This window comes from Sus scrofa, chromosome 6 (assembly GCF_000003025.6).
Source record: "Sus scrofa isolate TJ Tabasco breed Duroc chromosome 6, Sscrofa11.1, whole genome shotgun sequence".
NCBI lineage: Eukaryota > Metazoa > Chordata > Mammalia > Artiodactyla > Suidae > Sus > Sus scrofa.
In genome coordinates, this window is record NC_010448.4 from 57,240,074 (window position 1) to 57,312,162 (window position 72,089).

Sequence of the window (72,089 nt, forward strand, 5' to 3'; positions counted from 1 at the left end):
TGATCTAGTTAAGATCTGTACAGGTGAGATAACACTGTACGAGCTGGTCAATCTGACATAATTCTGAGTGTCTCTGTAAGGAAAATGCAGGTGGGGTTTGATTCATGAAGAGATTCCTGTGAAGGAAGCAGGTGACAGAGGTAAAAAGATTTTAAGAGGCTACCTTGGGAGTTTCCATTGTGGCTCAGCAGTAATGAACCCGAGTAGTACCCATGAGGACACAGGTTTGAACCCTGGCCTGGCTCAGTGGGTTAAGGACTAGCGTTGCTGCGGCTGTGGTGTAGCCAGCAGCTGTAGCTCCGATTCAACCCCTAGTCTGGGAACTTCCATACACCGCGGTTGTGGGCCTAAAAAGCCAAAAAAAAAAAAACAAGGCTACTTTGCTGCCTTTAAAGGAGGAAGGAGACCATGAGACAAAGAATTAAGTGGCCTTTTTAATATACTGCAATAGACACTAGAAATTTACAAATGGAAATAAAAATTGAAAGAATAAAAACATGTTTGACAGCTCAGAAAAGAAAAATGTGTAAATCTAACAAAACATGGACTTTTTGGCTGAAAAAAAAAATCAAAATGGAAACAAATCAAAGATGCCAGTTAAGATAAGGGCCATACCTACACACACCCTCCATCCTGTCATATACACACTATGTGATAAGTTCTAATGTTCTGTAACTTGTAATGACTCTGCCGTATGTAATAACTCAATCTTGGAGAGCTCAGGACGTCTTAATTGCCAGTGCGGAGTGTCAGAGACGTGGACTGATGCAAGGTTTGCTCCAAACATTTACCTGACTCGTTCCCTTTGTAAGGCTCCTCCCCATCATGAGCTCACTGGTGAACCCTCAAGTCATACTGCTTCGTCATTTTCTTTCCATGTTCTGGAAATCTCCATAGGTTCTGACCTGTACAATTTCTCTCATTACACCAAAGGCGCAGATACTTGAAAATTTTTACGAGGTTCATGACGTTTGAAATGCTGCTCGCCAAAACAAATCCTTTGTGTCTCAGAGACTTGATCTGCAGGGACAAGGCTTAGCACGCCTCTTCCATCCTGTGGCTTCCCTCACAGATGGACCCGGAGACGTCCACGGCTCGGTGAGGCCTGGATCAAGTCTCGGCTCGTACATGTGTCTGGTTTCTCTTCAAAGGACTCTCTTCCGCTGTCACACAGCACTTGAACTCATGGTGAAGGTTTTGCCATTCACTGCATTTGAAAGCAATCACTCCAGTTAAGTTCGCCTCTGGTGCTCTTGGGTAAAATCCTTGCTACAACATTCCATCTGTGTAGTTTCTCTCCAGGATAAATATTCCGACATCTAGTGATGACTGAGCACTAACTCGAACGTTTGCTGCATTCAGTACATCTGTAATGTTCTGTCCAGAAGGATTATCATCCTTGCTTGGTGAGACGTGAGCAGGGAGTAAAGGTTTTTCCGCATTCAAGCCACGCCTGGGCGAGGTGCTCTCCGAAATCCATTCCTTGAAGAATGAATTCCTTGCCTAAAAGCCTGGTCACGTGAAGTTCACTTACAAGATTTCTCCCCAGGGTGACTTTCCAATGAAGCCTAACATGTGGACACCTGCTAAAACCCGTGCTTCAAGTCTCTCACCAACATGGATTAACCTGATGGGAAGACAGGCTCAAAGTATACTGACGGATGTGCCAATTCGTATTCGCAAGGTTTTTATACACATGAAAGGTTGGCGCCCCTTAAGGTACGAATTTTGCCCACACATGTTGAGACATGCATCCCATTTTCTACAATTTCTATCCTGTAGGGATGAGCTGACACCAAGGGAGGCTGCTCCACACTCGTCACCCCTGCGCGGTCTCACCCCGTCAAGCCCCTCCCGTGAAGTTAAAGGGTCGGTTTTGAACAGAGACCGTAATACACGCGTCGCATAAATAGGGTCTCCCCTTGGTATTTCCCCGGGTGTGCAGTGAGGGTTCAGATGCGAGTGGAGTTTTTTTCAACCTGCTGTCGACTCGTGGAAGGGGTCTATCTAGTGTGGACAAACTGATGATGAACCAGGGAGGCCTTCCGACTGAAGGTGCTGCCACACTCGCTGCACTTGAACGGCTTCTCTCCGGTGTGAATCCTCTCGTGGACCACGAGGTTTGACTTCCGGTTGAAGACCCTGCCACAATCATTGCACTTGTAAGGTTTCTCGCCGGTATGGATTCTCTGGTGAAATGAGAGGTGTGAAAGCTGATGGAAGAATTTCCCACAAACATCGCACTTAAAGGGTTTATCTCCCGAATGGATTATCTGATGCTGTATGAGGTGTGAGGCGTTATAAAAAGTTTTGCCGCACTCAAAACATTTGAAATGCTTCTCTCCGCTGTGAATCAACTGATGACCAATAAGGGTTGATCTGTGGCTAAAGGCCTTGCCACACTCGTTGCATTTGTAAGGTTTCTCCCCGGTATGGATTCTATAATGACTCGCCAGGTAACCTCTTTGAGTGAAGGCCTTGCCACACTCGTTACATTCAAAAGGTTTCTCCCCGGTATGAATCCTCCAATGTCTTGTAAGGTAAGACTTCCGACGAAAGGTCAGGCCGCATTCACTACACTCGTAAGGTTTCTCTCCAGGATGAACTCTCTGATGAACGGCAAGGTATGAATTTTGACTGAACACTTTGTCATAGACGTCACATTGATATAAGTTCTCTTCTGGGTGGATCATCTGGTGTCCGGGGATGTGGGAGCCGTGACTAAGGGTGGTGCCACACTCGGTATAGTCGTAAAGTTTCTCGCCAGTGTGACTACTATGATGAATGGAGAGATCTGGCTTTTGATCAAAGATTTCAGAACACGCGTCACAATTATTTTTCTCGTCTGGGTGGATCTTCTGATCGTGGGTGAGGCTGAAGCCTTGATGAAAGGTTTTGCCGCACTGATGACAGGTGTAAGGTCTCTCACTTTGGGTGCTCTGGTCCTGGGTCAGCAAGGGAGGAGGCATAAAATCATTCCCGTATGTATGAGACATGTTCGTTGGGACACTAGGAGAAATTCTTTGAAGGGGTAAAAATGAGGCACTACTGCTGATACTCTTAGCAGCTTGATTAAATTCATCGATTTTCTCTTCGCTTTTAAAAACACGCCGTTCATCGGGAAAGCTCAAGGCCAGGCTGTTAGCAACAGGCTTGAGTCCTGCACCCCTTCGCATTTGTGGCTCTCTTCCCTCCGAGAGACTTCCCTTGTGGTTTGCGGGCATGCCTTTGTCATTTCCTTCATCAGGCCTCTTCTCAGCACACTTGATTCCCGCGACACTTCTATCAGGGTCATCTCTCGTCTCGGTGAGATATTCGTTAACGGCCAGAGGCATTCCGTGGTAACTGCGTTCCTTCTCTCTCCACTGAAACCTAAAGTCATCATCTGCCTGGCTCTCTCTGAGGTAAAAATGTCTGACTTCACTCCATTCTTGTCTTCCCAGGATCAGTGTTTGGAACACGACTCCTCTATCAATGTTTGCTTTCAGTTGCAGTATCTTCATCACATATATATGAGAGATATCTACAAGATATAAAGAACCGTTAAGGATCCATTCGTCACAATTTCATACATAAATGTTTCACGCTACATGCATGGGAGTCCACTCAAACGAGTGCTTAGACAGAACAGAGAAAAGAAACTTGTGAACCACGATAATAAAATCTTTAGGAACACAAAAGCAATGATTCTTCTTGTTTTTTTGCTTCTGTTTTACGGGGCCGCATCTGAGGCATGTGGAAGTTCCCAGGCTAGGGGCCTAATCAGAGCTGCAGATGCTGGCCTATAGCTCAGCCACAGCCACATGGGATCCAAGCTGAGTCTGTGACCCACCCCTCAGCTCACATCAACACCAGATCCTTCACCCATGGAGCAAAGCCAGGGATCGAAGCTGTGTCCTCATGGATACTAGTGAGGTTCCTTACCACTGAGCCACAGAGGGAACCCCAATGATTCCTTTTTTTTTTTTTGCCTTTTGAGGGTCACACCCAAGGCATATGGAGGTTCCTAGGCTAGGGGTTGAATCGGAGCTGTAGCCGCTGGCCTACACCACAGCTCTCGACAACACCGGATTCTTAAACCCACTGAGGGAGGCCAGGGGTCGAACCTGCATCCTCACGGATCCTAGTCAGATTTGTTTCCGCTGAACCAGGATGAGAACTCCCAATGATCCTTTTTTTTTTTTTTTTTTTTTTTTGCCTTTTCTAGGGCTGCTCCCATGGCACATGGAGGTTCCCAGGCTAGCGGTCTAATTGGAGCTATAGCCGCCGGCCTACACCACAGCCACAGCAACACGGGATCTGAGCCATGTCTGCGACCTACACCACAGCTCACGACAATGCTGGATCCTTAACCCACTGAGCAAGGCCAGGGATCGAACCCACAACCTCATGGTTCCTAGTTGGATTCGTTAACCACTGAGCCACGATGAGAACTCCCCGGTGATTCTTAACTAAAGATAAAGTGATCCGAGGTAATCCTACTTAGACACTGTATTTTCAAACAACCTATAACCAAAACACCTGGGTAAAATTTCTGCTAGTTATCAAAGAAATTGTATTTTTTTTTTTATCTTTTTAGGGCTGCACCCGCGGCATATGGAGGTTCCCAGGCTAGGGGTCCAACTGGAGCTATTGCTGCCAGCCTACGCCAGAGCTGCAGCAACACCAGATCTGAGCCACATCTGTGACCTACACAACAGCTCACAGCATCACCATATTCTTAACCCACTAGCGAGGCCAGGGATTGAACTCACAACCTCACGGTTCCTAGGCGGTTTCCTTTCCAATGCGCCAAGACAGGAAGTCTGTATTTTTCTTTTCTTGGCCACATCCACAGCATGAGGAAGTTCCAGGGTTAAGGCTCAAACCCGCGCCACGGCAGTAATACAAGGCACTGCAGTGACAACGCTGTATTCTTAACCCATTGAACCACAAAGGAACTCCAGAAAGGGTATTTTTCAACCATGAGGTCGAAGCACTTACCAATAAACAGTAAACATATTGGTATCCCATAACTGAGAAAATATTATACTGTATGTATATACTGAATAGTTTTTACATGTAAAATACTAAAAAAAATAGCTATGTTGTAACAATAAATAACCCCCAAACTAGCTTATCCATGACTAAAATCAATGCGTAGCAGTTTAGAATTGGGAAATGAATACAGAATAGAGAAAGCTGAGAGTTTCATAAAACAGATTTTTTTTCTTTTCTTCTTTTTCAATTGCTGCACCCACAGTATATGGAAGTTCCCCAACCAGGGATGGAATCCGAGCAGCAGCCGTGACCTACAGCTTTGGCAATGCAGGATACTTAATCCACTGCACCACAGCAGGAGCTCCAAAAGATTAAAAAAAAAAAAAAAAAGTATTTTTCTAAATATCTCCTAAAAATCTATGTACCCAAAAAGAAGCATGGCTCAGAAGGTTAAAGGATCTGGCATTGCTACAGCTATGGCCTGGGTCACAACTGTGGCTCAGATCTGATCCCCGGCCAGGGAATTAATTCCATATGCCGAGGGGTGACCAAAAAGAGAAATGAATAAATAAACAGATACATAAATAAATAGTCAAACTAACAGAAAGAAAAAGTAGGGGCTGGAGTTGGTAGAATGGGGATACACTGGTCTAAAGAACACATTTCCAGTTATAAGTGGCAAGAGTTGTAGGAATCAAATACACAGCATGTCATTATATATATCAATACAGTGGTACCTGACTGCAAGTTCAGCCATTAGAACTTAAATGTTCTCATGTCACAAAAAGCACTGTAATTAAGTGAGTGGATAAACGTGTTAAGAAAACTACGGAAGGATTTCCCTGGTTAGGGACCCAGCATTGTCACTGCGGTGGCTAGGATCCCTGGCCTAGGAACTCCCACCGAAAAGAACACAAAATAAACAAACAAACAAAAAAACCCACCAAGGGAATCGTTTTCCAGTATAAATAAATGTATGTCAAATCATCACACTGTACACATTAAATTTATAACGTGTCTAAGTTATTTAAACTTCAATAAAGAAGAGAAGAAGAAAAGGCAAATGACTACACAAAAGAGGTCCTGTTTTGCCTCAAAAGAGGACCTGTGTTCAAAAAAAAATTTCAGGAGGGCATTCGAACGGTGGCACAATGGGTTAAGAATCCTACTGTAGTGTTGGTAGCTCAGGTTGCTGCAGAGGTTTGAGTCTGATCCCCAGCCCAGCGCAATGGATTAAAGGATCCTGTGTTGCTGCAGCTTCAGCATGGGGCACTACTGTGGCTCAGATTCAATCCTTGGCCCTGGAAGTTCCATATGCCACGGAAGCGGCCCTAAAAAAATAAATAAATAAAATGCCAGGAGTTTCCTGGTGGCCAAGGGGTTAAGGATCTGACACTGTCACTGCTGTGAACAACGCTGTCTGCCCCCGGGGAGAAAATCCTTTATCACCTACTGAAGCTCAGAGGGGATGGTCCTTAGCACATGTGAAAACAGTCATGGCGCCCTTGAAACAAGCATTTGTGACATTCCTCAAAACCACATAAAAAAACTTGGAGAAGACTTAGCCACGCTGTGGTGATACTTCCTATTTCACATCACAGGACACGCTGACCACGCTCGTCAACAAACAGCTTGAAGTGGTGACCGAGTGCACAGGAGGAAAACACTACGACACAGGAGGGAAACTGCTCTCCACCGGAATTTTCTGTTAGTCCATAACACCCACTCCTCCGAGTCTTCATCAGCAGTTGACCGGTGACTGAGGGTGGACTAGCACAGCAAAGAAACTGGAAACACACTTCCGACCCTAGGACTCTGTCTTCCAAAACCACATATCCGAGGCCAAGCTATGCGAACGTAGGAGCGTATGGAATCTGAGAGCATATCCCTCTACGACTACGCAGAGAAGTCCAGGAGTGGAAAAAACGGCACGAAATGGGAGTCAGATACTGTAAGGCCTTCAGACGGAACCATGCTTTCCACCCCACCTGCCAGATTCAGAGCCTGAAAGATGCACCTGCTAGGGACAGGTTTACTGTCACTTTTCCTAAGTGACACACCTATCTTCCTGGCTGCTACTCTGAAGCGTGTGGCAAAAGCAGAAAAGAAGAAACGTCTCAGGGGTGTCAACACACAGACAGGGCTCGAGGCAGCTGCATGCAGGCTCTGAGGGCCCGGACAGACTCAGAGAGCAGCCAGTGTTTGTCCATCTTCCGACGAGGTCTCCTGAGAACATCAGCTGAGGATGGAACCTGGTGAGGTTCAGGGATTGGGGTCTGGAGGCCTCAGCTCTTCTCTATGTGGACTGAGAGCTGAGCATCCAATGGAATCGAGTCTGAGAGAGGGTTGCAGGGCAGGAGGCCCCCTTTACAAGCCCCCCCCCATACTCCTCAAAGTTAAGCACAGGGTTCACAGGGGCCAGACGGCAGCGTGTTGTAGATCATGATAAAGACACTACCTCTGTATCTTTAGAAGCCGCAGCCCCGCCAGAGGATGAAATAACACCTTTTACACGATGAAGGACAGAGGGATAAGTTACACGAAGCACAACTGCCTCTGACAGCTCACGATGATAAATAAAACTTCCATATTCCCAGAGAGTTCTCTAATAAGGGGAGAGTTTTCAAAACACTATCAATAACAAGGCTTCCCCTAGAACCTTCTGAGATCTGACCTGGGTTCAATGTGATACACCCCCCCCAAGGCATTCACATCACTCTCCACAACCCAGCACCCCCCCCCACTATAAAGTCTGTGCTGCCATGGCTGTGGCATAGTCCTTTGTAGCTCTGATTCGACCCCTAGCCCGGGGACTTCCATGTGCCACAGGTGCAGTGGTAAAAATAAAATAAAATAAAATAAAATAAAATAATAAAATAAAATAAAATAAAATAATAAAATAAAATAAAATAAAATAAAATAAAATAAAATAAAATAAAATGAAAGAAAGAAACATGGAGTTCCCACTATGGTGCAACAGGATCTGCAATGTCTCTGGAGTCCTGGGATGGGGGTTCAACCCCTGGCCTCGTTCAGTAGGTTAAGGATCCTGCGTTTCCGCAGCAGAGGTTGCAAATGCAACTCTTATATGATCCCTGGCCTGGGAACGCCACATGCCTCGGGGTGGGCAAAAAAGCCAAAAAGAAAAAAAAAAAAAAAAAAAAAAAAAAGGCAAAAGAAAAAAAAATGTGATTTGCTGCAGCCTTTCCAGAATCTGAAGTCTTTCTTAAGCTAAGGATTGAGGACATTATAGATGCGAAGATTTCAAACATTCACTCATTGCTGCCCTGGCACACACAGGGAATAGTGTGATGTGAAGAAACCTCCTAGAACTCCTAAATCAAGAGCACATGGGGGAGTTCCCATCGTGGCGCAGTGGTTAACAAATCCGACTAGGAACCATGAGGTTGCAGGTTCGATCCCTGGCCTCGCTCAGTGGGTGAAGGATCCAGCGTTGCCGTGAGCTGTGGTGTAGGTTGCAGACACGGCTCGGATCTGGCGTTGCTGTGGATGTGGTGTTGGCTGGCAGCTACAGCTCCAATTAGACCCCTAGCCTGGGAACCTCCATATACCGCAGAGCAGCCCTAGAAAAGGCAAAAAGACAAAAAAAAAAAAAAAAAAAAAAAAGAGCACACGGGGAGAAAGGAAGTTCCCCAGTGGCATATCGGTTAAGGATCCTATGTTGCTGCAGCTGTAGTGCAGATCACAACTATGGCATGGGTTCCATCCCTGGCCCAGGACTTTCCACATGCCATGGGCACCGTTAAAAAAAAAAAAAAAAAAAAGCACATGGATAAAAAAAACAGGAAAGTGGGTATGTTAAAATGTTCAGAAGTACTTGCCACTCTGGGGCAAGAGGATCAGCAGCATCTCTGCAGCGCCAAGACGCAGGTTCAATCCCAGCCCAGCACAGCGGGCTAAGAGATCCAGCACTGCTGTGGCTGCGCCATGGGTTGTGACCACGCCTTGAATCTGATCCCCAGCCCAGGGACCTAATGTGCCATGGGACAGCGAAAAAATAAAAAGAAAATTTAAAAAATAAAAAATAAAATTTGGACCGAGTTGAATAGATACATAAGCTCTGAAACAACCCTGGGGGTATCATAAGATGAGCAGATCATCAGAGGAAAAGGTTCGTTTAAACTCCTGACACCCATCATGAAGCTTTCCATGTCTCCGTTAACAGGCATTTCAGATCAGCTGAGTAAAACAGGGGCTTGGAAGAGGCACACGAGGGAAAACGCAAAGATACCCAAGGGCAGATCCCGACTTCCGGAGGAAGCGATGCTCACCCAGGGAGAGCAGGTTTCTGAAGGTCTCCAGCATCACGTCCCAGTACAAGGCCCTCTGAGCAGGGTCCAGGCAGTCCCACTCCTCCTGGGAGAACTCGATGGTCAAATCCTCAAAAGTCAACCGTCCCTAAAAACGACAATATGTATCATCAAGTGGCCATGAGAGCAGTTGTTCTTTGCACACAAAACGAGGATCAGGTCAGTGGAAGTATGTTTTCTGACAGATATATGCAATGGTATTTGGAGCAAATTAGAAGTCTGTAATTTTTTTTTTTTTTTTTTTTTTTTTTGGTCTTTTTAGGGCTGCACTTTCGGAGGTTCCCAGGCTAGGGGTCAAATAGGAGCTGTGGCTGCTGGCCTACAACACAGCCACAGCAACACAGCATCCGAGCCTTGTCTGTGACCTGCACCACAGCTCATGGCAATGCTGGATGCTTAACCCACTGATCGAGGCCAGGGACCGAAGCCGCAACCTCATGGTTCCTAGTTGGATTTGTTTCCGCTGAGCCACGGCAGGAACTCCTAATTTTTTTTTTTTTTTTTGAGCTGTGCCCAAGGCATGCGGAAGTTCACTAGTTAGGGACTGAATCTGTGCCACAGCAGAGACCCAAGCCACTGCAGTGACAATACTGGATCCTTAACTCGCTTTGCTATAGATGAACTCCAGGGATCTCTAAGTTTTATTTTTTATGCTTTTCACATACATTAGGGCGTCCTCCAATCATGATCATTTTCCATTTTTTTTGTGGACAATACATGAAACCTATGCTAAGAATTCAACAATGGGTTGTCTACACTAAAGTGTTAGGTATTGCGTTCTATACACTGAGTCGTGCTCAAGATCTAAATGAACTACAGCATGAGTGGTGTCTTCAAGAGATGACAAATTCCACAGGGGCTTTTAAAAGTCAGAATCTTGGGGTCCCCATTGTGGCTCAGTGGTAACAAACCCAACAAGGATCCATGAGGACGTGGGTTCAACCCCTAGACTCACTCAGTGGGTTAAGAATCTGACATTGCTGTGAGCTGTTGCAGGTCACAGACACGGCTTGGATCTGGCATTGCTGTGCCTGTGGCATAGGCTGGCAGCTGCAGCTCTGATTTGACCCCTAGCCTGGGAACTTCCATATGCCTTGAGCGCAGTCCTAGAAAGACAAAAAAAAAAAGTCAGAATCTTAAATTCTGACGATAATAACAGCAATGACTAAAGGTGCTTGAATACTTGTATATTCTAAGCGTCACTCAAAGTGCTTTATGGTTATGAACTTTTTTTTTTTGGTTATGTCCATTGGTTGAGGAAGTTTCTAGGCCAGGTATCAAACACAAGCCCCAGCAGGAGTTCCTGTCATGGCGTAGCAGAAATGAATCCGACTAGTATCCATGAGGATGTGGGCTCGATTCCCGCCCTTGCTCAGAGGGTCGGGGATCCAGCACTGAACTTCCATATGCCATAGGTGAGGCACCCCCCCACAAAAGGAAAGACTAATGGGTAAAAGTGGGAACTCCCATACGCCCTAAGTGCAGCCCTAAAAAAACAAAAAAACAAACCAAATAAAAAAAACAAGCCCCAGCAGTGACCTGAGCCACAGCAGTGATACCACCAGATCCCTAACCTGCTGTGCCACTTGGGAACTCATGCTTCTGAACTTTTTATCCACATCATAGCTCACTGAAGAAACATCTGTTCCCATCTTAGGGAGGAGAAAACTGTCAGAGGCAGCCTGAGAAACTCAGCTCACGTCAGGAAGCTAAGAAAGGACACGGCAATGACATGAACGAAGGGGCCGGGCTCTTGAAACTGCAGCTAAGGAAGAAAAACGTTAAGGAGCAGAAAGAGCATTCAAAGTACATTCTCACATGCACACACACACAGGAGTGCCCTGGCGGCCTAGCAGGATCTCGCATTGTCACTGCCGAGGTTTGGGTTGCAGCTCTACCAAGGGTTCAATCTTTGGCCCTGGAACTTTCACATGCCGCGGATGTGGAGAACAAAAAAAAAAAAAGGTACATTCACACAGGCTCCCCTGAGCAAGTCAGAAAGAAGTTCAAGGTGAACAACATGGAGAGGTACAAAAGGTCATTAGAGATGAAGGCACACACATGAATGTACATAACTTTAGTAATCTGATTATTTGAACCATTAAAAGGATATTGGAGGAGCTCCCATTGTGGCTCAGCAGAAACGAATCCGACTAGTATCCATGAGGATGCAGGTTCGATCCCTAGCCTCACTCACTCCGATTAGAGCCCTAGCCTGGGAACCTCCATATACTGAGGGTGTGACGCTAAAAAGACAAAATAATAGGAGTTCTCATCGAGGCACAGTGGAAACAAATCCGACTAGGAACCATGAAGTTGCAGGTTTGATCCCTGGCCTTGCTCAGTGGGTTAAGGATCCGGCGTTGCCATGAGCTGTGGTGTAGGTCGCAGACGTGGCTCAGATCCAAAAAAGACACATACACACACACACAGACAAATCAGGAATGTTATTACTATCACACATTAATTTCAAATATTAAGAAAAAAATTTATCACAACAGAAAGGTTGAAACTACCTGGAAAACTAAAAATCATGACGAAAATGAATAAGGAAAAAAAGAAACTGTATTAAGCAAGAACATTTCACAAAATGTCCTCATCAGAAGGAAACACTGGATGCATTCCCTCTGAGGCTGCAGTGGAGGCATGGGGGCCAGGGCTCCTGCACGTCAGCAGAGTACAGTGTGCCTGAGCAGGGACCACGAGAGCGAGTAACCGGAGGGAAGAGAGAACAAGAGCAAGAGACAGGAAACCTGTAGGAAAGATGGAAACGTGCACATTTACAATTTTAAGGAAAAAGAAAGGCAAAAAGTGAAAGGACGGAGAAGATATTCCACCCTCAGAGCTCCCTTCGTGGTTCAGTGGTTAATGAACCCGACTAGGATCCATGAGGATGTGGGTTCGATCCCTGGCCTCACTCAGAGGGTTAAGGATCTGGCGTTGCCGAGAGCTGTGGTATATAGGTTGGATTTGCGTGGCTGTGGCCGGCAGCTGCAGCTCTGATTCAGCCCCTCGCCTGGGAACCTCCATATGCTGCGAGTGCAGCCCTAAAATAGCAAAAAAAAAAAAAAAAAAGGATATTACACCAGAAGTGAAGACACAAAATGATACAAGAGACAAAGGATATAATTATAAAAGTTACCTCACCAAGAAGAGACGAGAGCTATAACTACATATAACATTACAGCTTCCCCCCCAAATAAAGCAAACACTGACAGAAATAAAAATAGAAATAGACACCAGTACAACGTTCGTCTGAGAACTCGGTTCCTTGGTATTACCAATGGATGGAAATAAAAAGAACAAGGAAGCACAGAACAACTGTATCTCACAGACATGTGTGGGATACCCCACTCAACAACAGTGGAAAACACATCCTTTTCAAGCATATGTGAAATTTTCTCCATGACAGAACACATGTTAGGTCACAAAACAAAACTTAAGAAATGTAAGAATACTGAGATCACAATGAGGAGCTCTCCTGTAGGGTGGCAAGCATTGTCACCGCAGCAGCTTGGATCAGTGTTGTGGCATGAGTTTGATCCCTGGCCCAGGAACATTCACTGGCCACGGGTGTGGCCAAAAAGAAAAAGAAAAAGGAAAAAAAAATGAGAGCATAATGAAATAAAACTAAAAATAAAGAGCCAGGAGTTCCCATCATGGCTCAGTGGTAATGAACCCGCTAATATCCAGGAGGACTCGGGTTTGATCCCTGGCCTTGCTCAATGGGTTAAGACTCCAGAGTTGCAGTGAGCTGCAGTGTAGGTCAAAGATGCAGCTCAGATCTGACGTTGCTGTGGCTGTGCCATAGGCTGGCAGCTGCAGCTCTAATTTGACCCCTAGCCTGGGAACCTCCATATGCCATGGATGTGACTCAAAAAAAAAAAAAAAAAAAAAAAAAGCCAAATAAAAACAGAGATTACTCAAATGTGCAAATTAAACCGTTTTGTTTTTTTTTTGTCTTTTGTCTTTTTGTTGTTGTTGTTGTTATTGTTGCTATTTCTTGGGCCGCTCCCGCAGCATATGGAGGTTCCCAGGCTAAGGGTCCAATCGGAGCTGTAGCCACCGGCCTACGCCAGAGCCACAGCAACGCGGATCCGAGCCGTGTCTGCAACCTACACCACAGCTCACGGCAACGCCGGATCGTTAACCCACTGAGCAAGGGCAGGGATCGAACCCGCAACCTCATGGTTCCTAGTCGGATTCGTTAACCACTGCGCCACGACGGGAACTCCCTAAACCGTTTTTTGATTTTGTTTGTTTGTTTGTTGTCTTTTTAGGGCCACACCTGAGGCATTTGGAGGTTCCCAGGCTAAGGGTTCAATAAGAGCTGTAGCTGCTGGCCTACACCACAGCCACAGCAATTTCAGATCCTTAACCCACTGAGTGAGGCCAGGGATCAAACCTGAGTCCTCATAGATACTAGCCAGATTTGTTTCTGCTCCCTAAACAGCTCATTTTTAAAGAAGCAGTCAAGATAGAAATCACAATTACATTCTAAAAATATCTGAATGAAAATAAAAAACAACACACCAAAATTTATAACATACAGTCAGAGATATAATAAAGGGGAAATCTACACTGCCAAATGCTTACAACAAAGAAGGAGAAAAATGCACTCTGCACTAATGTTCAAAAAAGTAAAGAGGGTACTAGCCAGAGCTATTAGACAAGAAAAAGAAATCAAAGTTATCCAAATTAAAAAAGAACTAAAATTATCTTTTTTTTTTTTGTAGGTGGCAAGGTTTTACAACCACAAACCAAAAGATTCTTTGAGAAAACTATTACTTCAAAAAACAGCTTCAGAAAAGTTGCAGCATTAAAAGTCAGCACACAAAAATCAGCTGAATTTCTATACACAGTAAACAAAATCAAAAGAAAGTTAGAAAAAAATCACTTACTATAGCATGAAAAGAGAATACTTAGGAAAAAATTAGCCAAGGAGATGAAAGACTTGTACACAATTACAAAATGTTGCTAAAAGAAATCTAAAGATGTATAAATAAATTTAAGCACACCCTGCATTTTGTGGATTAGAAGAAGTTTTTTTTTTTTTTTGTTTTTTTTTTTTTTTTTTTTTTTTGCTTTTTAGGGCCATACTTGTGGCATATGGAAGTTCCCAGGCTAGGGGTCGAACCGGAGCTGCAGGTACCGGCCTACACCACAGACACAGCCACAGCCACACCAGATGCTACAGCCACAGCAACACAGGATCCAAGCCATATCTGTGGCCTACACCACAGTTCATGGCAACGTGGTTCCTCAACCCACTGAGTGGGGCTAGGGATCAAACCCCCATCCTCATGGATACTAGGTGGGTTCATTACCACTGAGCCACAACAGGAACTCCAAGACGACTTAATAGTCTTAAAATCACCATATTACCACATGTGTGATATAGATTCAACAGAAGCCCTGCCAAAATTTCCAAAAAAATTTTTTGCACTAATAAAAAAATATGCTGAAATTCATAAAGAATCTCAAGGGACCACAAACAGCCATAATATTATTTTTTTTTTTCTTTTTAGGGCCACATCTGCAGCATATGGAAGTTCCTGGGCTAGGGACTGAACTGGCGCTGCAGTTGCCAGCCTAAGCCACAGCTACACCAGATTCTGTGCCCTATGCCGCAGCCTGTGGCAATGCCAGATCCTTAACTCACTGAGCAAGGCCAGGGATCAAACCTGAATTTGCATGGATACTGGTGGGGTTCTTAATCCACTGAGCCACAGTGGGAACTCCCAGCCATGATATTCTTGAAAAAGAAAATAGAGTAGTCATTTTTAGATTTCCAAACATATTACAAAGTTGAAGTTCTCCTGTGCACAGCTGATTAAGGATTTGGTAGTGCCAGATGGGAACTTCCACATGCCTTAGGTATGGTTTAAAAAAAAAAAAAAAAAGTAATCAAGATGAGGTGGAATTGGCATAAGCATAGATACATAAAACAAAGGAAAACATTAGAACATCAGAAATTATTCTTGGAGGGAGCTCCCTGGTGGCTAGAGGATTACGGATCTGGCATTGTTACGGCTCTGGCTGCTGTCAGTGCTGTGGTGTACATACGCTGTGCAGAAAAAGAAAAGTCAGGGGGGGAAGGAAGGAAGAAAGAAGGGCAGGAGGGAGGGAGGAAGGGAGGGAAGAAAGAAGGAAAGGAAGGAAGGAAGGACTGATTCTTGGAATGTGTGTAAATTGTACTGATGAAGATACCAAGTCCACAAAAAGGGCAAAGGTCGGTCTCAATTAATGAATGGTACTCAGAAACTAGATCTACCCGCAAAAGAATGAAGCTGGACTCAAACTTGCAATGGTAAAAATTTCTGTGTCAAAGTATACAATACACAGGTGTTCTGGCTATGGCTCAGCAGGTTAAGAACCCGACTAGGATCCATGAGGCTGTGGGTGTGACCCGGTGCTGTCACAAGCTGCAGCATAAGTCACAGGTGCAGCTTGGATCTGGTCTTGCTGTGTGGCTGTGGTGTAGGCGGGCAGCTGCAAATCCGATTCAATCCCTAGCGTGGGAATTTCCATATGCTGCAGGTGCGGCCTTAAAAAGAAAAGATGAAAAAAAAGTACACAACACACAAAGTGAAAAGGTAACCTCTGAGGAATGGAGATGATGAAAGTGATTTAAAGACTTTCCAACTGTCATGAGATTTAGGTTGACTTCATAATTTATATTTGAGGATAGAAAAAAAGACCCTCCACCACTTCTGTTTCTGAACTTTCTTTTTTCTTTTTCTTTTGTCTTTTTGCCTTTTTCTGGGGCCGCTCCTGCTGCATATGGAGGTTTCCAGGCTAGGGGTCTAATCTGAGCTGTAGCTGCCGGCCTACGCCAGAGCCACAGCAACTCGGGATCTGAGCCACGTCTGTGACTTACACCACAGCTCATGACAAAGTCGGATCCTTAACCCACTGAGCGAGGCCAGGGATCGAACCCACAACCTCGTGGTTCCTAGTCGGATTCGTGAACCACTGAGCCTCAATGGGAACTGCTGAACTTTTGATTCCATTCCCATCATTAATATTTAAAGTCAATCACTTACCTTCGATTGCTTTAGGTAAAGTCAGAACAAATTTCCCCTAATTAACCTAATTTCTAGCGTTTACCAGGTATTGTGCATATTAATACCTGACTTCCATGTGCAGCTTCTTGATCCTGGTTGACAGGGAGCAGACTGTGCATCCAGCTGGAGCCCTAAACAATCCTTGCTGCCCACTAGCCCCGCCCAGGATGATGCCCAGGGGGGCCTCTTCACAAGCTCCAGGTCACTGGGTCAAGGGGAGATGAGGTCTAAGTGGGTGAGAGGCCCTGAAGGACCGGCCAGGTGAATGTGAACATCAGTTGTCAGGCAGGATGCTTTAGGGCCAGACAAGATGAGTGAGTCTAAAGAAGGGTATTTCAAGAAGGAAAGACTGAGAATGAAATGAAAATGTGACTTTACCTGAAAGAAAGCCATTCCTGACTCCTTGTCTTTAGCCTTCCTCCTCTTCCTGGCTTCTTCCTCAGACCACGTGAGTCTTTAGAGGATGATCTTGAAAGTTGAAAAGATACAGTTTAAAGCTTAGAATCAACCTACCCCTTTTGCGTGCACACGCGCACACACACACACACACACACACACACACACACAGGGAAGACCTCACCATATGGGAGAGACAGGCCTCTGCTGCCCACTGTCCCAGGAGGGATTCAGACAAGTTTCTTATTTCTTGTTCTTGCCACTCAAGGCCGTTAAAAGAAACCCTAGCCCTTTAAGAGTTGCTTTCCAATTCCTGCAGATCTGGCTTTTTTACTCACTTCTCTATTTTATTCACCTGCGACTTTCAAAGCTAAATCTATTCCATTTTACTGCCTCTTTACAAGTCCCTCACCCATCCTCTAAGTCCCCATTGGTTTTCCCTCATTCTTTCCTCCTTTTCAGTTTTCTATTTTTGTCTCAGTCGCTTTCTGTCTCTGCTTCTCCTGATCCGCATCGCCCACGTATTTACCGAGATGGTGACTGAATAAAATGCCCGCCTACTGGAAAAACACATTTTCCAGCGGGGTGGAATTTGGGACCGTAGAACACTGGGCGTCACACGGTGGCCCAGGTCACCTCCCCTTTCGCGGGGTGCGGGGAAGGGTTGACTCCGCAGGGGAGGCCTGCGGGACAGAAGGACCGGCCTGAGGAGCCGCGAGGACAGAGGGGCTGGACGGAGGGTGTCTCAGGAGAGGGCGGGTTCCCGAATCCCAGGACCAGGGCGAGGACGCGGACTCTCCGGGAGCCGGGCGGCTGGAGCTGCCCTCCAGGGGCGGGGCAGAAAGTCTGGGGGTGCGGGGGGGGGCTCCGAACCCACCTCTTGAAAGAGGGGTTTACCCCGGCGCGGGGGGGGGGGGACCCGCAGAGGTAGTGCGGGGTTTTATGAAAAAGAACCCAGCGAAAGAAAGACAGCCTCTACGTGGACCGAAGGCAGAAAAGCCAAGGGCAGGGACCAGCCTCAGAGCGAGTGCACACACCAAAGAAAAGATAACCCGACCAGGAACGGCAACATCTGGATCTACTAGGGGCGGGGGCCCGGGCGCTGGGATCTTAGGCCTGAAGTCACTCCCACACCCTGAGGAGGGAGGAAGGCGCACCGCGAACACACATTTACACAAGAAAGGAGAAACTTACCCCGTCCAGCCGGACCTTCCCTTCACTCCCTGCTGTCCGCGGCTGCTCCCGCTCCTGCTTCCGCTTCCGGAAAAAAGGCGCCTGCCGAGCGCCAGGGGCGGGGCTTCCGGGCGGGGCCTGCGCTGAGCGCTGCGGGCCGGAGGGTCCGGGGCGGGGGTGGCGGGGGAGGAGGGAGACCAGATGTGCGCGGGGGCGAGGGGCCCCGGCGCTGGCCGGGGAGCGCGCTTCTGCGGACTTTGAAACTGCTTTTGTTTGTTTTTCTTTCTTTCTTTCTTTTTTTTCCCCGCCGCACCTGCGGCATATGGAAATTCCCGCTCGGGGGCAGGGCGAATAAGAGCCGCAGCTGCGACCTACACCACAGCTGCGGCCGTGGGAGCCTTCCCCCCGCTGCGCCTGGCGGGCAGCCCAGGCAGCCTCGGAGAACAGCGACTCCCGGGCCCACTGCGCCTGGCCCGGGTCCCGCGCTGCGGCAGAGCCAGCCGGGATCCTTGCCTCGGCGGCGCCGCCGCACAACTCCTGCCACGGCTGCTTTTAAGGTAAAAAACTTCTACTTGTGTGGACCACTGATGTCATGGAATCTAAGACGTTTCCTCCTAAACAAGTTCAAACCGGTTTGAATTAAAAAGCTATTTTGGGAGTTCCTGCTGTGACGCAGTGGGTTGCCGCAGCTGTGGCATAGGTCGCAGCTGTGGCTTGGATTCAGTCCCTGGCTGGGAACTTCCATCTGCCGCGGGTGAGGCCATAAAAAAAAAAAAAAAAAAAAGGCTATTTTGCCAGCAGTTTGCTCACACGTCCTGCTTCTGCGGCTCAAGCAATTCAGCGGTTGGGAACGTTGGTCCAGGTGGCTGCTCTGGGGCAGTGCCTGGCTGTGGGAACATTTTCTGCAATTAGAATTAATATAAGCCTGCTACGGAAACAAGAGCTGGAATTTTCTCTGTATCACAAAGTAGAATGAGAAATATGAAACCCTCCCTGGGTAGAACGGGTTATTTCATGCTGAAACCGTACAAAACAGCTTTTCCTTTCCCCGCCTCATTCAGCCATGGGGTGGGGGGCAAACGCAACAAGCTCTCAGTGCCAGAGACTCAAGAACAAAACCTGGGGTCTGACGCAGGAGAATGAAGCCATCTGATACTTTGTTATTAAACATCGCTTTAAAAATAGCAATAAAGGGGGGGGGCAGTTTCCTGGTGGCACAGCAAGTTAAGGATATCTCATTGTTCCTGCTGTGGCTCTGGTTGTGGCTGTGGCATGGGTTCAATCCCTGGTGGGGAGCGTAGGCACGCTGTGGGCATGGCCAAAAAAAAATAGCAGTGCATTTTAAAAAATTGCTGTGGATTGCAGTGGGTTTTTTTCTAAAGGGTTTTATTTACCTCTTAAGATCACATTTTCCCCGAGTTATATTTCAGCGTCTCTGACGCATATCACTGTATGAGTTTAAGGTTTACAGCATAATGTTCTGACTTCTATGTATTGAAATGATTACTGCAGTAAGTTTAGTGTCCAACATTGCATACAGACACAATAAAAAAGCAAAAAAAAAATTTTTATCTAACTGCATAATTTTTTTAAAATACTTAGGAAAGGCATCTTATTGAAGAAAAGTAAATGCTTGAGAATGAAGATTGTAATATGGATACTTATATAGTATTTTTAATATAATTTTGATTTTAAGACAAAAATATTTTCTTCTGAACAATGAATTAAAAAGAAAAAATGGAAAACGATAATGGAAGAAAGAATTATTTCTTGTTTTCAGAACAGCACAGCTTTTTAAAATTAAAGTATAGCTGATTTACAATGTTGTGCCAGTTTCTTCTGGAGAAGAGCTTAAAGTATTTTTTTCTTTTTATGGCTGCACCTGCAGCATATGGAAGTTGGGTTAGGTGTGGAATTGGAGCTGCTGAGGCCTGTGCCACCGCCATGGCAACGCCGGATCTGAGCCAAAGCTTGTGACAATGCAAGATCCTTAACCCACTGAGGGAGGCCAGTGCATCCTCACTGACACCTTGTCCGGTTCCTAACACGCTGAGCCACAAGAGGAACTCCTAGAATCACATAACTTTATTTTATTTTATTTTTTTTTTGTCTTTTTGCTATTTCTTGGGCCGCTCCCGCGGCACATGGAGGTTCCCAGGCTAGGGGTCTAATCGGAGCTGTAGCCACCTGCCTACGCCAGAGCCACAGCAATGCGGGATCCGAGCCGCATCTGCAACCTACACCACAGCTCACGGCAACGCCGGATCCCTAACCCACTGAGCAAGGGCAGGGACCGAACCCGCAACCTCATGGTTCCTAGTCGGATTCGTCAACCACTGCGCCATGACGGGAACTCCACATAACTTTAAAATAACATTTTATATGTTTACCTGCAATTGAATATATCCTGTATGTTCAAGGAAATACTTTTCCTGTCATAGATTAAAGAATACTTGATTTACATTATTGGGTTAATTTCAGGTATACTGTGAAGAGTTTCAGTTATATATGTATGTATGTTTTATATTATTTTCCTTTGTAGGTTATTAGAAGATAGGGAATATAGTTCCCTGTGCTATACAGTAGCTGTTTGATGTTTATCCATTTATTTTTTTATTTTATTTTATTTTTTGCTTTTTAGGGCTGCACTCACGGCATATGGAGATTCCCAGGCCGGGGGTCTAATAGGAGCTGTAGCCACTCGCCTACACCACAGCCACAGCAATGCCAGATCTGAGCCACATCTGTGACCTACACCACAGCTCACAGCAACACCGGATCCCTGACCCACTGAGCGAGGCCAGGGATGGAACCTGCATGCTCATGGATGCTAGTCAGATTCGTTTCCTCTGAGCCATGACGGGAACTCCCTGTATTGTTTTTTAGATTCCACATATAAGTGATATTATATGGTATTTGTCTTTGTCTGACTCACTTCACGTAGTAATCTCTAAATCCACCCATGTTGCTGCAGAAGGCATTATTGTTTTTCTTATGGCTGAGTAAGCTTTGTGTGTGTGTGTGTGTGTGTATCACATCTGTTAGGGGACACTAAGGTTGCTTCTATTTCTTGGATGTTGTAAATAGTGCCACTATAAACACTGGGGCACATGTATCTTTTTTCTTTTTTTGTCTTTTGTCTTCTTAGGGCCGCACCCATGGCATAGGGAGGTTCCCAGGCTAGGGGTCTAATGGGAGCTACAGCTGCCAGCCTACACCACAGGCACAGCAACACCAGATCTGAGCCTCGCCTTCGACCTACACCACAGCTCACAGCAATGCCGGATCCTTAACCCACTGATCAAGGCCAGGGATCGAACCTACATCCTCATGGTTCCTAGTTGGATTCATTTCCACTGCGCCATGATGGAAACTCCATCTTTCTTTCTTTCCTTCTTTCTTTTTTAAATTTTATGACCACACCTCCAGCATTTGTAAGTACCCAGGCCAGGGACTGAAGCTGAACCACAGCTAAGACCTGTACCGCAGCTGCAGCAGTGTGGGACCCTTTAACCCACTGCATCACCAGGCCAGGATCAAACCTGTGCCTCAGCAGTGACCTGAGCCACTGCAGTCGGGATTCTTTACCCACGGGTCCACAGCAAGAACTCCCTCATGTATGCTCCTGAATTAGGGTTTTTGTCTCTTCCAGATATATGCCCAGGAGTGGGGCTGCTGGAACATAGGGTACCTCTGTTGCTGTGTCCCGCGCCACAGCATCACCTCCAGCCAGTGCACTGACAAGGCTGGGTCCTCAGTGCTGGCCCACAAGGGCACTCCCTGTTGTTAGTTTAAGTAACCTCCGTTCTCTTTTCCGTAATGGCTGCATTCCTTCCAAGAGCACAGAAGGATGCCCTTTTCTCCACACCCTTTCCAGCACTGACTACTTGTGGACGTTTTGATGATGGTCACTGTGAGAGAGGTGAGGTGATACCTCGTTGGGGTTTTCATTTTCGTTTCCCTAGTAACTGGTGATGTTGAGCATCTTTTCACGTGCCTATAGGCCATCTGTGTGTCTTCTCTGCAGTTACGTCTGTTTAGGTGCTCTGCCCATGTGTTGACCAGGCTGCTTGCTTTTTTTATATCAAGTCGTATGAAACGTTTATATGTTTGGGAGATTAAGCCCTTTGCAGTCGCATCGTTTGCAGATATTTTCTCCCAGTCCAAAGGTTGCCCTTTTTTTGGTCTTTTTTAGGGCTGCAGCCAGGGCAGGCGGAGGTTCCCAGGTTAGGGGTCCAACTGGAGCTGGACCTGCCGGCCTACACCAGAGCCACAGCAACTCGAGATCCGAGCCATGTCTGCGACCTCCACCACAGCTCACAGCAACGCCGGATCCTTAACCCACTGACCAAGGCCAGGGATCGAACCCACAACTTAATGTTTCCTAGTTGAATTCGTTAACCACGACGGGAACTCCCCCTTTTTATTTTCTTTATAGTTTCATTTGCTGTGCAAAAGCTTATAGGGTTGATCAGGTCCCATTTTTTATTTATTTTTATTTATTTTTAAATTTTATTTGTTTATTTATTCTGCTTTTTAGGGCCACACCTGTGACACAGGGAAGTTCCCAGGCTAGAGGTCAAATCATAGCTGCAGCTGCTGGCCTACACCACAGCCACGCGATGTGAGATCCGAGACGCTTCTGCGACCTACACCACAGCTCACGGCAATGCTGGATCCCCGACCCACACTGGGTAAGGCCAGGGTTCGAATGTGCATCCTCATGGATACTAGTCAGCTTGATTTCTACGTCTCCACACGAGGAACTCCTCGTTTTTGCTTTTATTTATTTTTTGCCTTAGGAGACTGTTCAGAGAAAATACTGCTATAATTTATGTTAGAGAATGTTTTGCCTGTGTTCTCTTCTAGGAGATTTGTGGTGTCCTGCCTTATAGTTAAGACTTTAATCCATTTGGAGTTTATTTTTGCGTGTGGTATGAGGGAGTGTTCTAACTTCCCTGATTTACATACAGCTGTTCAGGTTTTGCAACACCTGTCTTTTCTCCATTTTGTAGTCTTTCCTCCTTTGTCAATTGAACATAGGTGTGTGGGTTTGCCTCTGGGCTTTCGATTCTGTTCCAGTGAACTGTCTTTCTCTTTCTGTGCCAATATAATGCTGTTTTCTTTAATTGTTTTATTTTTTGTCTTTTTTTTTCCCCCCAGGGCCGCACCAGTGGCACATGGAAGCTCCCAGGCTAGAGGTCCAATCTGAATCAGAGCTGCAGCTGCCAGCCTACACCACAGCCACAGCAACTCAGGATCTGAGCTGTAGCTGCGACCCACACCACAGCTCACGGCAACGCTGGATCCCCAACCCACTGAGCAAGGCCAGGGATCGAACCTGCATCCTCATGGATACCAGTCGGGTTCGTCAACCACCAAAGCCTCGGCAGGAACTCCCATAATGCTGTTTTGATTTCTGTAGCTTTGTACGACTCTCTGACACCTGGAAAGGTTATGCTTGTAGCTTCTTACTCCTTCCTCAGCATTGCTTTGGCATTTCTGAGTCTTCTGTGGTCCTATATAAATTTTACAATTATTTGTTCTGCCTTCAGGGGTCATGGAACAGGAAGCTCTACCACACTCTGGTTCATGAGGAACTTTGAAATGTTTGCTGAAAATGGCAATGAGGAACAAAGTTTTTCAGAAACATTCTAAGCTCATCCAGTGTGAGCTACCATTATACTACAGTTGAACTGACGCTGCAGTTCTAGGAGATGGTGTGTTAGAGTCACAAACACATCTCAGAGGCGAGACCCCCTCCCAGCCATCAGTCTTACCTAGCCTACGATCCTGGCAGGAAGAAGGCGTCGGATGACTATTTTGCTAAGTCAAAAGAGACTGTGAGGGGAGAAGGAAGAGATGCTCACATCTCCAACAGGGACTCCTCTAGGGGAGAAACTAAACCAGTGGAAAAAGTCACAGAGGCAGGAGGAATCATTCCTGAGAAATGAACTGCGTTTGTGGAGATAAACGACAGGCCCTAAACACCACCCTAAACCCTGACCGCTGTTAATATAGTTTAATGTAATCCTCACTGATAGTGGTGGTCTGTGTAGCATTTAATCTGATATTAAAGTTATTCCAGGAAGTTCCTGTTGTGGCTTTGCAGTAATGAGCCCAACTAGTGTATCCACAAGGATGCGGGCTCCTTTCCTGGCCTTGCTCAGTGGCTTAAGGATCTGGCATTGCTGTGAACTGGGGTGTAGGTTGCAGATGAGACTCAGACCTGGCATTGCTGATGTATGCCAGTGTGGCTCGGTTCCCACATTGCTGTAGCTCCAACCTGACCTCCTAGCCAGGGAACTTCCATGTGCCACAGGTTTGGCCCTAAAAGGCAAAAAAAAAAAAAAAAAAAAAAAAAAAATTGAGTTCCCGTTGTGGCTCAGTGGTAACAAACCCAACTAGTATACATGAGGATGTGGGTTCGATCCTTGGCCTTGCCCAGCAGGGTAGGTATCTGAGGTTGCCATGAGCTATGGTGTAGGTCACAGATGCAGTTGGATCCGGCGTGGCTGTGACTGTGGCGTAGGTCAGCAGCTGCAGCCCCGATTCAACCCCTACCCCGGGGAACTTCCATATGCCACAGGTGCAGCCCCAAAAAATGATGAGAAGAAAAAACAAACAAATAAATAAGAGGCATGAATAAATGTTTAACATTGAATTCACTGAACGTAATACTTCTACCAGACAGGGTTATGAAACTTTATAAGTGGAATTGGATTCTTTACTGAAAAAAAGAGATTACACATAATTCAAATTAAGTTTAGGATAGCCTAGTTTCAAACAGACTGACAAAACATTCAAATTGGAAGAACTTACATGAGCTCTCAAAAAAAGTGCTTTTCCACCATGACTGCAAAGAACATACCAATTAACAGTAAATAGACAGGAGTTCCCGATATGGCTCAGCGGTAACAAGCTCGACCAGTATCCATGAGGATGCAGGTTCGATCCCTGGCCTCACTCAGTGGGTTAAGGATCTGGACTTCACGTGAGCTGTGGTGTAGGTCACAGATGCAGCTCGGATCCCATGTGGCTGTGGTGGAGGCCGGCAGCTGTACCTCTGATGCGACCCCTAGCCTGGGAACCTCCATGTGCCGTGGCTGCGGCCGTAAAAAGATTAAAAAAAAAACCACAACGTAAATACACAAATACCTGGCATTTGGAGAGACAAATTCCAGGGAGATGCAAGAGGAAGTGAGCCATATGACTCGTGAGGTTATGCAGGCATCCTTCCTGGACATGGCTTCTGTGCGTGATGATTTAGGGCAGGTCCCGTGAAACTTGTTCAGTTGGTGAAAGGGGGTGACTTTTCCTATGTGAGTAGTGAGGAAGGTGCAGGGACAGGGGAAGGGGTGCCTCAGAAGCGCAGGAGAACAATTTAAATATGCAAGCAAAAGAGACCACGAAAGAAGCAGCAGGATGGAGAAGGGGCCTGAGAGGACCACAAGGGATCATCAGTAATCACCACGGGGCGGCACAGCTCGACGGCATACACGTGAGAGTGAAACCGCACGAGGCAACTAAAAGACTGCGGGTAAAGAAAAGCACGACGCGTACCTGACTCACTCTGTTGTATATTGGAAATTATCGCAGCAGTGTAAATCAACTATGCTTCAATGAAACTTTAAGAAATGGGGGGAAAAAAAAAGAATTGGCTGTTTAGCAAGTAACGTACTACTCTTCCCGTTTTTTTTTTTTTTTTTTTTGGCTATAGCGTGCAGTGGCTTGATGTGGGATCTCAGTCCCCAGACCAGGGATCAAACCCAGACAGCAATGGTGAAAGTGCCGATTCCTAACCACCAGGCCATCAGGGAGCTCGCTTCAATTTGGATATATATATTTTTTAATTTATTTTTTCTGCGTTTTAGGGCCGCACCCAAGGCATATGGAAGTTCCCAGCGAGGGGGCCTACACCACAGCCACATGGGATCCAAGCTGTACCTGTGGCCTACACCACAGCTCACAGCTCTGTCGGATCTGAGCAAGGCCAGAGATGGAACTCGCATCCTCATGGATACTAGTTGGGTTCATTATCACTGAGCCACAGTGGGAACTCCGGGATTCCATTTTTAACTATGGGAATTATACTAAGAGGATGGGACAGAAACTAAAGAGATTTTATTTTATTTATTTTGCTTTTTAGGGCCACACTTGCAGCATACGGGAGTTCCCAAGCTAGAGGCTGAATCAGAGCTGTAGCTGCAAGCCTACACCATAGCCACAGCAACGTGAGATCCCAGTTGCACCTGCGACCTGCACCACAGCTCACTGTCCTCAGAGTTCCTGTCATTGGCTCAGTGGTGATGAACCTGACTAGTATCCATGAGTACCAGGGTTCGATCCCAGGTCTCACTCAGTGGGTTAAGCTGTGATGTAGCTCGCAGATGCGGCTCGGATACAGCATTGCTGTGGCTGTGATGCTGGCTGGTGGCTGTAGCTCCAATTTGACCCCTAGCCTGGGAACCTCCATATGCCTCAGGTGCAGCTGTAAAAAGACCAAAAAAAAAAAAAAAAGAAGAACCTGTGTCCTCATGGATACTAGGTGGGTTCATTACCACTGAGCCACAACGGGAACACCCCAGAAAATATTTTAAAAAGGGAGTTCCTTGCCAGCCTAGCAGGTTAAGGATCCAGCATTATCACTGCAGTGGCTTGGGTCACTGCTTTGGCATGGGTTCGATCCCTGGCCTGGGAACTTCCATATGGTGTGGGCAAGCTCTGCCCTCCCTCCAAAAAAGTGGGCAGACCATGTGAAGAAAGGCCATTCTGAAACTCCTGATGCTACATCATGAAGCTTTTCATGCCTGAGTCACCATGGCTTTGAATGACTAAATGAGGCAGATGATCCCAAGAGGCAAACAGCAATCATGAAAAGACAGCAGATCTGAACTTTTGGAAGGAAGTTAATCTCACTCACAGAGAGCAGGTTCCAGTAGGTCTCCAGCATCACGTCCCTGTACAAGGCCCTCTGAGCAGGGTCCAGGCAGGCCCACTCCTCCCGAGAGAACTCGATGGCCACATCATTCAGTGCCATCTGTCCCTTAAATACAAACACATTTCCCAAGTGTGAAGGAGTTTGTGTATTCCACCAATAAAACACTGCTTCAAAATTAGAAAAGTTATTACTATTATACCTTAATTTAACAGATTAAAAAATTATTACAGGACTTCCCCTCCTGGCGCAGTGGAAACGAATCCGACTAGGAACCATGAGGTTGCAGGTTCAATCCCTGGCCTCGCTCAGTGGGTTAAGGATCTGGCATTGCTGTGAGCTGTGGTGTAGGTCGCAAACGCAGCTCGGATCCTGCGTTGCTGTGGCTCTGCAGCTCTGATTAGACCTCTAGCCTGGGAACAGCCATATGCCGTGGGGGCGGACCTAAAATATAAAAAGAAAAAAAGACAAAAAAAATTATTACAATGGTAAAGTTAAAAACTTATTGGAACATTAAAAAATCACTAAGAAATACTGTAATTAAGCAAGAACATTTCACGAACATCAGGGTCAGAGAGAAACTCTCGATGCCTTCCCTTTGACATTACAGTACAGATAGAGGGGTGGCTGGGGCTCCTGCCTCTCACCACTGTGCCCTGTGCAGGGACAGCCAGAGGACATGACGGGAGTGAAAGAGAGCCAGTCAGACACAAAGCAGTGTCAGAGAGTCGGAACTGCTGACATTCGAAGATCTAAGGACATGGAAAAGCTAAACGTGAAAAGGTGAAGAAACATATTACACCCTAAAGAAAGCGGAGATAGGAGTTCCCATCTTGGCGCAGTGGTTAACGAATCTGACTAGGAACCATGGGGTTGCGGGTTCGATCCCTGGCCTCGCTCAGTGGGTTAAGGATCCAGCCTTGCCATGAGCTGTGGTCTAGGTCGCAGACACGGCTCAGATCTGGCATTGCTGTGGGTGTGGTATAGGCCAGCACCTACAGTTCCAATTGGACCCCTAGCCTGGTAACCTCCATGTGATGCGGGTGTGGCCTTAAAAAGACAAAAGACAAAAAAAAAGCAGAGATGACTTCATATTATCAGTCAAAAAATCTAAGGGGATGGAGTTCCCGTCGTGACACAGTGGGAACGAACCTGACCGGTATCCATGAGGATGCGGGTGTGGTCCCTGGCCTCGCTCAGTCCATCAGTGATGTGGCGTTGCCGTGAGTTGTGGTGTAGGTCACAGATGTAGCTCGGATCCCATGTGGCTGTGGCTGTGGCACAGGCCGGCAGCTGCAGCTCTGAATTGGAGCAATTCAACCCCTAGCCTGGGAACTTTCGTATGCTGCTGGTGCGGCCCTAAAAAAAAAAAAAGAAGAAAAAAAAAATCTAAGGAGGAAAAAACCGACATGAGAGAGAAAGGACATTATACAATCATAAAAGGGTCAATTCGCCAAGAAGAGAGAACAATTACAAATAGGTATACATCTAGCATACAGTAGGTAGCAAAGAGTAACAGAAAAGGTAGCAAGCTAACAGAAATGAGAGAAAAACAGCAGTATAGCTAATTGTGTAAGACTTCAACACCCCATTTTACGTCTGTCTGGAAGTGAGGACCAAAAGGAAACCATCACTTAAACAATACTGTAGGCCCATTGTACCAAACAGATCACCCCCCACACAAGAGCAGAAAACAAATGCTGCTTGTGAACACGTGAAATATTCTCCAGGACACACCACATGTCAGGCTGCAAAACAAGTCTTAGCATTTAAGAAGCCTGAGATCGTAAAAAAAAAAAAAAACAACTCTATACACAATGAAATCAAACTTCAGATAATTAGCATAAGGAAAACATAAAAATTCCAAAAAGGTAAAAATTAAGCAATGCATTCTTGTATTTTCTTCCCCCCCGGGCCACACCCACGACATGCAGATGTTCCTGGGCCAGGGACTGAAAATGCGCCACAGCCGTGACTCGAGCCACCTCAGTGACAATGCCAAATACTGCACTGCACCACCAGAGAACGCCAACAATTCAGTCTTAACAACCACTATGTGAAGGAAATGACAAGGAAACTTTACATATCTAAGTGAAAATAACACAACATACTCAAAATTGTAACATACAGTTAAAACTACACAAAAAGGAAGTCTACGCAGCTAAATTCTTACAACAAAAAATGCGAACACGGATGAGAAATATATTTATTCAATACCTGGAAGTAGAAACAAAAAAACTAAACCAATTTCGTGGAAAGAAAAAGGTGAAAGGAACTCCCTGGTGGTCTTGTGGTTAGGATTTGTAAGGTTCACTGCTGTGGCCCAGGTTCAATCCCTAGTCTGGGAACGAAGACCCCACATCAAGACACTTCGTGGCTGAAAAAAGCAAAGAAAGAAGAAAAAGATTGAGGAAAAATTAGATGAGAGAGAAATGAAACAATATAGGAAAATGAAATAAAGGTCAACAAACCAAGTGGTTTTTGATTGTAATTTGCAGTAATTACGACCAATTCTGGCTGCAAAGTTTCATAACCCTGGTGGAAGTATTACTTTTGGTGAATTCAATGTTAAACATTTATTCATGCCTTTTATTTATTTGTTTTTTCTTTTTGTCTTTTTTTAGGGCCACACCTGTGGCATATGGAAGTTCCTGGGGTAGGGGTTGAATTGGAGCTGTAGCTACCATCCTACACCACGGCAACGCGGGATCTGAGCCACATCGGCATAGGTTGGCAACACCAGATCCTTAACGCACAGTTAGGCAGATTGTTTTCACTGAGCCATGACGGGAATGCCCAGAAATGTTTTTTATTTTTTATTTTTATTTTTTTGGTTCTTTTCTAGGGCCACACCCGTGGCATATGGTGGTTCCCAGGCTAGGGGTCTAGTTGGAGCTGTAGCCGCCCGCCTACACCAGAGCCACAGCAACCCTGGATCCAAGCCGTGTCTGTGACCTCTCGGCAACACTGGATCCTTAACCCACTGAGTGAGGCCAGGGATCGAACCCGCAACCTCATGGTTCCTAGTTGGATTTGTTAACCACTGAGCCGTGACAGGAACTCCCAGAAATGTTTTTTAAACATTATAACAGAATAAAGGGGGAAAAAAACAGCCATTCTCTTCAATTCATGCAGAATTAAAGCACTTGACAAAATTCAGTAACCATTCAAGATAAAAGCCCTCAAAAAATAGAAACAGTAAACTACTTCAATGTAAAAATATGAAAAGAACTCAACTACCATTATATTCTGTGATCAAAGGTCTTCCTCTCAGATCAGGAAAAGAAAAGGATGTATGCTGTCTGCACCACATTCAACAAAGGACGGAAAGTCCTACCAAGCCATCAACCAAAAGAATAGGAGTTCCCTGGTGGCTAAGCAGTTAAGGATCCAGCATTGTCACTGCTGTGGCGCTGTCCCTGGCCCCCAGAACTTCCATATCTCACAGGTATGGAAAAACAAAACCAAAACCAAAACATGAAAACAAATGAATTGGAGTTCCTGTTGTGGGTAAGTGGTAATGAACCTGACTAGTATCCATGAGGATGAGGGTTCGATCCTGGCCCAGCTCAGTGGGTTAAGGATCTGGGGTTGGTGTGAATTGCAGTGTAGGTCGCAGATGTGTCTCAGATCTGGCATTGCTTTGGCTGTGGCATAGGCCAGTGGCTGTAGCTCTGATTCAACCCCTAGCCTGGGCATCTCCATATGCCATGGGTGTGGACCTATAAAGACAAAAATAAAAGAACCCAGCTAGTATCCATGAGGATGCAGGTGTGATCCCTGGCCTCCTTTAGTGGGTTAAAGGATCTGGCATTGAAATGAGCTTCAGTGTAGGCTGCAAATGAGGTTCAGATCTGGCGTGGCTGTGTTTGTGGTATAGGCTGGCAGCTGCAGCTCCAATTTGACCCCTAGCCTGGGAGCTTCCTTATGTGACAGGTGTGGCGATTAAAAAAATTTAAAAAAACCCTGCTGACCAATAGCACTGACACCCTATCTCCAATCCATGGGTGACAAGCCCTGCCCAAGACGGCATCCTGTGGTAGTTCAGGCGAGTTAGCGAGTCCAAACAATGGCATTTCAGGAAGTCAGACTGATAATTAAATGAGAATATGACTTTACCTGAGAAAGAGCCATTCCTGACTCCATTTCCTTCGTATTCCTCCTCTTCAGGGCTTCTTCTTCAGGCTAAGAAAGTCTTCTGAAGTCAATCTTCAAAGTTTTGAAGTTAAACAGATGCTTTTTAATGCTGAGAATCACTTCTAAGCCCACACTCTGTCCCTGCTACAATCCTTTCCTCCCCACGCTACGGCACCCCACGTGGCTATGCTTCCTACTTGCTCTTTCTTCCTCTGCTCTTCCAGGCACTAGTTTTTTGTTTTTGTTTTTAAAATTTTTAAAGTTTTATTGACATAGGAGTTCCCGTCATGGTGCAGCGGAAACGAATCCGACTAGGAACCATGAGGTTGCGGGTTCGATCCCTGGCCTCGCTCAGTGGGTTAAGGATCTGGCGTTGCTGATCCCTGGCCTCGCTCAGTGGGTTAAGGATCTGGCGTTCCTGTGAGCTGTGGTGTAGGTTGCAGACACGGGGTGAGGGAAGGGCTGACTGCGCAGGAGAGGCCTCTGGGGCAGAAGAACTGGCCTGAGGAGCTGCCAGGACAGAGCGGCTGGAGAGAGGGTGTCTCAGGAGAGGGCGGGCTCCAGAATGCCTGGACAAGCTGTCCAGGTGGTGAGGGGGCATGAGCTGGGGGGTTTGGATCCACCTCACACAAGAGGACTTTACATGAGGCTGACATAGGAGGCTGGAGGGAGGGGGGGTCAGTAAAGGGGTTTAAGGAGAAGGAAAGGCTCTAAGTGAAAGTTTGGCAAGGCTGTGCCATCCTAAAGAGAGCAGGGTGACTGTGTTATCTCAGATAAAGCCAAAAATGGACACAAGAGACAAAGGATATTCCATAATGATAAAAGTCAATTCAGCTAGAAGATATGACCATTATAAAGACAGATACATCTAGCACTGGAACTCCCCCCAAAATGAAGCAAACATCGACAAAAAGAAAAATAGACAGAATAATATTAGTATGATAATTCAATTCTCTAGTTTTATATACCCGTGGAAATAAAAGATCAATAAGGAGGAAAGACGGAAATAGGTATTCCTCCAAAGAAGACATATGGATGGCCAACAGGTACATGAAAAAATGCTCAACATCACTGATAATTAAGAGAAATGCAAATCAAAACTGCTATGAGGTACCACCTCTCACTGGTCAGAATGGCTGTCATTAATAAGTCTACCAAATAACAAATGCCGGAGAGGGTGGAGAAAAGGGAACGCTCCTACGCTGTTGACAGGAATGTAAATTGGTAAAATCACTATGGAGGTTCCTCAGAAAATTAAATACAGAACTACCATATGACCCAGAAATCCCACTCCTGGGCATATATCTGGCCAAAACTACAATTCAAAAGGATACATGTACCCATGTGTTCCTAGCAGTACGGTGCACAATAGCAAAGACATGGAAGCAATCTAAATATCCATCAGCAGGTGAATGGATTAAGAAGATGTGGTACAGGAGTTCCCGTTGTGGCTCAGTGGTTAACAAATCCGACAAGGAACCATGAGGTTGTGGGTTGGATCCCTGGCCTCGCTCAGTGGGTTAAGGATCCTGCGTTGCCATGAGCTGTGGTGTAGGTCGCAGACTCTACTCAGATCTGGCGTTGCTGTGGCTGTGGTGTAGGCCAGCAGCTATAGCTCCGATTCGACCTCCATATGCTGCAGGTGCGGCGCTAGAAAAGGCAAAGAAAAAAAAAAAAAAAAGAAGAAGAAGAGGATGTGGTACATATGTGCAATTGAATACCACTAAATCATAATGAAATAGGAGTTCCTGTTGTGGCTCAGTGGAAACGAATCTGATTAGCATCCATGAGGACGCAGGTTTGGTCCCTGGCCTTGCTCAGTGGGTTAAGGATCCAGTGTTGCCCTGAGCTGTGGTATAGGTCACAGATGCAGCTCAGATCTGGCGTTGCGGTGGCTGTGGCATAGGCCAGCGGTTACAGCTCTGATTTGACCCCTAGCCTGGGACCCTCCATATGTCATGTGTGGGGCCCTAAAAAGACAAAAAAAAAAAAAATGAATGCCATTTGCAACAACATGAATGCAACTAGAGAGTCTCATACTAAGTCAAGTAAGTCAGAAAGAGAAAGACAGACACCATGTAATATCACTTATATGTGGAATCTAAAATATGACACAAATGCACCTATCTACAAAATAGCAACATTCTATCCACCATGAATAATTTCAAAACAAAGTTAGAAAACAATCCTATTTACTATAACATCAAAAGGGACAGAGTATGAAAAATGAGCCTGGGAGAGTGTGAATGTACAGGTGTCAGGCAGGATACTTCAGAGTCAGACAAGATTAGCGAGGCTAAAGAGGGCAGTTCAAGGAGAATCCAATGAGAATGTGATTTTACTGAGAAAGAGCCCTTCCTGACACCTCTATTTCCTCTCCCTCCTCTTCCAGGCTTCTTCCTCAAGCTAAGTGAGTCTTTGAAATCAGTCCTTCAACTCGGTGTTTAATGTTTAGGATTAACATGCCCCCTTCCGGAGCCACAACCACACACACAGGGGAGAGCTCACCATGTGGAAGAGACAGGCCTCTGCTGGCCACGGTCCCAGGAGGGACTCAGGACAGGAAACTCCCACACAGAGACCAAGAGGGGAGGGTGCCCACACTCTCTTGAGATCATGCTCCCCTCCTGGTGAGGCCCTCACCCACACTGCAGCCGTGGGCACCTCAGCTGGACCCCACAACCCCCTGCAGGTCACAGACCAGCCCTGCTCCATCCCCCGTGCAGAGCAGAGCCCCCGCCCCCTCAGCCCAGATCTCAGCCCTCAGGATTGGGAGGAGGCAGAGCCTTGCTGCTCAAGGATGGATCCGGACTGGAATCACCCGGAGGACCTTAAACATTATTAAGGTTGGACCCCACACTGGCTATAGGAAGAGAAATTGCTGGTCAGAAGGCACAGAAGGTGTATATGCAAAACCTGTCATCAGTCTAATATGAAGCCTGGGTTGAGCACAGCTCAGAGGAGGCAAGTTGGCACACCTCCCACTTTCTTTTTCTTTTCTAGCTTTACAGAGGTATAATTAATGAAAAACAATGGTGTACATATGAGGCATACAATGTGATTATTTGACACCTGTATATACACTGTGTTATTATTTATTTTAATTTTTTTCCCACTGTACAACCAAGTTACTCTTACATGTATACATTTTTTCCCACCCTTTGTTCTGTTGCAATAAGTATCTAGACAGTTCTCATACACTGTGTCGTAATCACAGTAATTTACACTTCCATCAGCTTACAACTACCATCTAATTTTTGTGTGCTAAGAACACTTAAGTGTTACACACTCAGCAAATTCCAGGTATACAGAAACATAGTATGACTAATTACAGTCAGCACAATGCATTTTGTTTTTTTTTTTTTTAATTTTCAGGGCTGCACCCAAGGCATATGGAAGTTCCCAGGCTAGAGGTCGATGGGAGCTGCAGCTGCCAGCCTACACCTGGGCTGCAGGTCACTGTGGGGTTGCTGGCTCTCTGATTCTTGGAACAGCCTTGAAACTTAATGGTCCCTCTCAAGTTCTGTCCACAGACACATAACCTAGCAGAATTGCCCTGATGAAAACCTTCTGCCATTTGAAGCGTAATAATTTCCCATCTGGACTCAAATGACCTTACAAACTCTCATGGAATCCAACACAGTCTTGCTAAAACCCCTTATGATCCACTAATCCTGCTAGGAAATATAAGAAAGTATTCCAAATTCTTCTTCTTCTTCTTTTTTTTTTTTTTTTTTTTTTTTTTTTTTGCTTTTTAGGGCCACACCCATGGCATATGGAAGTTCCCAGGCTAGGGGTCCAATTGGAGCTACAGCTGCTGGCCTACACCACAGCCACAGCAACATCACATCCGAGCCACATGTGTGACCTACACCACAGCTCATGGCAACGCCAGATCCTTAACCCACTGAGTGAGGCCAGGGATTGAACCTGAGACCTCATGGTTCCTAGTTGGATTCGTTTCCACTGTGCCATGATGGGCACTCCACTCCAAATTCTAACAAATCATGCTAGAGGGAAAAATACATATGAAGACACTCCAGGGAACACTAGACAAAAAACACCATTATTTATATTCCCAGGGACCACACACAAATACTGTCACCTCAAAAAACTACATATAGCCATCTTCATTAGCATAGTGGTGAGTATCCCTTCCTCTTGAAAAGCTATGTATAAAAGAAAGCTGTTTCCACTTGTACACATACCACAGTAAGAACCCAACATTTCCCAAAGAATCACTCCAAATTATTGTTCATAGTACACCTGAAACCTTCTTTATCTGCAACACAAAATACTAGAAAATACCAAAGGGAACCCACAAAACAATCTCTGAAATTTTCCCTGTATTACTCTAAGGTTTGCACTCTCAAAAGACATAAGTGACCATTCACTTGGATCCAGTTACCCTTGTACTACCTGCACTATTGTGTTTCCATTTCATTCTCCTTAGCTCCCTAGTTCGTCTGTCTCTCTCTTTTGTTCCCCTCTGCTCTACTGCTGTTTCTGCCCTATTTCTTCCCTGCCCCAATCTGCAACTTGTTCCCCCTCCTAATGCTCTTTCCCCATCTTCCTGATTGTCCTAAAAATCCATATATTTGTGCCTCTTTTTTCAACTCTCCTCGCTCTCTGGCCTCCAGCTCACAGCCCTTCTCTCCCTGTTACACTCTTTCCCTCTCCACTCTCTGGGGCCCCAGGAGGCTATGCGTCCATACTGCTCTCTTTTCCTCTGCTCTTCCAGTCACTGGATTTCCTTTCTTGCTGTCTCAGCATCGCCATGCTATGAAGGCCCTGGTTCTGCCTCTTTTGTCCTCTCCCCAGTCTCCCCTTGTGAAGTGCCTCACCAATGACGAACCCCCTCCTACCGCTGGTCCAGCGCTCCCTCTAAGTTGCTCTCCAGTACCTGGAGATCCAGCTTTTTTATTTACTTCTACATTTTATTCGTCTGCTACTTTCAAAGGTAAATCTATTTCATTTCACGTCTCGTGTTAAGTGCCTCGCTTCCTCTAAGTCCCCATCGGTTCTCCCTTGGTCTTTTCTCCTTTTCAGTTTTTGCATTTCTCAGTCTCTGCTTCCCCTGATCCCCCTCGCCCACGTATTTACAGAGATGCCGATTGAAAAGGATGTCCGGGAGTTCCCGTCTTGGTGCAGCGGAAATGAATCCGCCTAGGAACCATGAGGTTGAGGGTTCGACCCCTGGCCTCGCTCAGTGGGTTAAAGATCTGGCGTTGCTGTGAGCTGTGGTGTAGGCTGGCAGCTGTAGCTCTGATTCGATGGCCTGGGAACCTCCATATGCCGTGGATGCGGCCCTAAAAAGGCAAAAGAAAAAAAGAAAAGGATGTCCGCCTACCAGAAAAGAACATTTTCCAAAGGGGTGAAATTTGGGACATTAGAACACCGGGTGTCACACGAGGGCCGAGGTCGCCTCCCCCGCCGCGGGGTGCGGGGAAGGGCTGACTGCTTAAGGGAGGCCTGCGGGACAGAAGGACCGGCCTGAGGAACCGCGAGGACAGAGGGGCTGCAGGGAGGGTGTCTCAGGAGAGGGCGGGCTCCCGAATCCCAGGACCAGGGCGAGGACGCGGCCTCTCCGGGCGGCCGGCACTGCCCAGAGGCCCAAGAAACTTCCACTGCGAAGGAGAAACATAGCAGCAATACCTCCTCTCCGCGCTCCACTTCCGGTTCCGTTAGCGTTAGAGATCCAACTTCCGGGGCGGGGCCTGGGCGGGGCGCTACAGATGAGGGGCGGAGCGAGGAGGGAGCCTGGTCTACGGATTGAGGACCGGGAGAGCAGGGCAGGGGGCGGAAGCATAGGATGCTCCCCAGTATTTTGAAATTAATCCCAATATGTTGCTGTCTGGAACCGTTTTGAGTAAAAATGTAATAGTTGTGTGGACCACTTATGTTAAAAGCTAAGATGTTTCCACCTAACAAGTTAAGTTTCAATAAATGGTATTTGTTTTGGGGTCTGCACCTGAGGCACATGGAATCTCCCTGGCTAGGGGGTCTAATTGGAGCTGCAGCTGCTGACCTAAACCACAGCCACAGCAACATGAGACCCAAGCCGCATCTGCGACCTACACCACAACTCACTGCAATACCGAATCCTTAACCCACTGAGCGGGGCCAGGGATCGAAACTGCATCCTCATGGATCCTAGTCGGGGTCGTTACCATGATCCACGAAGGGAATTCCAATAAAAGGTGCTTTTGTCAGTAGGTTGCTAGCAAGTCCTGCTTGTGAGGCTCAAACAATGCAGTGTTTGGGAACGTGGTCTCCAAGTGGCTGCTGTCAGCAGTGGTTGGATCAGGGAAAACTTCCTGCAGTTAAAATTTAACCCAGCTTAAGGAAAAGAGCTGGATGTGTCTCTGTATTACACACTAGAATGACAAATGCAAAACTCTCCCTGGGTAGAGTGTGCCATTTCATGCTGACAAATTACAGAACACCATTTATTTTCTATTTCTCATTCAGCCAAGAGGCCAACTCAACACACATTCAGTTCCAGAGACTCAGGGACAACACCGGGGGTCTGAGACTGGAGAGCTAAGGCATGTGTTAATTTCCATCACTAACCATTGCTTTAAAAAATGCAATACATGTTTAAAAAAGTTATAAATTGCGTTGTTCTTTCTTTTGCTATCATTGTGACTTTTTTTCCTTTTTTTGGTCTTTTTAGGGCCCCACCTGCATCATATGGAGTTCCCAGCCTAGGGGTCCAATCAGAGCTGTAGCCGCTGCCAGCCTACTCCAGAGCCACATCAATGTGGGATCCAAGCGGAGTCTGCAACCTACACCACTGCTCATGGCAATGCCGGATCCTTGACCCACTGAGCAACGCCAAGGATCAAACCCACGTCCTCATGGATGATAGTAGGGTTTGTTAACCACTGAGCCACAATGGTAACTCATTTTGACTCTGATTTTATTTATTTTATTTATTATTATTTTTTGTCTTTTTGCCAATTCTTGGGCCGCTCTCGCAGCATATGGAGGTTCCCAGGGCTAGGGGTCGAATTGGAGCTGTAGCCACCAGCCTACAGCAACTCGGGGTCTGAGCCACGTCTGCGACCTACACCACAGCTCATGGCAACGCCTGATCCTTAACCCACTGAGCAAGGCCAGGGATCCAACCCACAACCTCATGGTTCCTTGTTGGATTCGTTAACCCCTGAGCCACGACGGGAACTCCTCATTTTGACTTTTAAAACCTCATCCACCCACCCTTGTTTTGTTGGGATGTGCTTGACATAATCACTGTATGACTTTAAGTTGTACAGCATGATGTTTTCAATTTCACATATTGAAATAATTATCTGAGTAAGTTTAGTAAGCACCCATCATCTCTATTATAATCTCGGAAAAAAGATCAAACTCTGGGGAGTTCCCTGGTGGTCTAGTGGTTAGGACTCATCACTGCTGAGGCCTGCGTTCAATCTTCGGTCTGGTGCATCAAGCTTATGTATGTACGCTGCAGCCAAAAACAAAACAAAACAAAACAAACTTCCAGCGATATATAATCTGTTCTTAACATCTTTTCCCTTTTCTCCGTTCTTGATGTGGAAATGTGAAATTGAAAAATTCATATGTCTTATTAAAATGATGGTGGCCACTTAACATGAGCAGCTAAAGTTTGGGCAAACCATGTGAGATCAAAGTTTCCATCAAAACCAGACAAAATCTAAAAATGAAAAATGTTCTGCTCTCAACCTTCATCCTTCTTAGACATTAAACAGCCTTGGTGCTCAGAAGGAAAGTGAACAACAAGTATCCATGGAGGAATTAGGGGCAGGGGACCCAATGCACCGCATTCAGCACCCTCCAGACTTCCTCTTATGAGAAAAAGATAAACTTCCTTCTTTTCAGTCATTGATTTACAGGTGGTCCGTGACTCACAAATAAAAAATGTGCTATCTGACAAAGAGGATTTTAAATTTGTGATGCGAATACAATGAACCCTCTCAGAATCCTGAACTGAAATGGTTGTGGCAGGAGTTCCCGAACCTATTATCCATGAAGTAGCAGGTTCGATCCCTGGCCTTTCTCAGTGGGTTCAGGATCCGGTGTTGCCGCAAGCTGCAGTGTAGGTTGCCAATGGTGCTCAGATCCAGCGTTGCCTTGGCTGTGGCTTAGGCAGCTGTACCTTCAACTGGACCCCTAGCCTGGGAACTTCCATATGCTGCAGGGGTGGCCATAAATTGAAAAAATAGAAAATAAATATTTGTGGCATTAAACAACTTTATGAAAACACCCCTTCATTGACAACTTAGATCTATTTAGCACATGTTTCCTAAAATTAACACTGTGTGAACGTGGTTTTTGGTTTTGTTTTGTTTTTTCTTTTTCAGGGCCACACCCATGGCATTTGGAGGTTCCCAGGCTAGGGGTCTAATTGGAGCTGTAGCTGTCTGCCTACTCCACAGCCACATTAATGCAGGATCCGAGCCGCATCTGCAACCCACACCACAGCTCATGGCAACGCCGGATCCTTAACACACTGAGCAAGGCCAGGGATTGAACCCACAACCTAATGATTCCTAGTCGGATTTGTTAACCACTGAGCCACGATGGGAACTCCAACAGAGTGTGAACATGCTAGTTCCACATGAAACTCAGCTTGAGAATGTATGCCAAATGTTTAGAACATTAAGTTGTAATGTTACAGGACTAGGAAATCCCATGCCACAGATATAATCACATATTTGCATGAACGTTTTATCTAGTGATCCAGGAGGCTATGCATTTCAGCATGCAACTTGGGTAGAATCAGGACAAGTGATATCAAGATTTTTAATATTGTGACAGTAAAATCAGCCCATGAGGGATTTTTTGTGGGACAGACACAGAGCAATGAAACACGAGGAGGAAACCAGAATGAGCCCCACACAATTAAAGTTAACATTTAAGGAGTTCTTGTCATGGCTCAGTGGTTAACGAATCTGACTAGGAACCATGAGGTGGCAGGTTCGATCCCTGGCCTTGCTCAGTGGGTTAAGGATCCGGCGTTGCCGTGAGCTATGGTGTAGGTTGCAGATACAGCTTGGAACCCGTGTTGCTGTGGCTGTGGTATAGGCCGGTGGCTACAGCCCTGATTGGATCCCTAGCCTGGGAACTTCCGTATGCCGTGGGAGTGGCCCTAGAAAAGGCAAAAAGACAAATAAATAAAGTTAACATTTAACCCGGGTGTGGTAACTAAATGGGATGCTGTGAGGCCTTTTCCCAGAGTGGACGCCGCACTCATATCCGCCATCTGCCTTTGTATCTATAGAAAAACTTTAGTCAAAAACCAATTTAATCAGAGAAGTGAAAAAAATACAGAGAAAAAAGGAAACAGTAATAAAAATTCAGCCATTCAACAAAGTCAAGGACCTTCCATTCTTCAAAGGCTGTAGATAATATTCTGCGCTATGTCCTTGAAGCTCTCTCGCAGGTGCCAAAGCCCCCACTGGGAAGAAAACATCAACGGGATGCTGCCCACAAGCATGTAGACCCCAGACAGGTTGGAACCAGAAGGTTGATGATGCTGACTCTCAGTTATCTCACCACCTACAATCAGGAAAACGTTTGGGACCTCATCACGCCCCGGCCTCTCCAACACTCTAAGATTCCTGACTACCGCCTTTGGAAGGGGGCACAGTCCTTGAGGCACTAGCCTGCTGTGTTCCCCTCTTTGCTTGGCAATTCAAGCTACTTTTTGTGTTTCCTCCAACTCTGTCTCCGCATTTCTATTTGGCATCGGTGTTCAGAGGTGGCCGATGTTTCGGCACCAGTTTGAGGATGTGCAAATTTACTTTATTTTCCCACGGAAACATGACAAATTAATAATAATGAAAAAGCTTGAAATGTCAGGAGAATTGGCAACATGTGACACTGAGACACTATAAAGTATGCAGCAGCATAATTTTTTAAAGTGCAAATTTTTTTATTTTAAAAATATTTTATTGCCACTCTTTCCTGTCAAGGAGGTGGCTGCGTGGCCAAAGAGACACAGATTTCTGTGAAGACCCTGAGGTCATCCCACTTGACCAGCAGCATTGGAACTTTCTGTGGAAAAAAAGCTGGAGGATGGTTATACTGTCTCAAAACAAAATATCCAGAGAGTCCAACCTGCATTATTTGGTGCCTTCTCTTTGGAGCTGCATCGTGGAGCCTTCCTGGGACACTTCCACCAGAAATAAGATGAGGACAATATGACCTAGCCCAAGTGTTGTGCTTTCCTGAACCAGGCCCTGGAGCTGGAGGAATCCAGCTCCCTGACTTCAGACTATATTACAAAGCTAAAGTCATAAAAACAGTATGGTACTGGCACAAAAACCAGAAATATAGATCAGTGGAACAGGATAGGAAGCCCAGAATCAAACCCACACACCTACAGTCAACTAATCTATGACAAAGGAGTCAAGAATATACAATGGAGAAAAGACAGCCCCTTCAATAAGTGGTGCTGGGAAAAATGGGCAGCTACATGTAAAAGAATGAAATTAGAATACTTCCTAACAGCATACGCAAAAATAAACTCAAAATGGATTAAAGATCTAAATATAAGACCAGATGCTATAAAACACTTAGAGAAAAACACAGGTCAAACACTCTCTGACATAAGCCACAGCAATACCTTCTCAGATCTACCTCCTAGAGTAATGACGATTGAAAACAAAAATAAACAAGTCGGAGTTCCCGTCGTGGTGCAGTGGTTAACGAATCTGACTAGGAACCATGAGGTTGCAGGTTCGATCCCTGCCCTTGCTCAGTGGGTTAAGGATCCGGCGTTGCCGTGAGCTGTGGTGTAGGTTGCAGACTCGGCTCAGATCCCACGTTGCTGGGGCTCTGGCGTAGGCCGGTGGCTACAGCTCCGATTCGACCCCTAGCCTGGGAGCCTCCATATACCGTGGGAGCAGCCCAAGAAATGGCAAAAGGCAAAAAAAACCAAAAAAACAAGTGGGACCTAATTAAACTTAAACATTTTTGCACAGCAAAGGAAACCCTAAAACAAAGTGAAAAAAGGGAGTTCCCATCGTGGTGCAGCAGAAACTAATCTGATTAGGAACCATGAGGTTTCAAGTTCGAACCCTTGCCTTGCTCAGTGGGTCAAGGATCCTGCATTGCCGTCAGCTGTGGTGTAGATCACAGACAAGGCTCAAATCTGGCGTTGCTGTAGCTGTGGCTAGGCCGGCGGCTACAGCTCGGATTAGACCTCCGGCCTGGGAACCTCCGTATGCTGAGGGTGTGGCCCTAAAAAGACAAAAAGAAAAAAAAAACTTAAAAAAAATGAAAAGACAACTCCCAGAATGGGAGAAAATATTTGCAAATGAAGCAAATGACAAGGAATTAATCTGCAAAATATATAAACACCTCCTGCAACTCAACACCCAAAAAACCCCCAACCCCATCAAAAAATGGGCAGAAGACCTAAACAGATGATTTGGATGGCCAAAAAACACATGAAAAGATATTCAACATCACTGATTATTACAAAAATGCAAATCAAAACTACTCTGAGGTACCACTTAAACTGGCCAGAATGTCTATCATCAAAAAGTCTACAAACGATAACTACTGGAGAGGGTGCGGAGAAAAGGGAACGCTGTCCCGCTGCTGGTGGGAATGTAAACTGGTGCTGCCACTATGAAAACCAGTATGGAGATTTCTCAAAAAACTAAAAATAGAATTACCATTGAATTTAGCAATCCGACATCTGGGCATTTATCCAGAGAAAACCATGACTTGAAAAGATACATGTAACCCAGTGTTCATAGCAGCACAGGAGTTCTCATCGTGGCTCAGTGGAAATGAATCTGACTAGCATCCATGAGAATGCGGTTTCGATCCCTGGCCTTGCTCAGTGGGTTAATGATCCTACATTGCCTTGGCTGTGGTATAGGCCAGCAGCTATGGCTCTGATTCAATCCCTGGCCTGGGAAACTATATGCTTCAGGTGCAGCCCTCAAAAGACACACAAAAAAATACATAGTAGCACAATATACAATAGCCAAGACACAGAAGCAACCTAAATGTCCATCAACAGAGGAGTGATTGAAGATGTGATACATATACACAATGGAACATTACTCAGTCATAAAAAGGAATGAAATAATGGCATTTGTAGCAACATGGATAGACCTAGAAATTACCATGCTAAGGGAATTTAGACAGTGAGACACAAACATGAGGTGCTATCACTTGTATGTGGAATCTTAAAAAAGGATACAATGAACTTCTTTGCAGAACAGATATGGACTCACAGATTTTGAAAAACTTATGTTTACAAAGGAGACAGGTTGGGTGGGGGGGAATATGCTGGGGATTTGTGATGGTAATGTTTCGAAATTAGGTTGTGGTGATGATTGTACAACTATAAAGATAATAAAATTCACTGCGTTTAAAAAGAATGTCCACTGAGAAAATGCACAATGCAACAGTTGCAGGTTATGTATTACTGGGGGCAAAATCAGGACTATGCTCTAGGAGACAGCATCTCAGATCAAAGGACCGACTTCACTATGTGGGATTGACTAATATCCACAGGACAAGGAAAAACTGACAGTCATTGTAAAATGCCCTATGGTATAGATTTCAGAGCATGGGGGTGCCAGAGTATAGATCTAAAACTATGATCTAAAATATCCTCCTTGGAGTTCCCATGATGGCTCAGCAGAAACAAATCTGACTAGCATCCATGAGAATGCAGGTTCGATCCCTGGCCCCGCTCAGTGGGTTAAGGATCCAGCATTGCTGTGAGTTGTGTGGTGTAGGCCAGTGGCTACAGCTCCAATTCGACCCCTGGCTAGGGAATTTCCATATGCCGTGGGTGTGGCCCTAAACAGACTACCTAAATAAATAAATAAATAAATAAATGGAATAGCTGTTGTAGATTACAGATTAATGTAAACAAAAGAACCTATGGAATTGGATAAAACAGTTGTAAACAATGCAAGCAACAAGGGCTTAAACTGCACAATGTACAAACAACACATACGATTAAACAACACAAAAAACAAACAACCCGGGAGTTCCCGTCGTGGCGCAGTGGTTAACGAATCTGACTAGGAACCATGAGGTTGCGGGTTCGGTCCCCGCCCTTGCTCAGTGGGTTAAGGATCCGGCGTTGCCGTGAACTGTGGTGTAGGTTGCAGACGTGGCTCGGATCCCGCATTGCTGTGGCTCTGGCGTAGGCCGGTGGCTGCAGCTCCGATTCAACCCCTAGCCCGGGAACCTCCATATGCCGCGGGAGCGGCCCAAGAAATAGCAACAACAACAACAACAACAAAAAGAGAGACAAAAGACAAAAAAAAAACCAAAAAAAAACAAACAACCCAATCAAAAAATGGGCAGAAGACCTAAGGAGACCTAAGACATACAGATGGGCAATAGGCACAGGAAAAAATGCTCAACGTTGCTACTGATAACGCAATTCGAAATGACAACGAGGCACCACCTGACACTGGTCAGAATGGCCATCATTAGTAAGTCTACAAGTAACCAAGGCTGGAGAAGGTGTGGGGAAAAGGGAGCCCTCCTGCCCTGTGAGTGGGAATGTAATCTGGTACAACCACTATGGAGGCTTGAAGGCCAGCCACCATCATGCAGGACACAGCTTCTATCCGGACCAGGAAGTTCAGGACCAACCAACTACTTCCAGGGAAACAAAGGGTCATCCGTGTCCTCCACCCTGGGAAGGCAACGGTACCTAAGACAGAAATTTGGGGAAAACTAGCCAAAATGAACAAGAGGACGCCAGATGTCATCTTTGTCTTTGGATTCAGAACCCATTTTGGGGGTGGCAAGACAACTGGCTTTGGCATGAGTCATGATTCCTTGGATGATTACACAAAGACAAATGAGCCCAAACACAAGCGTGCAAGACACGGCTTATATGAGAAGAGCAAGACCTCCAGGAAACAGAGAAAAGAACGCAAGAACAGGATGAAGAAAGTCGGGGGAACTGCAAAGGCCAACGCTGGTGCTGGACAAAAGGGAGGAGTATAGAGTCTGCAGTGACTGTGTCTGCGGTGACTGTGCAAAATTTTCACGAGGAGCCTAATCAACGAAGAAGTTTTACATGTCAAAAAAAAAAAAACCCACTAGGGAAAAACAGTATGGAATTTTCTCAAAAAACTAAATATAAAACACCCCTATGATCCAGCAACCCCACGCCTGGCATATATGCAAACAAAACTATAACTCAGAGAGGTAAGAGTTCCTGCTGTGCCTCCGTGGATTAAGAACCCAACTAGTAACCATGAGGATGCAGGTTCGAACCCTGGCCTCATTCCGTGAGGTAAAGATTCACGGTTGCCAGGAGCTGTGGCGTAGGTCACAAACAAAGCTATGATCTGGCGTTGCTATGCTGTGGTGTAGGTTCCTCGTTGGATTCGCTTCCACTGAGCCAAGATGGGAAGTCCTTTTTTTTTTTTTTTTTTTTTTAATGGTTTTTGGTTTTTAGGGTTAAATTTCAAATCTTGTTGCTTTAAAAAAAAATTCATGAACACAATCCTTTGTCGATGAGTTAGATCTGTTTAGCACGTGTTGCCTAAAAAATTCAGAGTGTGTGAACAAAACATAGCAGGAGAATATGTCAAATGTTCAGAACATTAGGTTGTTGTGCTACAGAAGTAAGGAATCCAGCGCCACACATGTAATTACCTGTCTCCACGACCATGTAACCTACTGATCTACGAGCCTAAACATTCCAGCAACCTTGATTGCACTCATTAAAATGAACTCACTCATTTTGTCAGTTGGGAGTAACTAGAAACTGATGATCTAGGAGGCAATGAAGACAAGAGCCTGCCTTCAAATAGCTTATATTCTACAAGAGAAAAATCAGGAATAATTAAGCATTATTATAAGAAGTGCAATAAGGAATTCCCGTTGTGATCAGCAGTAATGAACCAGACTAGTATCGTGAGGATGTGGGTTCAATCACTGGCCCTGCTCACTGGGTAAAGGATTTGGAGTTGCTGGGAGCTGTGGTGGAGATGCAGTTCTGAACTGGTGTTGCTTACGGCTTTGGCGCAGGCCAGCAACTCAATTCCACCCCTAGCCTGGGAACTCCTATATGCCACAGGTGTGGCCCTAAATAGCAAAAAAAATATATGTTTTTTTCTTTTAGGCTGCACCTGCGGCATATGGATGTTACCAGGCTAGAGATTGAATTGAGCTGCAGCTGCCAGCCTACGCCACAGCCATGGCAACTCTGCATCTGAGCTACATCTGCGACCTGACACAGGTTGCAGCAATGCCAGATCCTTAACCAACTGAGCGAGGTCAGGGATCGAATCCGCATCCTCACAGACACTATGTCGGGTTCTTAACCTGCTGAGCCACAACAGGAACTCCCCAAAATAAATTACCCTAAAAAATAAAAAAAAAATGATAAAAAAAAGAGAAGTGAAACCAAATACAATAAAATAACTGTTAAAAAGAAAATAAAAAGAAATAAAGGAGTTCCCGTGGTGGCGCAGTGGTTAACGAATCCGACTAGGAACCATGAGGTTGCGGGTTCGGTCCCTGCCTTGCTCAGTGGGTTAAGGATCTGGCGTTGCCGTGAGCTGTGGTGTAGGTTGCAGACGTGTTGCTGTGGCTCTGGCGTAGGCCGGTGGCTACAGCTCCGATTCAACCCCTAGCCTGGGAACCTCCATATGCCGTGGGAGCGGCCCAAGAAATAGCAACAACAACAACAAAAGACAAAAGACAAAAAAAAAAAAAAAAAAAAAGAAAGAAAGCCAAGGTTTTGGTTGGTTAAAAAAGAGAAGGGGTACTAATAAATTTATGTAGAGATGCTGAGTTGAAGGATAGAAGTAATTTGTCCTGTTCATGTAAAGACATGCTGAAGAGGTTTGTCTTGGAGGCCAGACAATGTGGATTCAGTTTCTGATTTACCCACTTGCTGCAGTGGGCCTGAAAGAGTCTTTAAACATAACTTTGTTCCAAGTTCCTTCATTTGTGAAATGGGAATAAACACAACACTTATTTCGACAAAGGAAAAAATGTTTAACTCTATTATTATTACTATTATTTGGTTTTTAGGGCCACACCCATTGCACATGGAGGTTCCCAGGCTTGAATCAGAGCTGCAGCCGCCAGCCTACGCCACAGCCACAGCAACTTGGGATCTGAGCCATGTCTTTGATCTGCACCACAGCTCATGGCAACACTGGATCTTTAATCCACTGAACGAGGCCAAGAATGGAACCCACATCCTCGTGGACACTAGGCAAGATTCAGTTCCACTGAGCCACAATGGGAACTCCCTAACTCAATGAATTTTATTATTACATTTATAGTTGTACAATGACCATCACAACCCAATTTTACAGCATTTCCATTCCAAACCCCCAGCCCATCCCCCCAGTCCTCAACCAGTCTCCTTTGGAAACCATCAGTTTTTCAGTCTGTGAGTCAGTATCTATTCTGCAAAGAAGCTCATTGTATCCTAATTTTTTAGAATCCACATATAAGTGAGAGCATATGAATTGGTGTCTTACTGTCTGACTAACTTCACTTAGCATGATAATTTCTAGGTCTATCCATGTTGCTGCAAATGCCACTATTTCATTCATTTTTATGGCTGCATAATATTCCACTATGTATATGTATCACATGTTCTTTATCCACTCCTCTGTCATTGGACATTTAGGTTGCTTCCAGGTTTTTACTGGTTAAAAAAATGAGAAGTGATACATATAAATTTAAGTAGAGATGTTAAGTTGAAGGATATAAGTAATTTTTCTTGTTAGTGTAAAGACATGCTGAAGAGGTTTATCTCGGAGGCCAATGTGGATTCAATTTCTTTCTTTCTTTTTTTTTTTTTTTGTCTTTTCTAGGGCCGCACCCTTGGCATATGGATGTTCCCAGGCTAGGAGTCTAATTGGAGCTTAGGCTACCGGCCTACACCAGAGCCACAGCAATGCGGGATCTGAGCCATGTCTGCAACTGACAGCACAGCTCATGGCAATGCTGGATCCTTAACCCACTGAGCAAGGCCAGGGATCAAACCCAAAACCTCATGGTTCCTAGTCGATTCATTAACCACTGAGCCACGACGGGAACTTCCTGGGATTCACTTTCTGATTTACCCGCTTGCTGAGGTGGGACTGAAAGAGTCTTTAAACTTGTCTTTGTCCCAAGTTCCTTCATTTGTGAAATGGGAATAAACAATATTTTCAGAGGAAAATTTAGTAATTTAATATGCACAAAGCATGAATAACAGTGACTCTTAATCTGTGTATGATACTAAATATAAATCAAAATCGAGATCATTTTATCAAAGAAAAATAGTGTGGGTTGGGAACTAATTCTAAGTGGAGGGTATGTGATTTCAGTTTTCATGCTAAAATTAGCACAAACCTGGAAGTTCCTGCGGTGGCTCAATGGATTAGAACCTGACTAGTATCCACAAGGATGTGCTTCAATCCCCGGCCTCCCTCAGTGGGTTAAGGATCTGGCATTGCCATGAGCTGTGGTGTATATGGCAATAAGGCTTGGATCCCCCATTGCTGTGGCTGTGGCATAGGCTGACTGGTACAGCTCTAATTCGACCCCTACCTAGCCTGGGAACGTCAATATGCCATAAGCGTGTCCATAAAAATAAAAATAAAATTAGCACAAATCTTATTCTGCCTGCAAGATCCTCTGGCTCATAATGTGAGTACTTTGTGTGGAAAGGGCACAATGGTTTTGTGGCATCTGCCAATGGAGCTTAACTCCTTGTCACACACTAAAAATCTTAAGAGACTTCTATCCATCCACTCTTGCATTTCATTCGCTTCCCTGCTTACTTGTTCAGCTCAACACATTTGCGTATCAAGCACCTGACCATAACCAACTCCCACAAAAAAAGGTTTCATGTTATTCTACTTCCTTCACTAAACTAAGGTGGAAAAATAACACTATTCATGTTAATAGTGAACTAACTTTGTATGTGTCATTGCCTTATGTGTATTATCACATGATAAAACTTAAATATCCCTTGTTGTAAAACGTGGGAAATGAGAAAGGAAGAGAAAAGATGCAATGAAAAAACCTGTGTTAACCAATGTGTTAGGGCGTTCCCACTGTGGCACAATGAGTGAAGGATATAGCTTTGCTGCAGCTGCCACTCAGATTTGATTCCCTGGCCTGGGAACTTCCATATGCCATGGTGTGGCCAAAAAACAAACAAACAAACAAAAAATTAGTGCAAAAAAAAAAAAAAAGAAAAAAAAAAAAAAGAAGGGAGCGGGGAAGTGGAGGAGGCATAAGGAAAATCTTTGTGGTGATAGAATAGATCTGTGTTTTGGTTAAGGTACTTATCACATGAATCCATACGTGTGTTAAAATGGTATATGACTGTACATAAACATTGCACCAATGACGATTTTCTGATTTGGGTAATGTATTATAGTTATGTAAGACGTAGCTATTATGGAAAACTGAATAAAGGGCACATAAGAAAAAAAAATAGTGCAAGTGTGCACACACGTTGGATTACCCAACCACTAAAAAGAGTGAAATAATGCTATTTACAGCAACATGGATGGACCCAGAGATGACCACAGTAAGGGCTGTCAGAGAGAAAAAGACAAATCCAGAGTTCCCATTATGGTAGAGCCGAAAAGAATCCAACGATTATCCATGAGGATGGAGGTTCCACGCCTAGTCTGGCTCAGTGGGTGGGGGATCCGGTGTTGCTGGGAGCTGTGGTGTAGGTTGCAGATGCGGCTTGGATCCCAAGTTTCTGTGGCTGTGGTGTAGGCCGGCAGCTGCAGCTCTGATTCACCCCCTAGCCTGGGAACTTCCATATGCTGCAGGTGTGGCCCTAAAAATAAAAAAAGACATATACTTTATGATACCACTTATATGTGGAAACTAACATGACAATAATGAACTTATTCAGACTTACAGACATAGGGAAGACATGGTTGCCAAGGGGGAGGGTGGTGGAGGGACTAGGAGTTTGGAAATAGCAGATGTTTGTAGGACGGATGACCAGCTAGGTCCTACTGTCTAACACCGTTAGTTTCTCAGTGTTGTGAGAAACCACAATGGAAAAGAATATATAGAATAGGAGTTCTCATCGTAGCTCAGGGGAAACGAATCTGACTAGGAACCATGAGGCTGCAGGTTCGATCCCTGGCCTCACTCCATGGGTTAAGGATCCAGCGTTGCTGTGAGCTGTGTAGGTCACAGACGTGGCTTGGATCCTGTGCTGCTGCGGCTTTGGCGTAGGCTGGTGGCTATAGTACAGCTCTGTTTCAACCCCTGGCCTGGGAACCTCCATATGCCATTGGTGCAGCCCTAAAAAAAAAAAAAAAAAAAAAAAAAAGAAAGAAAGAAAGAAAGAAATAGGAAAAAGAATATACAGAATATATATATCAGAAAAAGAAAAAAAATGCAATATATGTGTCAAAACTTTTTCCTCTTTGGCCTACATGGTCTAGGTGACAAAGTCGGAGAGCTTCCTCCGTTGATTTCAAATAGATGTTCAAACCAAAAGTGGGGACCCTTGGCTAAATCCCACCCAGTCATCACCTGAGCGCACCAGCCAGTAAACATTTTGTTTCCTCAAATTATTCTTTGAAAACCTTGGAATTCTCCCATCCCCCTAGAAAGCTAAAGTATTTAACAAACATTCTTATAATATTACAATCAGTCTACATGACCGAACTAACATGAGGGTGGGGTTCCATCCTATTCCAGGAAGTAGTAGCAACTGCAAATTAGCAATAACAGAAAAGTGCTATGTGGGCAGTCCCACTGTGGGGCAAGGGGATCATCGGGGTCTGCGGGACTGAGTGGGACGTGATTTGATGCCCTGCCTGGCAGTGGGTTAAGGATCCTGCATTGGCAGAGCTGCAGTATATTGCCATAGCTGCAGTGTAGGTTGCAACTTCAGCTGAGGCCTGGGGAACTCTACATGCTGCAGGGCAGCCAAAAAAGGAAAAAAATGTGTTAGGGTGATGTATATAGTTTACCTATAAAACATAAATGGCCCCAATGCAAATCAATACTTTTTTTTTTTTTTTTTGTCTTTTTGCTATTTCTTTGGGCCACTCTCGCGGCATATGGCGGTTCCTAGGCTAGGGGTCGAATCGGAGCTGTAGCTGCCGGCCTACACCACAGCCACAGCAATGCGGGATCCAAGCCGAGTCTGCAACCTACACCACAGCTCACGGCAACGCCGGATCGTTAACCCACTGAGCAAGGGCAGGGACCGAACCCGAAACTTCATGGTTCCCAGTTGGACTCGTTAACCACTGTGCCACGACGGGAACTCCAAAATCAATACTTTTTAAGAGAAAATTCAAGAATATTGGTTTTCCTTCTTCCTTCCTCTTTCTCTCTCTCTCTTCCTCCCTTCCTTTTTTTCTTTCTTGGCTATACATGTGGCATATGGAAGTTCCCATGTTAGGGGCTGAATTGGAGCTGCAGCTGCCAGCCTATGCCATAGCCACTTCAGCTGGAGATCCAAGCCATATCTGCAACCTACACTGCAGCTCACAGCATCACCAGATCCTTAACCCACTGATTGAGGCCAGGTATTCAACCAGTATCCTCATGGATATTAGTTGGGTTTGTTTCCACTGAGCCGCCATGAGAACTCTGATTATTTTCAAATTGTTGTATTGAGTGCATCAAGGATAAAATAGAAGTTGGATGATTTTAAATCTTCTAATATTTTGTGTGTTTACTATATTTCTATTTTTTTGTCATATAAATCAAGTGCATGCCATATGATTTATTTGAACACATAAAAGAACATGAAGAAATACATATATGTGCCTCATATTCATGAATGGGGAGCAGATTGTCGGGAATTTGCTGAACATTAGTGAGGTAATCCATAGGATAAGACTTTTGCCCTCCACCATCCCCAAAGTAAACTTGCCTGAAAAACTTTTCTTTCTTTCTTTTTTTTTTTTTTTTGCTTTTTAGGGCCGCACCCGTGGTATATGGAGGTTGCCAGGCTAGGGGTCAAATCAGAGCTGTAGCTGCTAGTCTATGCCACAGCCAAGCCACTCAAGATCTGAGCCATGTCTGCAACCTACACCACAGCTCACGGCAACACTAGATCCTTAACCACTGAGCAAGGCCAGGGATCGAACCTGCGTCCTCATGGACGCCAGTCAGATACGTTAACCTCTGAGCCATGACAGGAACTCCAAGAACCTTTTCCTTTACTAATAACTTTCTTATCCCACCAAGTTTCTGCCTAAGATAACTTTCCATTTTGTACAGCTCCTTGGGGCACCTCTCTATTTGCATTATTCTCACTTAAATAATCCGGACTAGAGTGTAGAGAGAATAACTCAAGCACAAATTATGAGTATCTAGTCCCCCAATTGTATGTTGTCTGATTCCACATTGGGAAGACATTGTTATAGATTCTCAACCTTGACACTCTAATGGTGCATTATTACCTTCTCTTATAAAGTAACGAAGAAGGGCTTAAAACTGTCTTGGTGGAAGAAACAGATTCATCAAGGGTTATGGCAAAAGTGATTAAGTTTTAAATTTTGTTACTTAAAACAGGACACCTATGATGTTTCTCTCCAGTATGAATTTTCTTTCTTTCTTTTTTTTTTTTTTTTTTTTTTTTTGTCTCTTTGCCATTTCTTGGGCCACTCCCACGGCATATGGAGGTTCCCAGGCTAGGAGTCTCATCGGAGCTGTAGCTGCCAGCCTACACCAGAGCCACAGCAACGCGGGATCTGAGCCGCGTCTGCAACCTACACCACAGCTCACGGCGACGCCGGATCGTTAACCCACTGAGCAAAGACAGGGATGGAACCCGCAACCTCATGGTTCCTAGTCGGATTCATTAACCACTGCGCCACGATGAGAACTCCCCAGTATGAATTTTCTTATGAACAGTAAGGTAGAACATTCCACTAAGGACCTTGACACATACATCACACTCTTTTGTATGGGTTGTCTGATGACTCTTGAGAGAGGAACCCACACTAAAGGTTTTTCCACACTCATGACACTTGTAAGGTTTCTCTCCAGTATGAATTCTCTGATGATCTGAAAGCTGTGGACTTCCCCCAAAGGCTTTCCCACATACATCACATTTATATGGCTTTGCTCCTGTATGGATTAGTTCATGTCATGGGAGGTGGGAGGAATAAGAAAAGGTTTTCCCACGCTCATTACATTTGTAAGGTCTCTCTCCAGTATGAACTCTCTGATGATTTGCAAGGGTTTTTTTTTAATGACTAAAAGCCTTGCCACATTTATTACATGTATAACATTTCTCTCCAGTATGAATTCTCCAATGATTTGAAAGCTGTGAACTTCTCCCAAAGGCTTTCCCACATACATCACATTTATATGGCTTTGCTTCTGTATGGATTAGTTTATGTCATGGGAGGTGGGAGGAACGAGAAAAGGTTTTCCCACACCATTACATTTGTAAGGTCTCTCTCCAGTATGAACTCTCTGATGATTTGCAAGGGATTTTTTAAAAGACTAAAAGTCTTGCCACATTTGTTACATTTGTATGTTTTCTCTCCAGTATGAATTTTCCAATGAACTTTAAGAGATGAATTGTAACCAATGTTTCTCCCACAAACTTCACATTTATAAGGTTTCACTCCTATATGGGTTATCCGCTGTATTGACAGGAGTGTGAGATAATGAAAGGTTTTCCCACACTCTTTACATGTATAAGCTTTCTCTTCAGTATGAATTCTCTGATGTTTTCAAAGATATGAACTTCAACCAAGGTCCTTCCCAGATATATCACATATATGAGGCTTTGCTCCTGTGTGGATTTTTTTTAATATATAATGATTTTTATTTTTTTCCATTATATCTGGTTTACAGTGTTCTGTCAATTTTCTACTCTACAGCATGGTGACCCAGTTACACATACATGTATACATTCTTTTTTCTCACATTATCATGCTCCATCATAAGTGACTAGACAGGAGTTCCCGTCGTGGCACAGTGGTTAATGAATCCGACTAGGAACCATGAGGTTGCAGGTTCAGTCCCTGCCCTTGCTCAGTGGGTTAAGGATCCAGCGTTGCTGTGAGCTGGTGTAGGTTGCAGACATGGCTTGGATCCCGTGTTGCTGTGGCTCTGGCATAGACTGGCAGCTACAGCTCCGATGAGACCCCTAGCCTGGGAACCTCCATATACCGTGGGAGCGGCCCAAGAAATGGCAAAAAGACAAAAAAAAAAAAAAAAAAAAAAAAAAAGTGACTAGACATAGTTCCCAGTGCTACACAGAAGGATCTCCTTGCTTATCCATTCCAAAGGCAATAGTCTGCATCTATTAATCCCAAGCTTCCAGACCATCCCACTCCCTCCCCCTCCCCCTTGGCAACCACAGGTCTAGTCTCCAAGTCCATGATTTTCTTTTCTGTGGAAAGGTTCCTTTGTGTGTCTATCAGATTCCAGATAAAGTGATATCATATGGCATTTGTCTTTCTCTTTCTGACTTACTTCATTCAGTATAAGAGTCTCTAGGATATTTTTATGTTGTATGAAGTCAGAGGAATGATAAAGTTTGCCCATACTCACCGCATTTGTAAGGTCTCTCTGCAGTATGAACTCTCTGATGACCTACAAGGGTTGATTTGTGATTAAAGAACTTCCTACAGACATTACATTTGCAAGTTTTCTCTCCAGTATGAATTCTCTGATGAATTTCAAGTGATGAATTTTGACCAAAGTTTCTCCCCCATACTTCACATTTATATGGTTTTGTTTCCATCTGGCTTGTCTGACATATTGAGAGGCATGAACAGTAACGAAAGGCTTTCCCACACTCTTTACACTTGTAAGGTTTCTCTCCAGTATGAATTCTGACCCAGTGCAATGTATGAATTTTCATCACAGACTTTCCCATGTATATCACATTTATATGGTTTTATTCCTGTATGGATTATCTCATACTATGAGAGAAGTGAGTGGTAATCAAAGGTTTTCCCACCTGCATTATGTTTATAAGGTCTTTTCCTGTGTGTTTCCTGGTCTTGTGTCATGACTGAAGGATGCATAAAATCATTTTCAGATGCATAAGAAATGTTGCTTTGGACACGTGAAGAAATTCCTTGAACTGGTGAAAATGAGGCTCTACTACTGCTGATACTCTTGTCACTTTGGTTACATTCTTCTATTTTCTCTTCACTTTTAAAAATAGGTGGTATATCCTGAAAGCTTAATGCAAGCATGTTTTCGGTAGTCTTCCTTCCTGTAAAATTTCTACCAAATCATCTCTTATCAGTGAGATTTTCATTATGATTTATAGGCGCTCCTTTGTAAAAAAAAAAAATTTAAAAAGGAAAGAAAAGACAAAAGAAACAAAATTATCTCTGTTGAAAAATGACATGATCAAATATGCAGAAAAACCTGAAGGTTCTGCCAAAAACATTGCTGGAAATAACAAACACAGAAAAATTAAAAAATATGAAATGAAAAGGCAAAAATCAATTCCTTCTAAACACAAAAACTAAATAATCAAGATGGAAATTTAGAAAACAATTCCACTTACAATACAATGATTAAATGATTAAATAAACCACTTGGAATAAGCTTACAGAAAAAACTGTAAACTAAAAACTCAGAGGAAAAAATATTAGGAATGATGTAAATTAATGCATGCATATCCCAAATTCATGGACTGAAATTAGTATTTTCTTTTTTTTTTCTTTTTTCTTTTTTTTATGGCCACAACCACAGCACATGGAAATTTACTGGCCAAGGACTGAATCCATCACAGCTGCAATGACAGAGCATAGGATCCAACTGCATTAACACACTGTGCCGAGCAGAGGATCCAACCCACGTCTCCAGTGACCTGCGTCCCTCAGTCAGATTCTTAACCCACTGTGCCACAGCAAGAACTCCTAAATGTCAGTATTCTCAAGATGTCAACACTACCCAAAAAGATTCACAGAGTCAATGGAATCCCTGGTAAAATCCCAATATCATTTCTCGAATAAATAGATAAATGCATCCATAGATTCCTATATAATTTCAAAAGACACTCTATAGGAGAAGCAAAGTTGCTGAAAACAACAAAGTTGGGGAATTCACAATTATGTGAAAATTATTACAAAGCTAAACTAATCAAAGCAGTGTGGTCCTGGGAAAAAAGCTATACCAGAAGAGGACAACAAAGATGTCAGAAATAAACTCTGATGTACTTGGTCAAATGACGTTCCAAGAGTGTGTTAGGACCACACACTGGGGGAATGCTTCCTATTAAATTAAACAAATGATGTTTCATCATCTAATATATCATTCAACTTTCTAAGCTCACGTATTAAGATGTTTTGAGGAGTTCCCATTGTGGTACAGTGGAAACAAATCTGAGTAGCATCCATGAGGATGCAGGTTCAATCCCTGGCCTTGCTCAATGGGTTAAGGATCTGGTGTTGCCGTGAGCTGTGGTGTCGATCACAGACATGGCTCGGATCCCAAGTTGCTGTGGCTCTGGCATAGGCTGGCAGCTGCAGCTCCGACTAGACCCCTAGCCTGGGAACCTCCATATGCTGTGGGAGCAGCCCTAAAACAAAACAAAACAAAAGGCTGTTTATTAACTAAGGATGGACTATCAGATCAAGAAACCAGATAAAACTGCAGACCCTAGAACTGTGTGTTTCAACAGCAAGTTGCAGAGGCAAAACCATGCCCACTTAGGGGAATACAAAATGAGAAGGCGTATACGAGCCCCACTGGGTAGCGCTGTACAGGAGGGAAAGCAGCTCAAGGCACGTGGGTCAGACAGTGACCTTCACATGGACGCATACGTGCCTTTCACCACAAACGCCAAAGCAAAAGCATCACACAGTCACCCCCAAAGGGGGCATTAAAACGATATTCCGTCCAGGGCCTCACACATTCCCTAAGTAACATGCAAAGAAGATCTGATCCACCAGGCTGTTGCCCACATGCCTCAAGGGCACAGCAACAGCAGAACAGAAGGAGTGTCTGAGGAATCTGGACAAGCAGACAGGGCTTGAGACAGGTCCATGCAGCCTCTGAGGGGCCAGATGGAATCAAAGAGCAGCCACATTAGCGGGTGCGGCCCTCAAGACTAAAGACAAAAAAAAAAAAAAAAAAAAAAAAAGAAAGAAAGAAAAGAAAAGAGGAAACTGGGTGTATTGAAAGTTTGCCATTGAGCTTGAAATATATTTAAACTCTGAAACAACTCCTGCTGTATTATGAAGTGGGGAGACCATTTGAGGAACAATAGCTTTCAACTCCTGATGCCATATGCTGAGTCAACAGTGCTTCCAGACTACCCAAGTGAAAAAGGGCCGACCAGGGTTCCCACCGTGGCCCAGGAGGTTAAGAATCCAACTACAGGGGCTCGGGATGCTGCAGAGGTGCCGGGTTGATCCCTAGACAGCTGAATGCTGCGCCTGCTGCAACGTAGGTATCAGTGTTGCCTCAGATTAAATCCCTGGCCAGGAAAATTCCAAATACCAAGGGTGTGGCCATTAAAAACCAAAAGATAAAAAACAGGGCCTCGCAAGGGGCACACAGGGGAAAATGCAAGAGAGAGTCCCCCTCTAGAAGTCATCCTGACCCACATCGATCAGGTTCCCAAAGGTCTGCCAGTATCACGCCCCTGTACAAGGCCCCCTGAGCAGGGTCCTGGCAGGCCCACTCCTCCCAAGGGAAAGTGACGGCCACATCCTCCAAGGTCAACTGTTCCTGAAATGAAAACATAGCTCACCAAGGGGCCCTGAGGAAAGACTATTTTCACACAAAATAAGAAGAGATAGGAGTTCCCGTCGTGGCTCAGTGGTTAACAAATCCGACTAGGAACCATGAGGTGGCAGGTTCGATCCCTGGCCTCGCTCAGTGGGTGAAGGATCCAGCGTTGCTGTGAGCTGTGGTGTAGGTCGCAGACACAGCTCGGATCCCGCGTTGTTGTGGCTCTGGCGTAGGCCAGTGGCTACAGCTCCAACTCGACCCCTAGCCTGGGAACCTCCATATGCCACAGAAGCGGCCCTAGAAGTGGCAAAAAGACAAAAAGGAAAAAAAAAAAAAAAGAGGAAATGACTAAGGATCAATTCAGTTGAAATAAATATGCTGAAAAATTCATGTAATGTTGTTGAAGCCAATTATGCCTCTAAGTTTACCTTCATGTGTTATTTATTCTTTTGTCTTTTTAGGGCTACACCCCTCACATATGGAGGTCCTCAGGCTAGGGGTTGAACCAGAGCTATAGCCGCCGGCCTACACCACAGCCACGGCAACTCGAGAACTTCGACCCACTGAGGGAGTCCAGGGATTGAACCTGCAACCTCACGGATGCTAGCTGGTCTCATTTCCACTGTGCTACAATGGGGATTCCCCTTATATTTTTATAAGATTGTGATGTCCTCCAATCATTGGTGTGTTTTGCAGATTTTACCATAAATTATGCACTTGACTTCCAGGTGCAGCTTCTTGATTCTGGTTGATACAGAGCAGACTGTGCATCCAGTTGGGGCCCTAAGCAATCCCTGCTGATGCTGTGTCTCCAGTCCACAGGCGTGAAGCCCAGGACGATGCCCAGGGGGGCCTCTTCACAAGCTCCAGGTCACTGAGTCATAAGTGGAGGGGACAGGCCCTGAGGGGAGGCCCCAGGTGACTGGGAATGGACAGTGTCAGGCAGGATACTTCAGCGTCAGACAAGATGAGTGAGGCCAGGAGTTCTCATCGTGGCGCAGTGGTTAACGAATCCAACTAGGAACCATGAGGTTGAGGGTTCGATCCCCGGCCCTGCTCGTGGGTTAAGGATCCGGCATTGCCATGAGCTGTGGTGTAGGTTGCAGACACGGCTGGGATCCCGCGTTGCTGTGGCTCTGGCATAGGCCGGCAGCTACAGCGCCGATTGGACCCTTAGACTGGGAGCCTCCATATACCGTGGGAGTGGCCCAAGAAATGGCAAAAAGGCAAAAAGGCAAAAAAAAAAAAAAGATGAGTGAGGCCAAAGGAGGGCATCTCAGGAAGGACAGACGGAGAATCCCTGAGGAATTAACTTTACCTGAGAAACAGCCATTCCTGACTCTTGGCCTTCCTTCCTCTTCCTCCTCCTCCCCTGCCCGGCTTCTTGCTCAGGCAACATGAGGCTTCGAAGTCAATCTTCAAAGGTGAGAAGATGCTGTTTAAGGCTTAGAATCATCACACCCCCTTCCGGTGCCACAACCACACACACAAGGGATACTTCACCATGTGGAAGAGACAGGCCTCTGCTGCCCACGGTCCCAGGAGGGACTCAGGACAGGAAACTCCCACACAGAGACCAAGAGGGGAGCTTTTCCCCACACTTTCTTCTCATCTCGCTCCCCTCCTGGTGAGGTCCTCACCCACACTGCAGCCATGGGCACCTCCGCTGGACCCCACAATGCCCTGCAGGTCACAGACCAGCCCTGCTTCATCCTCGAGCAGAGCAGAGCCCCCGCCCCCTCAGCCCAGATCCCAGCCCTCAGGATTGGGAGGACACGGAGCCTTGCTGCTCAAGGATGGATCCAGATTGGAATTCCTTGGGGAATTTTAAACATTATTGAGGCAGGGCCCCACCCCAACAATTTGAAGGGGTAGCTCTTCTCGAGGGGCAGCAAACACACAAGGAAAATGCCTTATCAACTTAATGTGACTCCTGAGATCAGAAGCACTCAGAGGAGGCAAACCCAGAAGGCCTCCCAAATGCTTTGTTTTTTCCAGTTTTATGAAGGTATAACTGATGAATAAAAATGATGTGCACATGCCCTTCCCGGGTGGCTCACAGCATAACTGCTCAGCACTGCTTCTACGGTGGCTCTGGTTCACCCCCTGGCCTGGGAACTTCCCAAATGCCTCCAGGTGTTAAAATAAAATGATGTGGGTATACGGAGTTCATTGTGATTATTTGACAGATGTATACATTGTGTAATAATTGTCAGAATCTGGTAACTTACACTTCCAGGAAGCCATGACTTTCAGTTCAATTCTGAGCGATGAATAGACTTACACAATATTCTCTTAGATCAGGCAGAGGCCGCATGCAACTGAATGTTCACACACTTTTGCCCAACTCTGCCCATCTCCTCTCTATGGTCTTGACATTTCATTTTATTTTTAGGGCTGCACCCATGGCACATAGAAGTTCCCAGGCTAGGGTTCAAATAGGAGCCGTGGCCGCTGGCCTACCCCACAGCCACAGCCATGCAGGATCTGAGCAGCGCCTGCCATCTACACCACAGCTCATGGCAACACCAGATCCTTAACCCACTGAGATGAGGCCAGGGATCGAACCTGTGTCCTCATGGATATTAGATTCATTTCTACAGAGCCTCAACGGAAAATCCAGTTTTAACATTTTTAGGTTCCACATATAAAATGTCTTTTTCTGTCGGGCTTATGTCACGGAGCGTAACGATCTTGAGATCCTACATTTTGTCTTAAGCGGCAGGATTCTTCATTTTTATGGCTGAATTACATCTATTTTAAATATACGGTACACCCACATGCATACATATTTATATGAAAAAAAATCTTTTCATCATCCGCTCATTTTGTTAGGAGACCACTGACTAAAACCGCCCACCCTGGCCAGGCACAATATGAGCCTCTTGCATGAGCTGACTCACAGCAGGAAGCCCTGACCAGGAACAGGTGCCGCCCTGAAGCCTAACCAGGAGCATTCAGGAGGGGCCCACAGGAGGGAGGAGAGGACCAACCCCCCAGGATCCTTGGCTGAGAGCTGCGAGCATCACCAGAAGGGGCTCTGAGCCAGACCCCGTCCGGGCCAAGCAAGCCGATTGTTCAGGGATGACCCAGAAACCAACCCCATTCCCCTAAAACTGGAGACCTCGAGCCACGTGGCAGAGCAGTCCTCCTGGGTCCCCTCACCCCACTGCTCTCCCTCGGGGCGTCCTTTCCCAAGAAAGTTCGTGTGTGTCAGCACGTTCGTCTCCTTGGATAATTCATGTCTGAGATTGAGACGAGAGCCCGTTCTTGGGCCTTAGAAAGGGGTCCCCCATCCTGCAACAATTATTCATTAGACATTTTGTTCTAAGGAATAATTATCTCTGCAATTGTCTCCATATTATTCTGAAGAGTTGCACAATGGAGTTCCTGTCGTAGCTCAGCAGTTAATGAATCTGACTAGCACACATGAGGACGCAGGTTCAATCCTTGACCTTGTTCAGTGGGTTAAGGCTCGGGTGTTGCCATGAGCTGTGGTGTGGGTCGAAGATGCGGCTTGGATCCTGCATTGCTGTGGTTGTGGCGTAGGCCTGCAGATGCAGCTCCGATTAGACCCCTAGCCTGGGAATCTCCATATGCCATAGATGAGGCCGTTAAAAAAAAAAGAAAGAAAGATTTACACAATGATTCCTATGCTCCAAAAAACATAACAAAGTCATCAAATAACATACATACATGGCCCAGTTTCTATCCAGTCCCTCAGGAGAAGGCACCCATCCTCCTGCATCCAGAGCTCCCCATGGGCTTGGCTCAGGCCATACTTCTAAGGACATTTTGGAGGAGAGTATTTTGTTCTTTCTAAATCCACTGCCTTCATCCTCAGGTGTGACTGTGAAACAGAACTTCCCACCGTTCTTTAATTAGTCCCAGCATCTAAATGCATCCCCAGAGGGAGATGCTGCAGCCCCCCTGGGAGGAGCAGGGACACTGGGCTCCCTTCAATGGAGGGACAACAGAACAGACGGAAAAGAGTCAATAATCCACAGAGACAGGAATTTCTGATGACAGGGGTTGATATACTGGCCATCAAACACACTGAAGGTGGCAGCAGAGACTGTCAGGAGGACAGGGGACCTCTCTGAGCCGAGATCTGAAGGGCGACAAAGGGCCTGAGCCCTGGTGCCTGAAAGGCAAAGGGGAAGAAGAGGAACGAAGAGCTGAGACAGACAAGGAGACTGTGCCCCGGGCAGTGAACCCGCAGCACTGGGTCTGCTCCCAGGACGGGGCTGCAGACACAGGCAGGGCCCTGAGGGTGACACAGGGCTGTGCCACCACAGGGAGGAGTCGGGGTCTGTCCTGAGGCCCAAGAAGAGCCTGCGGAGGTCTGGGCATCAGGAAACACGTCGACTCCCTTCGGGTTTGCAGGAGACACTCGTTCTGGTCTCTCTTACTCTGAGCCTATAGTCCTGCCTCCACGGCAGCCTTTCTGCTCTTCTCCTTCATGCTGGGAGGACAAGGACTCATTTAAAACTCTAACTGCAGAAGTTCCCATTTTGGCACAGTGGAAACAATCCGACCAGTAACTATGAGGACGTGCGTTTGAGCCCCGGCCTCACTCAGTGGGTTAAGGATCTGGCATTACCGTGAGCTGTGGATAGGTTGCAGACTCTGCTCAGATCTCGTGTTGGGTGGCTGTGATGTAGGGCAATGGCTACAGCTCCAATTTGACCCCTAGCCTGGGAACCTCCATATGCTGTGGGTATGGCCCTAAAAAGACAAAAAATAGAAAAATAATAATAAAATACAATTCTAACTGCAACAGGACACTCTCCAAAAAGAACTGCCAGGGGAATTCCTGTCATGGCTCAGTGGAAACGAGTATGACTAGTAATCATGAGTTGCAGGTTAGATCCCTGGCTAACTGGTTAAACTAGATATTAATGTAAATAGATCAGTGATGGCTAACTGGTTAAACCAGATTTTAATGTAAATATAAAAGATCAGTGATGTATCTGCCAAGTCTCATCAAAATAGTCCAAAATTATCACTTACAAGAAAGTTTTCCATGACAGAGAAAACACAGGGATATTTAATAAACCTCAAAAAAAATGTTAAGGGAAATAACTGTCAATTACTATTATTATTATATTTTTTGTCTTTTTAGGGCCGCACACAAGGCATATTGAGGTTCCCAGGCTAGAGGTGGAATTGGAGCTGTAGCCACCGGTCTACACCACAGCCACAGCAATGCGGGATCCCAGCCGCGTCTGCGACCTACACCACAGCTCACGGAACCACTGGATACTTAACCCAGTAAGCGAGGACAGGGACTGAGCCTGTGTCCTCATGGATGCTACTCAGATTCGTTTCCACCGAGGCATGACGGGAACTCCAATAATCTAAATATTCTAGTGTCAAAGTTTTAAATACTTGAGAATATAGTATATTTAGAAAAGAATGATATGACTAGATTACAGAACTTGCTAAAGCTTATTCCAAAAGTGAATAATTATTTATAGGAAAGTAATTGAACATACTGATTAATTTCAAGCTCCAAATAATTACAACTATAGAAAAAAATGCAAATCCATTACAAAAAAAAAAAAAAAAACCAACCCCACAACACTTTGAATATTCCTTTAAAGAGGCACCAGGTGATAGTAGTCATTTCTTTCCACATTTCTCTCCCCCATTCCTTTACCCCACGCTAGGAAAAGGGAAAAGGGTGACGCACAACTGCCTATGTCAAGTCACTGCCCCCTGCTGAATAGTAATTGCAAAAGCAAGGTATCATTTGATTCAAATTACTACATGCACAAACTTGGGAGTTCCCAGTGTGGCAGAGGATCCGTGGCATCTCTGGAGGGCTGGGACAAAGGTTCCATCGCCGGGCCAGCCCAGTGGGTTAAAGACCTGGTGTTGCCACAGCTGTAGTCAGATCTGTTCCCTGGCCACAAACTCCATGTGCTGAGGAGGGGCCAGAAGAAAAAAAAAAAAAAAAAAAAAGCAAGCACAAAGTTTACACAATGTATTGCAATAGTCACCTGAACTGAATAATCTAAGGAAACAGATTTTATTTCTTTATTTTTATTTTATTTTATATTTTTAGGGTTTCACCTGCGGCATATGGAAGTTCCCAGGCTAGGGGTGAAATCAGAGCTATAGCTACTGGCCCACACACAGCTCACGGCACTACTGGATGGATCCCTGACCCACTGAGCGAGGCCAGGGATCGAAACTACATCCTCATGGATACTAATCTGATTTGTTTCCACTGCATGACAATGGGAACTCCGAAACGAATTTTTTTTTTTTTTTTTTTTTTTGTGTGTGTGTCTTTTTGCTATTTCTTGGGCCGCCCCTGCGGCATATGGAGGTTCCCAGGCTAGGGGTCAAATCGGAGCCATAGCCACCGGCCTACGCCAGAGCCACTGCAACGCGGGATCCGAGCCTCGTCTGCAACTACACCACAGCTCATGGCAACGCCGGATCGTTAACCCACTGAGCAAGGGCAGGGACCGAACCCACAACCTCATGGTTCCTAGTCGGATTCGTTAACCACTGCGCCACGACGGGAACTCCCGAAACGAATTTTAAATTAGAATATAAAGCCACAAACCGATATATCACAACTTAATCATCCATAACCCACTCACCACCCAATAGAAACCAGTTTTTCCTGTCTCCAGCACTACTATGCATTTCCGTTTCATTTTCTTTACTTGTCTCCCTATTTATTTCCTTCTTTTTTTTTTTTTTTTTTTTTTTGCCCAATCTGATGCATGCAGCAGTTCCAGGGCCAGGGATCCAAACCATAGCAGTAACAATGCTGAATCCTTAACAGCTAGTCCACAGGGAACGCTCTGGTTTTTCTTTGTTGCTTGTTTTTTGTTTTTTGGGGTTTTTTTGGTTTTTTTACTGTTAGTTCCTTTGTTTTTGGCTGCCCCAAGCATACAGAGTTCCCCAGGCAGGGTCAGATCCAAGTCATAGTTGCAACCTACAGTGCAGCTGTGGCAATGCAGAATCTGTAGCCACTGTGCTGGGCCCAGGCCCTGGTTCCAGAGATGTCCAGAGCTCGCTACACCACAGGGAGAACTCTCGTCTGCTTCTGTTCCTCAATGCGGTTCCTGCCCTCCTATATATTATTATTTTTTTTAAATAAAGGGGTTCCGTCTGCGGCGCCGCGGGGGCCGGGAGGGGCGGGGGAGAGAGAGGCGCTCGCGGGCGACGGACGGGAAGAGGCCCGAGGAGGACCCGCCCCCGCCGCCACCCCAGGACCCCTACAGGTGTCCTGTCCACGCTGCAACTTCTTTCCCCTCTAATTGTGTGCTTCCTCTCCAACCGTTCGGATTGCCCTCAATCTAGCTCTTTCTGCCTCTTTCTTCTGCCATCTCTGCTCCCGATTTGCCCTCTGGGATACCACCCTTCTATCCCTGCTGTGCTCCCTCTGTGGTCACTCTCTCACACCCTCAGGTTCTATGCTTCCTACTGCTTCCTTCCTCTGCTCCTCAATTACTGCCAGTGTTGCAGGAGGGGGGACCCTTTCCAGGGCCTGAGCAAGGACTCTTGTCTAACACTCGGAAATGTATTGTCAGAGACACCTGTGCTGACAAGGCAAAAGACTTTCCTGGACGGTGCACCCGGGGTGCAGAGCAGTAGGGTGAGGGATCACCCCCCCCTACCGGGGTGCGGGGAAGGGCTGAAGACGCAGGGGAGGCCTGCGGGGCAGAAGGACCGGCCTGAGGGGCCGCGAGGACAGAGGGGCTGCAGGGAGGGTGTCTCCGGAGAGGGCGGGCTCCCGAATCCCAGGACCAGGGCGAGGACGCGGGCTCTCTGGGAGCGGGATGGCAGGCGCTGCCTTCAGGGGCGAGGGATGAAGTGCCGCGCGGAACCTACTCTTCGAAGAGGACTTTACGGGGGAGGGGGTAAGGGGTGGGAATTAAGCAGGAAAATGTCTCCAAAGGCAGCGTCTACGTGGACATCAGCCAAAGGCAGAGACTGGCCTCAGAGATTTCCAAACCAAAGGAAAACATACCCGACCCAGAACTGCAACGTCCGGAATTGCTCCGCGTGGAGACGCGGTTGCTGGGCTAGAAACTCGATGGTCACTCCCAAGACTGTGAGGACACAGCAAGGGGCACCTCCCAGCCAAATTACACAATAACACAAATTTCACAAATTACACAATACACGCTCTGCACCCTGACCTTTACCTCGTATCGGGGCCAATTTCAAAGGAAAATGTCTGCGCCGCGAAGAGGCGGGAATTCCGGGGGCGGGACCTGGGCGGGGCGCTGTCGGCGCGGGGCGGGGCCTGGAGCGACCCCTGGGCAGCACCTGAGCGGGGAAGGGCGGGGTCCTGAGGGTGATTCCCTGTAACCGCTAACTTAAAGCGACCGTAAGTTTTAAGGTAAAAGCTTAAAATCGTGGGGGTCAGCTACTTAGGAAGCGAAGATGTTTCCTCTTAAAAGTTTTCCATAAAAAGGAGAGAGGGGCAAATTTTTCTGACCTTTTCTGATTCAACCGAAACTAGAATTGTGACTGAATTTAAATTTGAATGATTGGGAATGGAATTGAAAGTTCAGGAACTTTTTTTTTTTTTTTTTTTTTTTGCTTTTAGGGCCGCACTTGTGGCATATGGAAGTTCCCAGGCTAGGCAGTACCTGCCAGCCTACACCACAGACAGCCACAGCAATGCAGGATCCTTAACCCACTGACCAAGGCCAGGGATCAAAGCTATGTCCTCACGGATGCCAGTCAGACTCGTTAACCGCTGAGCCTTGATGGAAATTCCTAAAGTTTAGGAACTTTTTCTTTTCTTTTCTTTTCTTTTTGTCTTTTTAGGGCCATACCCGCAGCATATGGAAGTTCCCAGGCTAGGGGTCCAAGTGGAGCTGCAGCTGCCGGCCTACACCACAGCCACAGCAACACCAGATCTGAACTGCATCTGTGACCTACATCACAGCTCAGGGCAACACCGGATCCCTAACCCACTGAGAGAGGCCAGGAATCGAACCCGCGTCCTCATGGATCCTAGTTGTGTTCGTTAACCACTGAGCCAGAACGGGAACTCCCGAAAGTTCAGGAACTCTTAAATCACTTTCATCACCTCCATTCCACAGGGTCATGTTTTCACTCTGTGGATTGTATCCTTTCACACAAAGAAGTTTTTATTTTATATATTTATTGGCCTCCCTGTGGCATATAGACCACCCGGCCAGGAATCAGATCCCAGGCCCAATTGTAACTTAAGCCTCTCCTGCAGTAACAAATGATCCTTAAGCCACTGTGCCTGGCCAGGGATCAAACTTGCGCCCTAGAGCTCCCAAGACGCTGCTGATCCTGTTGCTCTACAGAGGGAACTCCTAAGTCTTTATTTTTGATGCAATGAGGTGCCAGCTTCATTCTTTTCCTAGTATATAATCTAGTTTCTCACCACCATTTGTTACAGAGACAGTCCTTTTCTTTTTTTTTTTTGCTATTTCTTGGGCTGCTCCCGCGGCATATGGAGGTTCCCAGGCTAGGGGTCAAATCGAGCTGTAGCCACCAGCCTACGCCAGAGCCACAGCAACGCGGGATCCGAGCCGCGTCTGCAACCTACACCACAGCTCACGGCAACGCCGGATCATTAACCCACTGAGCAAGCGCAGGGACCGAACCCACAACCTCATGGTTCCTAGTCGGATTCGTTAACCACTGCGCCACGACGGGAACTCCCTGAGACAGTCCTTTTCATTTTGTGTATCTGGGGACCCTTCCCAATACATTTTACATAGATTCAAATGATTCGAATGATGATTTCTGGTATTCTAACCTGTTCCTTTGACTTATGTATCCATGTTCAGGCAAGGACCACACCATCTGGGTTACTTTGGAATATGTTTTGTCATCGAAAAATGACAGCCTTGGAGTATCCTTTGTGGGGCAGCAGAAACAAACCCAACTAGTATCCATGAGGATAGGAGTTTGATCCCTGGCCTTGCTCAGTGGGTTGGGGATCCTATGTTGCCATCAGGCTGGCAGTTACAGCTCTGATTTGACCCCTAGCCTGGGAACTTACACATGCTTCGGGTGCGGCCCTAAAAAAGCAAAACAATTAAAATTAAAAAGACAGCCTTGGTGGTCCCTGTTGTGCCTCAGCCGGTTAAGATCTTAACTAACCGTCAGGTAATCCACAAGGTAAGGGAATTTAAGCAAGGAAATTAGTAGGTGTTCCTGTCTTAGCATCATTGCATAAGTCACGCTTAACAAGAATTAGATAGGAGTTCCCGTTGTGGCTCAGTGGCTAACGAATCTGACTAGGAACCATGAGGTTGTGGGTTGGATCCCTGGCCTCGCTCAGTGGGTTACGAATCCAACATTGCTATGAGCTGTGGTGTGGGTTGCAGACGCGGCTCGGAGCCCCTGTTGCTGTGGCTGTGGTGTAGGCTGGTGGCTACAGCTCTGATTGGACCCTTAGCCTGGGAACCTCCATATGCCTCGGGAGCGGCCCTAGAAAAGGCAAAAAGACAGAAGAAAAAAAAAAGAATTAGATAAATGTGTTTAGTATCACCAGTCTTTGGACAAGCAATTTAGTCATCAAAGAATTCATTCTGGAAATTACCTCACAAATACCATGGTTGGGGGAGTTCCCGTTGTGGCTCAGCAGAAACGAATCTGACTAGTATCCATGAGGATGTAGGTTTGATCCCTGGCCTCGCTCAGTGGGTTAAGGATCCAGCATTGCTGTGAGCTGTGGTATAGGTCAAAGACGCGACTTGGATCCTGAGTTGCTGTGGCTGTGGTGTAGGCCAGCAGCTACAGCCCATTTGACCCCTAGCCCAGGAACCTCCATATGCCACAGGTGTGGCTATAAAAAAGACAAAAAAAAATTAAAAACAAATTAAAATGCAATCAGTATGGCAGAGTTACAACTTATTGCTCACTTGTCACTAGATATCAAAATATTTATCCTGGAGAGAAACCACACAAATGTAATGTGTGTGGCAAGGATTTTACCCAAGGATCTTAAGATGGGATATACTGGAGTGAGAACTTTCAAATGCAGTGGTTGTTGCAAAACCTTTAATTTAATCAAAATTTGAGATCGAATGTTAGGCAACAGCTAAGAGTCCTTTGAAGAGAAACCACACAATCGCTGGCGCAAAGGCTCTATTCAAGTCTGGTAAAATACATCTTTGGAAGAAACCACACGAAGAAATACCTGTGCTTAGGCCAGTACGTGAACATCAAAGCTCTGAAATTTATTTTGATTTATTTTGGAAAGGAATGTTTTAAATGATCTGACTGTGGTAAGAATTTTCATCAGGTATTCACACCTTTGGTGTAATGAGAGCATTCCTACAGCTGAGAAACTGTATTTTCTGAACATGACAACACACTGATGTAACAATGTGTCTCTGTCCTCAGGGTTCACCAAAGAACTCCATGTTAGGAAGAATCCTTACTAATGGAACTGACACACCTCAGAATCTTTGCACTGAAAATATCTTTTTTTTTTTTTCTTTATAGGGCCGCACCCACCCGCATACGGAAGGTCCCAGGCTAGGGGTCTAATCGGAGCTGTAGCCCCCGGCTGACACCACAGCCATAGCAACACAGGATCCAAGCCCAGTCTGTGACCTACACCACGGCTCATAGCAATGCCCCATCCTTAACCCACTGAGCAAGGCCAGGGATGAAACCTGCAACCTCATGGATACTAGTCGGGTTCGTTAACAGCTGAGCCATGACCAGAACTCCAGCACTGAAAATATACTAAAACTTAAGTGCATGTGATAGGAAGAAGGACATATGTGGAAATGTGCCATTATCTTCTTTGTATCCATATTTAATTATTGGAGGGTTTTCTTTTGTTGTTGTTGTTGTTTTGTTTTGTTTTGACTACACCAACAGCATGTGGAAGTTCAGGGGCCAGGAATTAAATATTCGCTACATCAGCCACTGGAGCCATTGCAGAGACTATACTGGATCCTTAACCTGCTGTACCTCCAAGGAAAGCCTACTGGAGTTGTTTGGAAAGGCTAAATTACTATTTATGCCTTTCAACCTGATTTTTTTTTTTTTCAATGGCTGCGCCTGGGGAATATTGAAGTTCCTGGGCTAGGGGCTGAATTGGAGCTCAGCTGGGGCTTATGTCATGGCCACGGCAACACTGGATCCAAGCTGCACCCAAGACACAGCCTATGGGAATGGTGGATCCTTAGCCCCCTGAATGAGGCAAGGGATCGAACCTGTGTCCTCCCAGACACTATATCGGCTCCTTAAACCACTGAGCCACAATGGGAACTCCCCAACCTGACGTTTTTAGTCTGTTGATCTTATGCCTTCGTTATAGACTTTTGTTTATTTTGCTTTTTAGAGCTGCACCCACGGCATATGGAAGTTCCCAGGCTAGGGGTCGAATTGGAGCTATAGCTGCCCGCAGCACTACAGCCACCTACACCACAGCTCACGGCAATGCTGGAGCCTTAACCCACTGAGAGAGGCCAGGGATTGAACCCATATCCTCATGGATCCTAGTTGGGTTCATTTCCCACTGAGCCACGAAAGGAACTCCCCATTATAGGCTTTTAATACAATAGTCTCTGGGAGAGAATCAAAATGACTGGGCCAACTTCACTAGGTGTGGGTCATTCACATCCATTTTTTCCTGGAAACAGCAAGGACCTTGAATTATGAAAATTAATAGTGTGCGGAGTTCCCGTCGTGGCTCAGTGGTTAATGAATCTAAGAACCATGAGGTTGCAGGTTCAATCCCTGGCCTCACTCAGTGGGTTAAGGATCCGGTGTTGCCGTGAGCTGTGGTGTAGGTTGCAGACACGGCTTGGATCCTGAGTTGCTGTGGCTGTGGTGTAGGCCAGCGGCTACAGCTCCTATTAGACCGCTAGCCTGGGAACCTCCATATGCTGCAGTGCGGCCCTAGAAAAAGGCAAAAAGACAAAAAAAATTAATTTTTCTTCAAATACCTAATTGAATCATGCTCCATCCACCAATACAGTTTTAATCCACCCTAGCACTTTATAACAGAAGCTAACAGTGCACCATTAGGTTCTCAGAGTTGAGAGAACTGGTGTTTCTTCCCATGACAGACTCAAAAAGCATACAATTAGGAGCTTAGATACACATCTTTTGTCCTTTTGTAATCCTCTTCCAACTCTTCTCCAGAATATTTATGTGGCGAAATGTAAGTACTACAGAACTGCCTTTCGGACTCTGTCTTCTGTTAAGGCACAAAAAAGCGAAAGATCTAATTGCCTTTCTTGAATAATTCACGAGTCAGGCTCCATCCCACCTCCTAAACAAAGAGGGGCTCAAAAGAGCTGTAAAAACTGGAAAGCCTTTATATGGAGAAACGAGGCAAGATAAAGAGATACTACAAAAAGAAAGAAAATCTTGTAGGCAAGATTATGTGTTGCAGGGAAAGCGAGGACAAAGCACTTATCCTGTATTTAACCTCAGTCATATGGCTCAGGAGATTCCAGATGGAGTGTGTTAAGGTCACATCTCGAGAAGGGTGCAATGGCAACACTGTGTTGGTTTGCAGGCTTCGGGGCACACGACTTCATTTTGGGACCGTTTTGTTTTTTCAGAACACACCTGAAACCTGCTGCACATCCATGCGTGCACAGCACCTGAATGTAGGTCTTCATATTCTCTTTTGTGTCCAAGGAAGACAGAAGGCAGGCACCTCCATACATAATACAGGGGCATCATCAGCACACGCTTGATATAAGAAAATTACAGAGTTCCCGCTGTGGCTCAGCAGGTAAAGCACCCAACAAGTATTCAAGAGGATGCAGGTTTGATCCCTGGCCTCCCTCAAAGGGTTATGGATTTGGTGTTGCCACAAGTGGCGGTGTACGTTGCACATGCAACTTGGATCTGGTGTTGCTGCGGCTGGAGCACAGGTGGGCAGCTATGACTGCACTTTGACCCCTAGCCTGGGAATGTCTATATGCCTTGGGTGTGGCCCTGAAAAACCAAAATGAAAAAGAAAAGGATTTTAAAAATCATACCAACTCTTGTTTGAATCACTCAAGTGACATAATTTGAAAAGGTGAATTTAAAGAGTTTCAAGAATGAAAAATATGCAGAGTTCCCCGGTGGCAGAGCAGGTTAAGGATCCCTCCTCGTCAATGTTGTGGGTCGGGTTGCTGCTGTGTCATGGGCGTCTAGCCCTAGCCCTTGGAACTTCTGCCGATGGCGTGGTTTCAATCCCTGGTGGGAGCAGCCAAAAAAAATGCAAAAAGGAGGAGTTCCCGTCGTGGCACAGTGGTTAACGAATCCGACTGGGAACCATGAGGTTGCGGGTTCGATCCCTGCCCTTGCTCAGTGGGTCAAGGTTCCGGCATTGCCGTGAGCTGTGGTGTAGGAGGCTCGGATCCTGCGTTGCTGTGGCTCTGGCGTAGGCTGGCAGCTACAGCTCTGATACGACCCCTAGCCCGGGAA

General features: G+C 45.7%; 2 protein-coding genes, 1 long non-coding RNA gene and 1 pseudogene across 3 annotated transcripts; 3 read left to right on the top strand and 1 right to left on the bottom strand.

Annotated features, from left to right (window-relative positions):
- LOC100624467 (zinc finger protein 347) lies at window positions 417–18,472 on the bottom strand. Its single transcript, XM_021097261.1, has 4 exons — window positions 17,969–18,472; window positions 16,757–16,846; window positions 9,273–9,399; window positions 417–3,523 (listed from the first exon to the last, which is right to left on the bottom strand). The coding sequence occupies exons 2-4, from the start codon at window positions 16,769–16,771 to the stop codon at window positions 2,004–2,006; spliced, it is 1,662 nt and encodes a 553-aa protein (XP_020952920.1). The 5' UTR covers window positions 16,772–16,846; window positions 17,969–18,472; the 3' UTR covers window positions 417–2,003.
- Window positions 17,324–22,174, top strand: LOC110261368. The gene is made up of 3 exons (XM_021097569.1): window positions 17,324–17,405; window positions 17,918–18,504; window positions 21,600–22,174. Exons 1-3 carry the CDS (start codon window positions 17,324–17,326, stop codon window positions 21,735–21,737), a joined length of 807 nt encoding a protein of 268 aa, XP_020953228.1. The 3' UTR covers window positions 21,738–22,174.
- LOC110261305 lies at window positions 22,588–24,038 on the top strand. Its single transcript, XR_002345359.1, has 2 exons — window positions 22,588–22,641; window positions 23,503–24,038. It is a non-coding gene; the product is annotated as an uncharacterized LOC110261305 (long non-coding RNA).
- On the top strand, window positions 44,292–45,189 carry LOC110261302 (annotated as a pseudogene).

Coding starts and splice junctions, on each gene's coding strand:
- LOC100624467 (XM_021097261.1), bottom strand. Junction 3,524..9,272: donor CAGAAACCTGCTCTCCCTGG/GTGAGCATCGCT, acceptor TATATCTTGTAG/ATATCTCTCATATATATGTG.
- LOC110261368 (XM_021097569.1), top strand. CDS start 17,324: ATGCCCGCCTACTGGAAAAACACATTTTCCAGCGGGGTGGAATTTGGG. Junction 17,406..17,917: donor GGCGTCACACGGTGGCCCAG/GTCACCTCCCCT, acceptor CACCCTGAGGAG/GGAGGAAGGCGCACCGCGAA. Junction 18,505..21,599: donor CTGCCACGGCTGCTTTTAAG/GTAAAAAACTTC, acceptor TGTCTCTTCCAG/ATATATGCCCAGGAGTGGGG.